Source organism: Elaeis guineensis, chromosome 5 (assembly GCF_000442705.2).
Source record: "Elaeis guineensis isolate ETL-2024a chromosome 5, EG11, whole genome shotgun sequence".
NCBI lineage: Eukaryota > Viridiplantae > Streptophyta > Magnoliopsida > Arecales > Arecaceae > Elaeis > Elaeis guineensis.
The window spans coordinates 123,449,581-123,513,863 of record NC_025997.2 but is presented as its reverse complement, the minus strand read 5'-3'; the positions used below and the strand labels follow the sequence as shown (position 1 = coordinate 123,513,863).

General features: G+C 34.7%; 4 protein-coding genes across 6 annotated transcripts in view; all 4 read right to left on the bottom strand.

Annotated features, from left to right (window-relative positions):
- Nucleotides 1-6,433: 6,433 nt before the first annotated feature.
- LOC105046009 (ubiquitin-conjugating enzyme E2-17 kDa) lies at nucleotides 6,434-18,886 on the bottom strand. Of its 3 annotated transcripts, none has more exons than XM_010924477.4 (5): nucleotides 18,583-18,886; nucleotides 12,906-12,984; nucleotides 10,892-11,019; nucleotides 7,833-7,937; nucleotides 6,434-6,821 (listed from the first exon to the last, which is right to left on the bottom strand). In XM_010924477.4, exons 2-5 carry the CDS (start codon nucleotides 12,973-12,975, stop codon nucleotides 6,678-6,680), a joined length of 447 nt encoding a protein of 148 aa, XP_010922779.1. In that variant the 5' UTR covers nucleotides 12,976-12,984; nucleotides 18,583-18,886; the 3' UTR covers nucleotides 6,434-6,677. The 3 variants fall into 3 exon arrangements, with proteins under 3 accessions (XP_010922779.1, XP_010922780.1, XP_010922778.1); XM_010924478.4 differs by having other exon boundaries at nucleotides 18,588-18,886; XM_010924476.4 differs by having other exon boundaries at nucleotides 18,700-18,885.
- Nucleotides 18,887-30,377: 11,491 nt separating this feature from the next.
- LOC105046010 (probable inactive receptor kinase At5g58300) lies at nucleotides 30,378-37,399 on the bottom strand. The gene is given in 5 exon segments (XM_073258398.1): nucleotides 30,378-31,316; nucleotides 34,109-35,321; nucleotides 35,323-35,450; nucleotides 36,631-36,749; nucleotides 36,841-37,399. Coding segments are annotated over 3 exon segments (1,857 nt in total). The 5' UTR covers nucleotides 35,341-35,450; nucleotides 36,631-36,749; nucleotides 36,841-37,399; the 3' UTR covers nucleotides 30,378-30,690.
- A 14,582-nt stretch (nucleotides 37,400-51,981) lies between these two features.
- LOC105046012 (uncharacterized) lies at nucleotides 51,982-57,066 on the bottom strand. The gene is made up of 5 exons (XM_010924486.4): nucleotides 56,749-57,066; nucleotides 56,129-56,231; nucleotides 54,481-54,604; nucleotides 52,772-53,701; nucleotides 51,982-52,580 (listed from the first exon to the last, which is right to left on the bottom strand). The coding sequence occupies exons 1-5, from the start codon at nucleotides 56,927-56,929 to the stop codon at nucleotides 52,173-52,175; spliced, it is 1,746 nt and encodes a 581-aa protein (XP_010922788.1). The 5' UTR covers nucleotides 56,930-57,066; the 3' UTR covers nucleotides 51,982-52,172.
- Nucleotides 57,067-61,337: 4,271 nt separating this feature from the next.
- Nucleotides 61,338-64,283, bottom strand: part of LOC105046013 (26S proteasome regulatory subunit 6B homolog) — a 9,274-nt gene continuing 6,328 nt past the window's right edge. The window contains exons 5-6 of the mRNA XM_010924487.3: nucleotides 63,597-63,680; nucleotides 61,338-61,731 (exon numbers count right to left, since the gene is read on the bottom strand). Of these exons, the coding sequence (XP_010922789.1) occupies nucleotides 61,597-61,731; nucleotides 63,597-63,680 (219 nt within the window). The 3' untranslated portion in view covers nucleotides 61,338-61,596. The remainder of the gene's footprint in view (nucleotides 61,732-63,596; nucleotides 63,681-64,283) is intronic.

The window sequence follows — 64,283 nt, the reverse complement described above, 5'->3', positions numbered from 1 at the left end:
AGCATGTGCTGTGGATTCGGATGATGAAGCTTCCTAAATTGTTGGGTATCTATTATTAATGATATATGGTTGTATCCTACTTATTAATTTATAGTGATAGAAGATGCTTTTGCTTTTCTTGGGCATAACATCATACACAAGCAAACAGAATGGCTGCACAAACGTAATCAAGAGATTGCAGAGGAACTACTGAGTGGACCTAGGAGATGTGTTTGTCCAAGGTAACTGGATCTTGCTGGAAAGGAAATCTATGTAGGTATATTTTATTTGGCAATGAGGTTGAGTATGGATTTCATTCAGATGACTTGAATGACTTGAATAGTGGATTGTACAACTAAGTGATTGCTAGGTAGAATTTTCCTAATTATTATGACGTTATGTTGGATCTTTTACAGTACTCGATGGAAGAAATGTATTGCCGATTTCTTTGATCGATGATTGATAACTATTTAGAACCTACAATTATGATGGAAGGAGTGACTATTAGAGATAGCCTTGAATAAAAAATGCTTAGCCAATTAGGATGGGTGAAATTGATCCCAAAAAGCTGGCCTATATATGGTTGGATGAGTAAGATGTCATGAGAGGAAAAAATCACTAATAAATACACCTTTTATGTCATTGAAGAGTACATCAGTTGAGCTAGCAGAATGATTTGGCATTAACTTACGTATTTAAGATGCACTAAATTTGACATGGTCAAGTAAATGCACGTGCCCACTAAAAATATATCAATGAAATCTATATCTAAATTTCTCATTTGTTATCATATTAAGCATGATGTCTAAGTAGATTTTGTGCGGGCTATGATGTGATTAACAAATAAATGAGATCTGATGGTACATTATAAATAATAATTTAAAAATGAATATTTTCAAACTGCTAAAACTACATTTTGATCAAAAAGTTGTAATTAATTATTGATTCATATATAAGGTTGATCAATTAATCAGATATATTGTAATGGTTAAGCAAGTGTATTTTGATGCCATTCGTGAGTTGAAACTGTTGATTCTATTTTTTGAAGCTCAAAGAGAGCAATCTCTTTACTTAAATTGTCTAAGAAATTTAAAAATGCAAAACCACATGAAATAAGCAAAATATTGGGCAGTCTAGTTTTAAAAACAAAGAGGCTTCTATATAGTCGGTTGTTACATATAAATAGATTTGTTGTAATAATCTGATATTTCTTTTATAATAGCTAATAAAGGCCATTTTACAACATATAAGGCTTAGATATGGAAGAATGGTTATTTTTCTTGAAATATTAAATAGAATAATCGTAGAGGGCTTCTATATTTATCTGTACCTTCGTCTAAATAAAATGCTCTGCATTTTCTAAATTTAAATTCTATATATCAATTTTTTTCTTAAGCAGATTTTGTTATCATAAAGAAATAGTGATCATTTTAATGCTAAAAATTTGATATATCATGTTTTGAGATAAGTGACAACCGCTATAACCATTACAACCATTAATAACATTTTTTGATGGAGATATTTTATAATAGATGAACAAAATGATGATGTCTGAGCCAAACTTATCAAATAATAGTTTCGGTGAAGCTCCACTAGAATAAAATGAGATCACTTTTGTCGCTTTAAATAAGAAAAAATCCATCCCATCCCAGATGGGTTGGAAGCTTGGCTAGGATGAGAAAATTGAAAATTAATTATAGACTTTAAATTTAAAAATAGAAAAAGAGAAAATCAATAAATTGCAGAGAGGAACAAATAATTCTCAACTACTATATATATATATATATATATATATATATATATATATATATATATATATATATATATATATATATATATATATATATATATATATATATATATATATATATTTGGAATATGATCCAAGAGAAGGCAACAAATCTAGACAATTTGATTATATGTATTTTGATAGTTCATCTTTATTTGGTAAGTTTGATTCTTGCTACGAACTAGAAAACTATTTTTATTTAGTAAACAATTTCTTACTTTTTTCCTATTATCTATTATAAAATTAAGTTATTATTCATTTTTTTTAATTTATATCAATGGCAAGTTTTATTATAGCATATAATATGGTTAGAAGTTGGTTAATTATTTGTTTGGCCATATCAATCTCAGAAGCATTGATGCCAAAAAACAATGAGCTGGTGATTCTGTGGTCCACAAGGAGCAAATTGTCTCTCTAATGTTGTGCCATATAAGGCATCTCAAATCAGAGGTAAGAAACTAGCACTTTGCATCTAATAAAATATCGGTTAGCTTTAGATTCCATTGCCTCTCACTTAGTTGGACTCTCTCACTCCGTTACATTTAATAAGATGGCATATTTCTCGCGAAAGAAGTCTTTACCTTCCTTCACACGAATCTAGAGTTGGATAATGTTAGGGTTATAAATGCAAAAAAATAAAATCTCAAATAAAAAATATAAAATATAAAAATTTAAAATAAATAAAATTAGAGGTAAAGATATCAACCACATGCACGTCCATATTGCACACATCATGGTTGGCCCCAACGAGGGCACGTGTGGTCATCAGTCCAAATCTCACAAAATCCATCAACCTTGTGAGCTGCCAAACTTCATTAAACACAAGTCTAGTGCCATTAAATCATCCAATACGGAAGCATTCAAAACCATAAGAACTTAAGAATTTGAATCTTTTCTAAGATTATAATAAAATAAAATATAAGAAAACTAAAGATATTCCAACACTAAATGGGTCTCAGTTCAAGATGTGTGGCACAGGGACCCACCTTGATCCAGCACCAGCCATTACTTGGAATGATGAAGTTTGAAATTATAGAGTTCTCTTGGTCGGTTAAATATTTGTCTATTAAGTATTATTAGTAGAACTTTGGATTTAGAAAATGACAAGCCATAGCATTAGCAGGGCAGGAGTCATAATCTGGCCCCAAGAATAATATTCATTATTCATCAGTCTTGGTCTATGGTCTGCAAGCAGCACACTTTCTTCTTTTAACCCCACAGGAGCTCTTAATTAATACCTTTTTCTTTTTTTTTGTTCTGGCGGATGAGTGGGTGTCTGCTTTTATGCCACTACAGAACATCCATGTGCTCCTTGTCCTTTTGGCTTGCTGGATGCTGTGCTTTGAGTGGGATTAAACAAATCTAATGAAGTAACAGTAGTCAACCGAACTTTGGATAACCTCTCTCTCTCTCTCTCATTAATGAGTGCAATTCATTTCCCTTTATTTGATGGATCTAATCGGCTCCATCCTTCTCAAAGTCTCGTAACAAACAAGTACAGGCTAATCTTGGGCATTGGATCTCACTAAAACATTATGATCGTGGGTGGTATTTGGAATCTTGGTACTATTCTAGTCAGATATCTGGCACGTGTATTGCCATGATACATAGCACGTGAGAGTGGATTATGAGTTCTGGGAGAGTTGATTGTTTTCTAAATATTGAAAAAATTCATCAATTATGCATTGATTTCTCTGTTTTTGAAAAGAAATAATACTTGCTTGATGCCTGCAGAACTTTTGAAACCATATTCAACGGTTCAAATAATCGTCAGTTTTAACATGAGCCATGCTATATAAAAATAACATGAGCATGAATGCGATAAGTAGATCCTTGGATGGAGGTGTCAGCCCAGTTTACTATGTGGATCTCAGGTATTTTCATGCATGAAAGAGTGGTATATGCGGTGTTACATGCCCTGGTGTTTTTATCCACATTTATGGATAGATCAAGCGTCAGTATTGTTACCCATCACATTATGATTATTCATTAAGGTTACGCACTACAATAATGACCTTGGTAATATTGTAGGGCTTTTCTCTTGTTACTCTCTTGAGCAACATGGGGGAAGAGAGAGAGGGAGAGAGAGAGAGCAACATATTTCACATTAGTTTATCTACTCCGGGCCATTTCCCAGGATATGACGTTGCACCCCCTTAGATTATGATGGGAAATATTGAATGGGATCAGGGGATGTCGTTGTCTGGAGCCACCAAACCTACGTACAGTGACGCATGCGCGCTATATGGCACTTAGGATAGCCGCATGGAGCCCAACCAAACAAGCAAACCGCGTCCCACGATACAGCTATTAAATAGACAACCAATGAGAAGTAGATCACAAAAAGTCATCGATCACGCAGCTGGTAGAACCGATACTTGATAGCTCTGAACTCTAAGATGAAAACAAGGACATATTGAGGGCTAAAATCTTAGGATTTTGTTGGACTCATCGGCATATGCGAGTCCAAAATCAGACCCAATTGTATGCTTGGTCTGGTGAGGGATCAGTATCCATGCAATCCACATGCATCCATCCCTAGGGGATCACCGCACCAACCGTAGGAGACAAAAAGATGTGGGGTTTGAATGCCTGGCCTTGGAATTCATGGTATAAATTGTATGTAGATAAGGAACCAAACTGCTATTCATCTAAAAGATGTAATATGCGAATTCTAGTGTCCCATCTAAAAAAACTAATTAGAAGATATTTTTTTTAAAATATAAGCATCTAAGATTTATCCGATATATAATTAATACGGTGTTAAACATACATCCTTGAAATTGGTCTGTTTTGAGACCAGTATCTACTCACACAATCCACCGATGTCTATGGTGTAACCTATTCATGAACAGGAGGAACGGCCATGACTCCCCAAATCCTAAAATGCTAGAATCCACCGGTCCAATTTTCTTAATCCCAACATCCGGCAAGATGGTGAAGCCGAGTCAAGTGTGGGACCAATTGGATCAAGATCTACTCAAATCACTTGCACCCCGAGGGATCACCACTTGTTTAAAGTGAAGTCCCCAAAACAATTCCATGGGTGGCCAGAGTCCTTTTTATATGTCGGTAAATCGCTTTTAAAGGTTCTTCGATTCTCTGGGTGTGGCAGAAAGTGGACAAGAGGAGGGTTCAGCTTGTAGTAGAAGCGAATGCTGTTGGTCCCTCTACCATGTGTCACAGCAATCATCTTGGCAGAGAGGAAGCAGAGAATGTTCGTTGCTTGTAAACCAAGCCTCTTAACACTGTGACCCTCATGATACATGCAACCCCTAGGAGCTTCTGATCATCTGATCATCAGTACAAAAAATCCTTATAGCTAGCACCGTTTTAATTTTAAGGTTTCCAAAGATTGCCCTTCCTTCTGATAAATTAGAGGGCAAGGTAATGCTCATAAGCAGAGCTTTTGTTCTTGGTTACTTCTGGTTGGGTGTGTCATAATAGCATACACTAAAGAAAATAAAGAAAAACTGAATAATAAGAATCCAGTTAATTGTCATTAGGATTTCTATTTCACCTCCAAGTTCTAAATTGATAAATTCACTCACCACCATGGTGCCTCCAATTAATTTGTTAATTGAAGACAGGTATAATTAGCACAATTCATTATATTTATTTGAAAAACTGCCTTAGAGGAGCTTAACTCACTCAATTGAATCCTACCTAAAAACTCACTCATTTAAAGGCTCTTATGTCATACACATTGTAGATATTTCATGTCATAAAATCATAATAACAGCTATCTAAATAGTTATGGGGCTATAAATGATAACCAAAAACCTTGTAATGTAAATTGATTGCTAGAAATAATTGAGTTTAAACTCTAAGCTTATTGGATCAATTTGAATAGATTCCAATCAACAACCAAATGTGTATGAGCGTACGTGTATAACAGGCTCGTTATTTTATATCTATTAACACTATGCACTTTATGACACATCAATTTATTATAAAAACCATTTTTCAATATTTATAAACAAGCAATCAAGTATAAGATATCATGACCTAGATCAAATAAATAGCCATTTTACTTATACTTATCATTTTAGTATGACCAAAGATAAGGATGGCAAAATTTGACCTGCACTTGCCAACCCGCACAAACCCGCTCACAACAAATTGGTCTAGGGAGGGATTTTCCTTTGATCCATTCCAGCTGAACATGGGTCAAATATATAATTGGATTTAGCCCCCTCGAACCTCACTGGGTAATCAACCAGCTCTCAAATTCTAATATGGCTAATAGTTGTTAAAAATTTTTCCATGCTTTGGTTCATTATAAAACTTTTAAAAAAACTAAAAAAAGGTTATAGGGTGAAGGAAATGGTGGTTCACAGAATATCAAAATGCAGAGCTAAACTTTAGCTAGTGTAATATAAAATCCAATTATAGATATCATATATCTTAAGTTTTCAGTCTATTTTAATTATAATAATATATTTGCAATTAATTCGATTCTGTTGCTTCTAACCTTAGCCGACAATGTCCTTTTATTTTTTTTTAATTATACATAATTGATGAGCGAATACTTGAAAAAATTGGTGACCAAGTACAGGCTAATGTCAAATGAATAGATCGGATGTATTTACATTTTCCAACCTAATTATAACCAAACAAGTTTAAACGGGTAAAATAGGGGCCTAAAGAACGAACAAAGGCGAATTATTGACAAGCTATTCTCATAATGATTACTAGCATGAAGACGAGCATATGAATATTATTCACAATGAAAATTATAGCAGGCCAAGTAGCAGGCATGAATATAATATATTTGATCAAATAAGAAACAGAACAAACACGATACTCCATCTTAACAAAATCACTTCCACAACATCACGAGAATCGGGACCTCCATCATTATAATTCATTTGTCTTGATAGCATAACACCGTCAGAGTAGGAGACCTTCATCCCATAGCATACTTCTGTGTCCAGCTGCGAGCCGTGGCCTCATACTTTGCTCTGTCAGTCTTGTACATATGAGCAATCTCCGGGACAAGAGGATCATCTGGATTTGGATCCGTCAATAAAGAGCAGATAGAAAGCAGGACCTGTTGCAAAATTCCATTGTTCACTATGAAGAATCACATAATTGCAATCAATCCATGTTCAGAGAAGTGTAATATCGATATGAAATGTGAAAATATAGATATCTGACTTGATTTGCAGAGCTCATTATTATGATATAGGTTTTGGATCAGAAAAATGGTGCTAGCTAGAGTGATGATAACAACTGTTAAAAAACTACGCTCGATTTCTCACCATAGATACTACTGTTTATCTGATACACACAAACACACACACACACACAGATATATATATATATATATATATATATATCATGTTAACCCTAATAAATTATCCCCCCTTTTTTTTGTATCAACTTACTTCATTGTTATTCTACATATATTCTAGAAAACAACAGTTCATGACAAGCATCCTTGTTTTGCATGGACAAGAAGAATCATCAAATAACCGTACATCTTTCAGGGGAAAAACCAAATAATTTTCCCTACAATGGTTCCCAAAAGCAGCTCCCACCTATACCGGTTACCCATTGAACTCTCATTACATATCATTGACACTCTTTTCTTTCATTTTTGGCATCCAATGATTCTGGATTTCCATATAGAAGTGAGTATAAAGAAAGTTCAGGAGAATAAAAACTCAAGCAAGACATGTACTGCATATTTGTATTCAGAAGCGGCCACTTGTATAAACTTGTGATAAAAACTGAATTTTCTGCTTTTTTTTCTTTTCATTGTATCTTCACGATGCATTCACATCAATAGCAAACTTGCAAAATAATACTGCAGCACCATAGGCTTTACTTCTGTTTGTGCTCTCAATGCTCATTAACAGAAACATACAAATTTATAAAAGAATGGAGAAATTATTCCATAACAAATAATTCTCTTATTTTCTGCAATTAGTATTAATTGCCAAAAAAACTCTATCTATTTCCTAACAATAATGGCATAAAAAATTGAACCACTGAAAGGGATACATCCTGTTTGTTCGACAAAGATCAAAACAAAGTAAATAACTTTTGAATGCCATACCTTCGAGATTGTCAGGGCAGGGCTCCACTGCTCCTTAAGGATATCCAGACAGATACTCCCATTACTATTGATGTTCGGATGGAACACCTTAGTCTTAAAAGCAACCTAAAACATGTAACTGTATCAGTGCATGAAGATATTGGTCCAGTATGACAAAAATTAAAATGGAAGAGAACTGGTGATTCTTGATAAATCACCAAAATGATCTCAACTGTTAAATGTCATGTATATAGCATATAAAAATATGGCAATGTCTATGCCACAACCACCACACCAACAAGCATTGTTCTAACTTCTGGTGATTATTTTAACACAAGATATTCTGTATAATTGAATCCCCATTTTTCATGGAATACCTAGGAAGAACTACATCTTTATGTCATCCATGGACGCATGCAAACACCCACTGACCTACAAATTTCATGCCAGCACTAACCTTTCTCACTAAAAACTTCATGACAGATACTAATATTAATTTGGTATCTAAGCAAATTCTAATTAACTAGAACCAAACTTGTCATCCAAATGCACTTTAATTATAAAATGTATTCCTATATATAGTCACCTCGATAACAAGAGAAAGAAACCAAAAGAAGAAAAAAAAAAAAAAAAAAAAGGAAGAAATGAACCTCAAAATAGACAGCTGCTTTTGCACACTCCTCTAAAAATAAGGTTCCTTCACTAGAAAAACACTCAGATAATTCAATATTCCCAAAGATCTCCCAAGTCTTTTAAGTTCTGATCAAACTGTTGGGTTCTTCTATTTTCTTCCTCTACAAATCTCTCACCAAACAGCATGGGGCTACCTCCAAGCCTTCTTGTCTTCCAAAATAACTAAACATAGAAATCATACAATATAGATAAATGAAAAAAAAGCTTAAGAGAGTTTTTAAGCAACCTCATTTCAAAGACAGTTCTGAAGCAATCTTTTTTTTTTTTAACAAAAAAAAATGCTACGGGAACTACTCTACATCAGTCCTCCCAGCACAATCTTCTTTCTACTTAGAAAATTAAACAACTGACCTCCACATAAAGGATTGGATCTCAGAGGGGCATTAGGATTATGCACCAACTTCAATTGCTTTGTGGGACCTAAAACACAAGCACTTTGTAGAACGATCTAAAATAGTAAGATCCTTCATCCTTTGACCTTGAAAGTAGAAAAACAGCAACCACTCCCCCAAAATCAATATCAACAATGAGAATGAATGTCAAGAGTCCTCTCGCTTTGGCTTAGTTTCTACAATATTTAGACAATGAACAGCCCAATTTGCTAGTATGAAGTTTAAACCAATAATACATCACTCTGGTCCTTCGATTGATTATAGTCACAAATGATTAAGGAAATAGATTCAGTAACTAGAGAATAAGGAAATAGACTGAAATGGACTCTTGCAGTACTTCACATGCATCTCTAGAACAATGTTCTATCACCTCTCCAACATTAGAAGCTCTCCTTTCTTGAAGCATGGCCTTGTTCTCTCATAATACCATAATTGAACTAATACGCACTCCATCCAAATGAAGACAGTTCCCACAAGCTCTTGTTGGATTAAGAAAAAAAGTACGATGACGCAAACTATGCAAAATAGATTCACCTTTTCAAGGAGATGAAAATCACAAATAACAGGGTGGTTCAAACTTAATTGCTAGTTGAGACATCATCCACCAGCAGAGATAGGAGAAACATCAAAAACAGGTTTTCGTTTCAGATGAAGGGTAATTTGGGGAAGTGACCATTCAAATCTTGATGAAATGTTCCAAAATTCAACAACAATTACTTTGATATAACATACATAAAGCTTTCAAATTCCACAAACTAATGCTTTGCATCAATGTATCCTAGTAAGTGGTTTATATCTACTTTATTAAAATATTAGAATTTTGAAATTTAGAAATATGCCAGCAACATTCCATCACTTTTTGCCACAATACCCTTGATAAAGGGAGAAAATGATGTATCTAACGATCTCTCACCAATCTCAACCAGTACCAATGAAATAACTGAATTCTAAGATATTTCCATTCTTAATAAAACATGAATCATTAATTGATTCCATTCACGTGGTGATCCTTCTCCAAAATTGCCTTCGATAGATATTGTCAAAGTCTGACCCTTGGATAGTTCAATTCTTGATAAAACTTAATAAATAAATAGTTTCCATTCTCATATGCATCTCTTCCATGACCAAACTTCCTATAAGTTAGAATTTTAATTAATCAGTACTTTCTCCATCCAATCTAATATTGGATTGATGCCCTATCCATCTAGCACTCACCATTATCAGCATCTCCAATGAACTCAATTTCCATGTATACAATCATTACGTTGAACATATTAGTTTTATATTCTTATGCATAAGCAGTATGCATGCTCAATATAGCTTCACTATATTTTTATCTCTGTCTTTTTGAATACATAATAAAGGAAACAAAAGCTTCACAGACCAACTACTGATAAATAGGTGAACCACAGTAATTACTTATAAAAAAATGAAACTGGTAATGTTATGGAAGCGAAAGTGGTGGAGTTCTTGAATGGAGGTTCAAGCTTGGCAGTGGTAATTCACCCATCCTGGTGATGCAAGTAATGGAAGCCAACCGTTGCTGAAAGCAAACGCAAGAAAGCAATAACATGCAATCATCCACAATTAGGAGCAATAGCAAAATGTGCATAATTAAAATTATGATCTCCTAAATATATGAACACAATACTGAACAAAATAAATTGTCTAACTTTATCATACGTCAATGAACCAAATGGCCTTTCAAGAAATCAATGATAATAAAGATATGAAGCAAACATCAAGCCACAATAAAGATAAAGTCATCCCAAAATGCATACCATATCCCTTTAGTACCTCAAAGTTAGTGATGCTAATCAATAAGGCGATTTAATACACCCCCATCCCCCACCAAAAAAAAGTGGAAAAGAAAATGAAAACATCCTCTAGTTAGTGGTGGAACTTAAACAAAAAAGCAGACCACCGTGACAACAGACTAGACAGGAACACCTGTAAATGAGATATCCAACAGCTATGCCAGAATATTATTCATACCTTTGGTGGCTTGAAAGGATAATCTGGAGGGAAATGAATATTTACTAAATATACACCTCCAGCGTATGGACTGTCAGGAGGGCCCATGATTGTTGCTTGCCAATGAAACATGTCCTCTGCTACAGGACCTGCAAAATACAAACATAAATTCCCAGCATTAGTGCAGTAGAGAAAACAATGATCATATCCAACCATACCATATTAAGGATCACATGTTGAGTCAGCAGAAGCTTTTTATTTCATCTGCTATAAGTACCTGCCAAACCATTTTAGGTCATTCCCCCCACTATTATAGTAAGTATACAAATCAAATTCCTCACCTTACCATAGCCTCGCATCTTTATTGTGTTGCAAAGTCACCATGCTAATCTAATTTGCTTTTCCACCAAATTTTCAGTGTAAATCTTGCACTGCAGCTTTAACTAATAATATGTTCATTTCTAATCAAGTACAACACAACTACCTCAGCAAATTGATCCCCACCTATGTGTTCCGACCTTTTTGTCACCCAACAATCTGAGCTATGCCATGGGTTCAGCCTTGATACCATCATTATATATCCTACAAGTCTTAAGAAGCATGCAACTACTTCACAATGCATTAAAATGCCCCTCTTCACTTCATCCATCCAACTCTAGTTCTATAGGTAAGAATTTGGATATATTCCTCCACAATTTTATATAACCAATCAAAGACGAGAAAATGACTACAACTACAAGTATCTTGGGAATCAATTTTGATCAGGACCAAATTATCATTTGTATTCAAAATGCAGTTGAGTTACTTGTAATCAAAATTCAAAAGCTCATCAGTAACCATCTGAGACCATGTGAGATTCAAATTAAGACACCAAGTGATATGGATGACCAGCCCGTTTATCAAAGAGTGCAATATACTTTATCAATGATTTTGAGGATAACCCTGCAAAGAAAATTGCATTTTGAAGATTTAATATGCCTAGTCCTTTATTATGATGTTTTCCATAAACATTCTATGACAACACACTTACTAATTTAAATCTCTGATCTTCTGTTGACATCATATTACACTTGATAATGGAAAGCTACTAATCAAAATTCCCAATAGTTTTAGCCCGGGCATTTCTTTGAGAAATAGGAAATCATTGTGCTAACCAATCAATATAAGGGAAATTAAAACCATTACAAAGGGAAAAAAAGATTTTAATAGAACACTCACACCATAAAACCAACCCAAGCAGACAAATAAATAATAATCAAATGAATAAATAAATCACTGCTTAAATTAATATTAAAGTCCTAACCCTTCGATAAATGTAAAGGCCTTGACTTCTGCAAGAGTAACTAGGACCAACTTCATTATTGTCACAGTGACACAAGTCCCACACTAACATAGTTAAAGTTTCACTATCACCTGGTTAACATGATTACATAACCATATTAGCTTTCATAGTTTCGCATGGGCAGGTGTTGCATGTTATAACTGAAGATACCAAATTTAAATTCATAGCTTCCAGTTCATAACAATGTTCTCTTTGAACGTGTGTCTTATTGATATGAAAAAATGACATGCTTTAATGATTATGTGAAGTCAAAAACTTCACATAGAGTGACTACCACCCAAGCAAGACCTGTATTAACATAAAAAAGTGGTCCTAAAATTAGGTGCTCAAACCATCCCCTGCAGCTTTCAGTAGACTGAAAATTTAATCCACATTCACAGATCTGGAAGTAAAATAAAAGATAGCTAGTGCAAAATGACAACATCAAGTTAAGAAAGCCCCATCTATCAATATTTTTCATTTTGTCTTTTCAAGAGTGAAGGTGATTGTCCTTCCCTCTGCTTTTTGACAATTGACACTTGTGTCTTCTTCAAGAAGAAGAGAAGCATAAGATCAAAGGAGGGGGCGGTTCCTATAACAAATAAGGAATCAAATATAACTTGACAAAAGAAGAAAAAATTATTTGGAGAGGGATTTAGAAATGGACTGGAAAGAAACTAAAAAGACCAAGTCTGGCACTACAGCCAATTGTACCTGCACTGCAGGAGGTAGGAGGATCCTTCTGCAAATCCTTCAGCTCCTTTAGGATACGCTTGGATGCCATGAGACGCTTCTGCAATATAAAAGTGAAATAAAAGTTTCAGACTCTTAAATGCCAAAGACCGACCAATGCTGACAAGCATGACAAAGCACATGAGGATAATGAATTTAGAAATCCAAATATCAGAATCCACAGAAAAGAACTTTAAAAAGGCAAAAAAAAAAAAAAAATTGAAGAACCTTTTGAACTCTAAACCACAGTATAGCATGCATCAAATGAAACCACGGCACTATCCTTGCACTGCATAAGTATAAGCAAGATCTTACAATTTGGAAACTGATCCACCGCCATCCAGTTCATAAGTAAATATGCTAATAACATGTAGAGTCTCATGATTTTTCTTTTTTCAGGGGAGACAATGAAAAAAGGAAAGATCGCTTGATGGAGAAAGAACCTAAAAAGAAAAGTTTTTGATTGCACTCAACCAGCACCACATAAGCCTATCTATAAACATATGATTCGATTCAACATTTTGTTCATTCAGGTTTGATTGCACCATAGCTCTATGATTCAAATTAGGTTTGTCATTGGATGAACTGCATTGGCAAGAGAAAATTCGTAGCTATGGCTAATCCACGAACAGCGATCCATCATACTGGAAAAATTGGATAGGTTCAATCTGTGGTAATTCAGGACCTCCTAAAAGGCACTAATAAATTTATCAAGTCATTCCAAAGAATCAAAATGGCTGAACGATGATTTCCAATCCCATTGTTACTTTGCTAACAAAAATTTAGTTCCAACATCCTCTTTCAACATCATTTATCAACATATGCCATGTAGTTTGCACTAACTATATAAACACCTTCAACTTCAATAATTTCATGTAAAATTTGACAAGTCGATCTTCTCCCATACAACATCAGCACTTAATATTGCTAAAATCACCAGTAGAATAATGGGTATCTATCTATAAGCATCACTGAGGTGTCATCAGAACAAAGTTTCAATAGACCATATTGAGAAATATCCCACTCTCCAACTAGTCTTCTTAGCGAGCAGACATTAAGCAGACGGTGACATATTAATAGAATCACCTTGCTTCAACACTAGAGAGAATAGTAACTTCTAATTTCTCCAAATAACAAACTGAAGCACCATTTCCAAGGGGAAAACCATAATTTATATATCTTCCATAAATGTCATTAATTTGTGAAACTATTAGGCCTATAGACTTATTAATGAAAGCATATAATAATCTGGTATGTGTCTCTAAGTGATATAGCGCACTAACACTTTTACCGCCGTTCGATAAATAACCTCAAAACAACATGCAATCACATAACAATAACACCTTAAATTCTAGCAAACAAACTCTTCAAGTGTGCATAACCTGCTAATTCACACATATCTGAAGGCTCAACTGAAATTCAATTTCCTCAAGAGTTAACCACTTACAGATTTCCATCTTAAACCTTTCAAGACATCTTAGTCAAAAGAAAATGATCTCTTCATTAATCTGAGAACTGGCGCATCATGAAATTCATGACAATCATCTCAGATTCATGTCTCATGGACCATATAAACTATTCAATCATAACATAATAATTTCATATTGGGTTCACCTTGCTAACACTGATTGAAATGCTCAGCCTCTATGAATGTTAGTACATTGATGAGAGCCCGTAAAACAAGTGAACAGATGACATCATCAGAACAATAACCTGCATGCCTTTTTTTTATATAAAATAAACATAATGTGATCTAATAATATATATCCATATAGGTTTAACTAAATGGCTACATAACCTTGAAAATACGTTAACAAATGCCTGAATTCAGGATATTTGCAAAATTCTATGAGAAAATGATGAAGAAAAATGTGCAAAGGGTGAAATACTAATTTCAGCACAAAGTTACCAAAACTATAGAGCTAAAGTGCTTACATAACATGCCAATCAGACTTGTCTCATCTAGCTCACAACCCTCATCTCAAGAAAAAGATCCAGGATTCAACTCAAGATTTTGTCACTTCCACAAAACTAGGGCCACAAATGAGCTGAGGTGAGTTCAGCTGGCTTCTCAGCGATAGGTCACGTAATGGGGTTGATCATGCTCCAGTGGAGTTTGACAAGTCATGATCAAGCTTTGTTCGTTTGTCAAAGCAAACTGACCCCGAATGAGCTCCTTCTCAAGCTGAGACTATCCTTTATTCACTTTTGCAAACTTTGGGGTTCAAATTCAACTCACTTATATTGTTTAAGCTTTAAATAATGTTCAGCATAGGCTTGTTTGCAAGCTGAACTAGGCTTGAAAGCCTGTTCCCAAGAGAAGACTGAGTTGTGCATGACCAGCTCGGTTCGTTGGCAGCCCCAAAGCAAACTTCCCACAAGAATGGGGGAAAACCTTATTTAACAGGATACCTTCACAGTCCTTCTCAGGAACTTTACTATGCATCATCTACAAATATATCTTGCAGTAATTTGTCAAGTCCACCCACTTCATAACTCCTTGCAAATTGAATTCTTCCATCAGATCTCAAGTTCTGCCATCACATTTTTTATATTCATTAGTAGAAAAAAGATTTGACAACTACTATGTAAAAGTTATGAAGTACTTGCTGATTCCAGTCCACCATCTATTTCACATGATCCATACAAAATAGTTGGACAATTTTTCTTCCAGCTAATTCAGGAGATCCCTATGTTGCTATTGATGTATGGAATTAAAGTAGCCCTATCACCATGATTAAGCAGACATATTTAACCAATTAAATTTTCGAGTGACTACAGTATAGACGCCATAACTGTGATTACTCATCAAATATGGTTTAAAAATAACAAAATAATAATGATTTACTTTTATAATAGATCTGTGCATTTTTGTCATGGGAACAGTAGCAGATGCCACCAATTGTCTCTTAGGTTGCATGTGATATTTCCAATATGCTAGGCAAAGCCTTCATCATTTAGTACTTTGGATTATAAGCTGCACATTTATAGCCATAACCGTCATGCCTTGCACCAACTATTAGGGAGTTAAGCATTTTTAACACATAAGAAGATAAACAATATATATGACTAGATTGAAATTTTACCCTTCTCATTATAATTTTTCTGACATCCCAAACTTGGCTGGCTGAAAGTAACTGTTGCCAACCTACTGAATGCACGTGCTATTTTACAAAACCCATAATGAAGATCGTATACCACTTCAGTTATTCTCTATCATGATAGTTACCCATAAAAGCACTCTTGTCATTTTTGTATGTGTCAATAGTACCTTTTTTTCCATGCAATGGACTTATTCTGAGAACTGCAACTAGATTTATCCTCTTTTAATGGGGCTGGGCATTGATATCTTTTAACTTCATCAGCTAAAGGTGCTTGACTATAATAGATCAAGCCACAACCATTTGCACACCCTGATTTTGCCTCTTAAGTTTCATTCCTGGTGACATCACTTATCATAATTAAGATCCAACACTTGTTTAAGTGATAATACAGGCCTTCTCTAATCAAGAACTCATTCTTGCATGCCAAACATCTGAACTCCTAAAACCCATGAGATATATAATTCTATGATAACTACGTAAGGAATCTCTGGATGCTCCATTTTAATCTTCTTGCTATTAATTTCGATTTTGACACAGGAATCACCTTGTCAAAGTCAAAAAAATCATTTTACAACATCCAAACAGTCATCTTAACTTTGATTACTTCCAAGGTAACTCCTTTCAAACTGCATGCCTCTTTCATTTTACTAGCATTTAGCATATTAAAAGTCATCTATTTATTGCTTGAAACACAAAGAAATGAGCACATTTCTCAATTCTTTTTAGTGCACCTTCCAGACTTAGGGAGCATTAACTAATCTAGTTTGATAACAGCCTCCGTGTAGTTCTTCACCATATATTCGATTTTACATCCAAGAAGTAAATAAACCTAAAAACTCTGATGGTACTATTCATCTATCCTAATTAAAAGGCATGATCTACAAATTTCTATGTTAACAGTTTGCCCATGAAAAATTGCAAATCAGTTCATCCTTCTGACATCCAACTTTTGGTCTTGGACATTCATGATTCACAAAGGAGGATAAAAGGAGGATAACGTGTAAAATAAGATTCTGACTTGATTGATTTCAATAGGGAAAATCAACCATCTATATGTTTACTTTCAGAGTAACAAGTGGATCAGATGGGTTCAAATCTGGCATGGCCTCAATCTGACCCTAACTAGCTTTGGGTTTAGAGATTTAGACAAGCTGCCATTCATGTGGCGGGTTGAACCAGATTTCTTTTCAATTTAGGTAAATGTCAGGGGTAAGTCTAAAGACTAAGAACCTGCATTCAGATTATTGAATGAATTTTTCTCAAGTCCAAGCAGTATTTTTTTGTGTTTGACGAGCCTAATCCAGGATATTCAGACCCTATCTCGCTACACTTCAAGTTTGTGTGTGGACCCATATCTAACTCTAACTCATAGGCTCAAATGGGTATGGTCAAGTCCAGGCTCAATCAGCCAAAATCTGAATCAGGTCTAGATGTCTCCCTTGCGTCCCTAGTTACTTTATCTTTATGTAACCTCAAACATGGACTCCAAATACCAACAACCCTATTTGTCAACCCTTTTATAGACAGCCTAGGCAACTATTATCAACCGTCCTTAGCAACATAAGGAGATGTTATCTTAACCTATATGTCTCAGTTTAGTTAGTTATCTAACCAACATACACTGTTGAGCTACTAGTTCACATTTTCTTTTCTGAAGCACACAAAAAGCCTCCTTCCAGAGGAGCAGCAAAAAGAAGCACACCAGAAGAATGGACCAAATATGACAGATGTCTTTTCTTTCATCAAATATTTGTTATGAAGACTCCATAAATTCAGTGCCTCTCAACCTATAATTGTGGAATCAGAATGCTGATGCACTCCTAGACCATGCAACATTTTGAGATGGAGTTTGTCACCATGTTAAGCTCTTATCATTCAATGAGCTCTTAATTCTCCCTTTGATCATCAAGCTGAAACCTACATTACCATGTCACCAATAATGCATTGTCAAAGTTCAGTTAAATTTTTAGTTTAGGATCTAAATAGGATAATAACTGTAGCAAATCATGGTCTAAAACACATCATATACCACACCAGCAAGATAACTCCTTCCATTAGCATTCCTTCACTATTGCACCTCCTTCAGGCAACTGTAATTTTCTTTTCACATTGCCACTGAACATTTCTTTCAGATCCAATCTTATGTAGCAAATCATGGAAAAGGATTGAGCAAAATGTAAATTAAAAAAAAAAAAGGAAATGTTTTTTCCTTCTGAAATTTGGTAATTCGTAAGCTAGGAATCCAAAAGGCGGCTAATAAAACGAACAAGTCAACGGACAATTCATGATGCTCGTGCACTCAAAACAAGCGAACCATCCGAGACGTGCGTTTTACGACTGTTCACAAATCCACCAATCCCAAAAAATGATATCCAACCCATCATATATGAATCTAATCCCCTGTTCCACATAATAAACCAGAAATTTAAAAACAAAAGGGCCGATCTAAAACCCTAAAAAAGAACTCGATCAAGCCTCAAGAAATGAAACCCCAAATTCCAAATCAAGAACTAAAAAGAAACAGAAACAGGCAAAGAATCGAGATCGGAACAAACCGAACCAGAACAGCAGAACCTCAGAGCCCGATCGAATCGAGAGAAATGACGAAATCAAACCCAAGGTACTCGGGAACCGATCGCAATCCACAGACACAAGAAGGGAAGGAGGCGAACCTAGACGAAAATCAGGGGGCGCGTTGAGGCCTGGGGGCCGAGGGTTTCGCGCTGCGAGCTCTTGGCCTCGGAGGACGGCGATGAGAATTTATCGCCAAGAATGGGGAAATATAGAAAGAGAGGAACGGCCCTAGAATCGGGTCAGATCGACCGCCGCGCCGCCACCGCTGCTACGGAGAGGGAAGGGTCCTCTATGTAGTCAGAGAAAAAAATATAGTGACGATAATGCCCCTACAATTGCGGACAATGGCAAGTGATCGTTGGGTTGTTGGGTGGTTTTTGGGTGGGTAGAGATGGAAGTTCGGGGAATGCCGACCTCGCCCTGTTCCATAGAATGCACGTGTCTTTTTTAATCAACTCGATAATTGCAAAATCCAACTTGAATCAACCTTTGTTCAATCTTGGATAAGAAGGCAGGGATTAGGACTTGGTCGCTCTTTCTATTAACATGAGGTCAACCATGACCAAGTTTAAGATTGAGTGTTGGATTAGATGTAATTATTAGTTGTATAACCGAGTTTGGTGGAGGTAGGTGTTTCTTGAGCAAGGCTTGAGATTAATTTCAAGCCTATGAATTGGGCACGAGCTTCGGTCAAGCATATTTAAATTAAACTAGATTAAATTTCAAATAGAGCTAAGTTCAAGCTACTTGGATCATTTTGACAATCCTAATTAATTTATAAATTTATGAGCAATCTATGAATTTGGTAGTGTATCTCCATATATCGGCTCGAGCCAAATTGAATCGGATAAAATAATCTTGTCTAGACCATTTACAGAGTTAAGAGGATATATTTGGAAAATATCTTTGGTTTTTGTGCAAAGAAAATATAATGGTACTTTTGTTTTTTTTTTAAAAAAAAAACCCTTTGTTGGTGAATTATATGTTGAAAAATGTCTATATATACACACACATACATACATATGTACATATTATACAGAGAGAGAGAGAGATATAGAGAGAGAGAGAGAATAAAAACAATGATACAGTGATCAATGATTGACTTAGAAACTACTAATGGCTTGTTTGTTGTTGCTTCTAACTTTTCAAAAATTCTTTTTATGAAAGGAAAACGTACACGTTAGGTTTGCTAACTCCTTTTTGAAGCATGTCCTTTTATGATCTTTTTTTTTTTTCTTGCAAAGCACTTTTCAGTTACATTATCATCAAAAATTTAATTTTTTTTGCAAAATAGAGTACCTACTGTAATATCCTACTTATTTTGTTGCTCTCTTTCAACTTTAGTTACCTCCGCTCTGCCCATAGAATATTGAAGTAAAGACTCAAGAAGGATGGAGAGGACAAAGAAAAAGGCCTGCCTAGTCTTCTTTCATCCAGCAAGGCAAACTCTAGCATCTACTCAGCATGAAAAACTCCGATGAAGTATCTAGTGTGGAAAATTTTAGTGAAGTGCTCGACTCGATGTGCGAAACTACAATGATGTGCTCGACGTTGTCTGATGGAAGGATGGGGCTAGTCATCCTTGATAGTGATGATAAGTGAGAGTATGAGTCTGATGCTAAGAAGATCTCTCACGAAGAAAAAAAAGGGAGAGTCTAGCTAGTTGTCCTTGGGAGTGCCAATGAGAGGGAGTATAAGTTCGGTGCAAAGAAGATCTTCAATGAAGGAAAGAGAAGAAGAGTCCAACTGATCGTTCTTAACAGTGGCGATGAAAAGGACTAAGTCCGACGATGAGGAGATCTCTGACAAAAGGAAGAGGGATGCTGACGAGGAAGAAGAAGTCAAGAGAAGGTGCTCAGCATTAGTGACGATGACTTCAACGGCCATTCGAGTATCATCCCTAACAACAACTTTACGAAACCTCAAGAAAAATATAAAAAAGCCTAGCTTGGTTCAATTAGCGTGACCCAAGTTCTTTCAAGAATTCTCCATATAGTATGATATATAGTACATTTGATTTTATACTCCATACTATATGATATACCTTATACATTTTACAAAAATATTTTAAATAAAAAATTTTAAAATAAAATATAATAAGATTATAAATGCTCATTATTATGTAATCTCCAAATCCACAACTATGTCCATTTTGTGCAAATATATAAATAATTTATATAATATCAAATTTGGATGCTTTTCTCAAAAGCATATTGTTATACATCAGAGAAATCATGGATAGTTGAGATCTATTTATTTTGTAAATAAAATAATTTCAATCTATCATTTAATAAAAAGATCTTTTTATCTATATACGTTAATAAATTAAATATATTCATTATTTTAGTTGTATATGTTAATTTTTTTTCATTAGAATAAGGAAAGAATTAACAAATCAAGAGAAGTGTATTTATGTTTATTATTTTTTACATATATACCCTTCCAAATATTCAAATTTATATGAATATCCTTATAAAACTACTATTTGTATATATATTCTTATAAATTCTTCTTTTTGCACATCTATCTATAAGGATAATTTGGTCACTTTAATTTTAAATCATTAATTTTTTAATGATATTAAATGATGTGGGTACGTATACAAAAAAATAAAAAAAAATTGATGTATATGTAAAATAAATATTTTATAAGAGTATACATGCAAATATTAATTTTGAAAGGATATTCACGTAAATTTGAATATTTAGGAGGATACACATGCAAAAAATCTCTTGAAAAAATTATTTTTTTAAAATAACACCAAACACATTTTAAGTGCCTATCATGCAAAATATCATTTAGTATCATGTTATTTTGCCTACATTGTGTGAGAAATTAATGTCCAAATCATCACTAAGGTGATGGCATCCATCTAAAATGCAATTGCATTATTCCAACTACCATCTTGAAAGCATTTGGATCTTAATTCAAAAGAACCAGTTTTAGGTGTGTGCATCATACATGCCGATATTAAAAAACATGGATACAATTGAAAGAAAGATAATATATATAGGAACTCCAATGATTGTGATAATTAGTGCAACACTAAATTGGGGAGTTCAATCCTTTTAATTTTTTCCTTTCTTTTTCATTGGACAAGCCAATTGCTATGAAGGGGATTTAACTACAAATTAAATGCACAAGTTTTATCTATTTAGATCAATTAGAAATATGCATTACTATTGAAAAATTTTCAATTTAGTTATTGTTCTTTAAATCATATTGATGTAAAATTGACCCTCCAAGGCACCTTTATTCTTCCCCTTAAGCATCATTTTTTTTTTCTCTTGGACTTTTCCTAAACCCAAACCAAGCTTAACCCAACTTAGAGCTAATCCAACTCAACATACTAGCCCTACCCACACCCAATCTAAACAGCACAAGAGACATTCGCTTATGTCTCCTCTATTATTTACTGACATGCCATGCACAAGACCAGCTTTGACATGATGATCATAGCATGGAATCAAAAAATTATTAGGTAGACTCAGTCTGCAATAAATATTGGAGACTAAGTCAATGAAAAAATGCCATAGCAATATTTTGAGATGGTTAAACAGGTGAATGGAGATGGCATTTTTTCATTGACTTAGTTTACAATATTAATTGTAGATCGAGTCTACCTAATAATTTCTCGAGGAATGAAGGGGTAATTTCTCGAGAAATTAAAAAGATAATTTCTCAATGTGAGGGTGGAGAAGGGGTCGATCAAGGTTCCAGCAGGAGGAGAACAATATGACAGTGGTGGTATTGAAAATAGGGATTGGGGGTAATGGTGGATGACGTGGTAGGGAATGTGTTGGAGAGGAGATACAAGAGAGCAAGATGCTAGAGTTGGACATGGTGGTGGAGACAGAGAAGAGGGCGGTGGTGGGGAACTGATGCTCCCCCTAGATGCTGGTCAAGGTGGCATGTGCCAACATCAAGCCATCCAAGGATAAAAACATGCCTGGATCCTGAAGTGGCATTCTTTCAACAATCTAAAATCTCATCTAAAAAAACTAGTCGAAATGTATTATTTAGGTTCTTTAGTCCTATATAAATATCAAGATCTTTCTAGTAAATAATCGATGTGAGACTAAATACATACCTATACGGATCCTCACATGCTCCCATAGTTTAAGCTAAGACATTCTCACTAGGCTAAGGGTCCAAATCCATACGTCTATTCATAAATACCACAATCAGTCCATATCAGCCCTAATGAATCTATACTATAGCATCCCCTAATTCATATAGGCTATGAGCTGAGTTGACTTTGATATCATTTGTAACCATCTAGGATCTTATCTAAAAAGACTAACTGAAATGTATTATTTGGATTTTTGGGTCCTGTATGAAAATTCAACATCTTTTCAGTGAATAACTGATATGAGACTAAATACATATCCGCACGTGTCCTCACAATTCTTTTGTTTGATTTGTTAGTTTATTTTGCTTCACCCTTCATCATATTCTCTAGAATCTGGTCCTATTTGATTACCAAAAAAATTTAAAAATAAAATTAAAAATAGAAAATTATCAATTAGTGTTTCCCAAGGATCCGTTTGGATGCAAAGAACACTATTTGAAAATGTTATTGTTTTGGAGAAAAACTAGTTTTTTATTTGTTTGTTTGTTATGTAAACAATTAACAATTTTATACAATTTATGAAAATTTTTGTCATGAAAAAATATTTTGTGGATTTTCTGTATGTTTTTATTTGTTCTAAATGGTTTAGATTTATAGGATGAGGATAATACATCCAACATAATGAACCCTAATGTGGTATGGTCACAACCTACCTACAATAGAGGGACACATGACAAAAGATTTTGAAAAGATTTAAATTCAAAAATTAAATTCTTTGCGGGATTCAAATAAAGAAGAATTTTATAAAAGATTTGAATGCAAATAAGAAAGGAGATTATGATAATCTTTTAATTTCTACCCCCAAATCATGATGGATCTGTGCTCCCTCCTCTATATAAATAGGACTAAGGGCTAAGGAGACCCTAGGGGGATAAGCTCTAAAAGGGAGAAACTCCCATAGCCCAAGATTTCATAGTAAGAGCTTTCAAATCCTCATCCATCATTCTACTCTTTTCTTATAGATCAGTAGGTTCATGAGGTATTGAGATCAAAGTGATACCAAAGACTGAGCTACCAAACCTAAGATCGAGACTAAGATTATATCTGAGGCCAAACTACTAAGCTCAAGATCGAGGTGAAGGCCAAGACCCAAAAGTTTAAGCTCTCAAAGGCCAAAGACTAATCTTAAGACCAATCCGAGAAGGCCGAAGTCAAAAGATCAAGATAAAGGCTGACCAAAATCAGATGTAATGTAGGCTGGCCATCTCCAAATCGACTAGATGCTGATCAGATCCGGCGGTCAGATGTCGATCAGAACCTGATTGATCCTCTCCAAATCGATCAAACATCGATCCAATCTAGGCCAACTATCTCCAGATCGGTCAGTTACCGATCAGATCCGATCATCTTCAGATCAATCAGATACCAACCGAATTTAACCATATCTAAATTGACCAAATGCCAATCAAATTTAACCATCTTCAGATTGACCAAACACCGATCAGATAGTACCATCTTGAGATCGGTCAGATGCCGATCAGATCTGACCATCTCCAAATCGGTCAGATGCCGATCAGATCCAACCATCTCTAAATTGATCAAATGCTAACTAGTTTTGACAATCTCTAATTTGGTCAGACGTGGATCAAATCCAACCATCTCTAAATCAATCAAATATCGTCCAGATTACCATCTCCAGAATGAGTAGATGCCATCTAAATCCGATCATCTTCAGCTCAGTCAGAGATTGATCAGATCCGACCATCTTCAGATTGGTTCAGATGCCAACCAAAATGGAATAACACCATTCTGATCATCTAATATTTTCTTTACTATTATTTCAAAGTGCAATCTGACTTAGGCATCAGAGCGTCTAGCGATAACATATCCAATGAGCTTTTTTATTATTTTTGTATACAGATCCATAACTTCAAGATAAATTGTATTCTACCACCATAGATCGAACAACGATCTCCACATGATCCCAACTGGACTAAATTTTGGCATCAACAAACCCCTTCTACAATATTTTGACCTTCTTTTCCTTATCTATGTACTGTGAATGAAGACGTCTCATGATTCCATGTGATATCTGATCTCTCTCGAGCTTCTACCATCCAAAATTGAATATCCCTCGAAAATTAAAGCAAAGAATCTTCATAAGGGTCATTTAAATGTCTAACACAATGCCTAGAGAGGATGAATTGGTGGGGAAATGGTGATAATAAGTCAGGAGAATCGAGACTAATCAATCCCATGATAATTTCAATACATTTGGGATATGAAAGAAAGAAGTTCAGTTGGTTCTGACAAGTCGGTTCAGCATTGTATTAAGAGTACCAAATTGTTAGTTTGGCAAACAAATGCATATGACCATTTTATATGTTTGTTAAAATAGAAATTTATGGCTAAAAGGCTTAATTTTCATCAGCTATGAGCCTATGAAAACATGTTTATATGCACTTTATGTGAGATCAATATCCCTATATCAAAGGGATTATACATGATTTGGTTAGTGATATGATACACATAAAGGAAATCTATATAAATGCATGCAATCTTGATATGCAGCATGTAATAAAAATTGAATAAGGTTATGGAATGTATCTTGATTGCATATTTGGCCATATCATAATTGGCCACATTTATCAAGTTTGGTTGCATGATTTATTGGAAGAATCAAAGAGTGATTTCCATCACATCACATTGCATAATTTTCATCACATTTTGTGATGAGCCTAGTTTAGTTGTAAACATTGTTGGCAGGTTGATATCTAATTTACTACAGTAAGCTCATGATCAAAGGGTTATCTTAACCTAGATAACAAACAAACAAATAACAACTCACCATTTATAAATCATTAAAAACCAATTCAATGATCTAAACATTAGTAATTAGTTTAAATTCAATATGCTTGAATATTTAAAAAATAATGAAGAATATATAGATGTTATACACCCAATAATGATAATTGCACCAAAATTAAATGGGAGAATATAATACCAAAGTGGTCATCCAATATTCCAACTCCACCAAGTTAAGACTTAAACAAAGAAAAATTGATAATGTCACTTAGTCTTTTTTTTTGACTTATTGATTTGACCTAGTCATAAAAGATTTGGTAAGTCTTGGCCAAGTTTTTATCATTTTTTAATATATAGATTTCTTTTGAGCATATACCCTCCTAAATATAAGAAATCATATGAATACCCTCACAACATTTCTAATTATATTAATATACTTATAAAACCAAATGGGTATTTTGGTCATTTTAATTTTAAACCATTTATTTCTAATGGCATTGGATGGTATGGGTACATATGCAAAATAAAATAAAATAAAAAGGGTATATATAAACAAAAGGGATACAAATAAATAACAACTTTTTCAAAGATACTCATATAATTTTGATTGTTTAGAAGGATATACGTGCAAAAGAAAAATTTTAATATAAAGAGAAAAGATAGTTGGGATGGGAGGGGCTACCAGAGGGAGCCAAGACAGTAGAGAAGGGAATTGAAGGAGAGAGAGGTTCCATTAGAAGTTAAAATTTTGATTTTTATTTAATTTTTATTGTAGTTAAATTATATAAAATTTATTTAATTTTTAAAATTTCCAAGTTCAAAATTAATTCCAATTAGATTACTATGTCAAAATTTCGAATATTTCTACAACAATGTTATTGAAATTTCTTTTAAAAAAACTTAAGATATGCTAGACTTATGTAAAACAAGAAATTTGTTGTTGCTTGATTAAAAATATTTTTATAAAATCTCTAATAAATTTTTATTATAGAAAAACATATTTTTAAGTTGCTGGACTTTGAGAGTAAGAAATAAAGATACCATATAGAAATAGATCTACTTGTATTAATTTGGATGCTGATAGGTGAGAGAAAATCTGATGTAGCATAAGAATAGATTAGAGATTAATTATTTTCATATTTTCAAAATCTAGAGTTTACTTGAATTTTTTCAATGTAGAATCCTTAGAAATCATGCATATGTACACATTCATTTACCTAATTATATCAAGCAACCAAAGTGACTCATTTTTAAACCGATTTCAATTTAAAATCAAGGGCAAAATTGTTCTCTAGTAAAAGGAAAAATCAACCTTTCTTAAGAGCCAGCTGAATCACTAACTTGCACCAATTGGTTGGGTTGGCAATATTTTGTCAGACCAATTGCAATTCCAGCTTTAACAAGAAATCAAAATTGGCCAAGCGTCCAATTCACTAATTCGTCCAAGTTGGCTTTTATAATTGTGCTTCGCAAATCTTCTGTATTTCTATAGAAATGCCCTAGTTTTGAAACTTCAGAATACCTCTATTATTTCTCATGAACACTATATACATTTTACCATCCCATAAATATGCTTATTTGTTATTTAAAATATACAAAATTATATACATGCTTACATATATGAGAGAGTTGAATTAGGCTACACTAGAATATAGCTAAGCTCGGATCCAATCACCTCTATTATCATAGGATCGACATGGATCTTGAGACATTCCAAATAGCAGCTAACAATAACGTCTGATTCCTTCCACACCAGCACAGATTTCTCAAAAGAGAGAAGCATTACTTGGTGATATAGAATGTGCTGTCTATACCAATGCCCATCCTTTAGGACATGCCTTGCCTACACACTCTCTCTCCATCCAGGATCAATGTTAATACTAAAATGATAAACACCGATATGCGACACAAGCGTTCCAAAAATAAATGAAAAAAAATATCTAATCATTATTAACTAAGTGAAGACTAATATGTAGTGAACAATATCAGAGAAGGATAAATAGAAATTCGAAAGAATAAACACTAAATATTCAAAAAAATATTAATTTATCAGGAGTAATATCAACTCTAAGAAACATGCTAATATATCCCCAATAAATACCAACCTCTAAACGATAAATACTTTGTTTCTACCCAAAAAAAAACGATAAACGCCTCGTCTAAAAAATAGATATAAAAATTATAAAAATAAACAGAAAAATCTAGCATAAGGTAGAGGAAGAGAGTGCAGCACCTCACGTCCTTTCTGATTATAAATAAATGAGTGTTGTACTTAAAAAATGAAAAAAAATTTAAGTATTGTCCCATCTCATCAATGCTTCATGTATTTTTTGTTTTGATGTGACTGCAGAAGGGCTGCTATTAACGGCTCAGGGTTTACGATCCACGTCGATCCAATGGTGACAAAGGCGATCAGGAGGATTTTTTTGTTCTTTCCGTCACTTCAATTGCTTGTGGATAGCAATATTTAAGGCCATAATGAATATTTAATTTTCTCATAAAATATTGCAAGCTTGATGGGCCAATTCAAAGCAGCCGTTGCCGCGTACCTCCGATGGATGGTCGGTCTAAAGTCGACTAGAAGTCACATTTATTGGAAGATAGATTAAAATATCGGAAGATGATATATCATCGTCAAAATATATATATATATAGTCAAGAGCAAAATTAAAAATGATGAAATTGAACCAAAAAAAAAAATTTTCATCATATATTAAAAAAAAAAATTAAAAATAAATTTTATCGAAGATAACTCCGGCGAGAATCCTTCAATACTCAAACCAATAAAATGATTTGAGAGGAAAAAAATTACAGAATCTCTGAATTGCAAGACAGTATGCATATATGAAAAGATTCCTTCTTATTTTTATTTATAGATAAAATAAAATAAATGATGAAAGAACAAGTGAACATATCGATCATATCCTATCGCATGGTGTCGCATAAGTATCTTTAAATGCTAACGACGAGCGTGCCTTATATTCGACATAGATAAGACGACGGACGTCACCGCACGCAGGATACGATAAATGATTTTGTAGACGCATTTAATAAATTCGTAGTATTCCAACGTCGCACGTAGCTAGCCGGTCAGAATATGATGTCTGAGTGATATGATCTTGATGTGACTTGTCAGGATGGCGTGGTGGCTATGTCTGGTGTTCAATTAGTCGGTAGAGATCTGTATTATCGGAGTCGGTATGATAAGATCGTCGGAGGATGGTATCCTACTATCGACTGACGTAATCGATCGTATATCGAATAAGAAGTCAATTATAAACTGAGTGTTGTTGAGTATAAACGGCTGTGGGTGGCACGTTAACTCTAGTTGGTCTGGTGTCGATCAGAAGTGAGCTATCTTTAGCCGGTCAGATGCCGTTGATAGAAATTGTCATTGAGCAAATCAAATAAGACTCGTTGATCTGAATTGGGAGAAGTGATGGTGACTTAATCAGTGTGGCTCTTTTAGTCGATATGAAGATGAGTAAGAAGATAATCGGTTAATCGATGAAGATGTATTCCATTAGTAGATTTTCAAACCATTCATTTCTCATGTTAGTATCATCATAACGATCACATGGCCATCATCCAACACAATCAAAAATTACCTTGTTTACCAAAAAAACCCCATCAAAAATTACCTCGAGTTAATTGTATACTTAATCTTCATTTCTTAAGGTGACCAGACAATGCAAAACCCATCGTAAAAGGCCTCAGATTCCTATGGAACGGTTCTGAAGCTGACACTTTAAACAGTTGCCGGAAGTACCATCAGTGCGAGAAACCGCGCAGCTATTGTCGTGTAATGTCAGGCACAAATAAAAATTCTCCCCCACAAATAGGAAAAAACATTTCAGTACTAATAATATCACAATCATTGGAAAGACCCATGAAATATTTTTAACTCATTATCCATGCTGAAAATTTTATAGCATTACTTAGAAAAGCTGGTCTACGTCTCATTAGCCTTTAGTCACACCAATCTATTCACGGAGAGTCTTGAGTTTTTTTTTTTTTTTTTTTTTTTAATACATGGAGGACTCAATTGATTCACGGAAATTTTTTTTCTATAATATTATTTTTATAAAATTAATTTTTTACAAATATATATTTAAAAAAATAATTTTTATATATTTAATTGATCATAAAAATAATTTATTTTAATATTATTTATATTTAATTAAGCATCCATTTTATTGTAGAAGTTGTTTAAACCCCTGTTATATCCTTAACAAATATAAAAATATATCTTTTTAATATAAATATAAAAAAATATTTTTTAACTCCCAAATTTTATATAAATATTAATATAATATTTATGTAAAATAAATATAATATAATATTAAATCATAATAATTTATTATATTAATATAATACTAATATATATTATTAATATATTAATATAATATAAATATGAATACTCCATCAAAAATAAATAAAAATTATTTTAATATAATATTATAATAGTATAAATATGAAATAATAATATATAATCAATATTATAATATTAATATATTATATTATACTTATATAAATATTATATTATATTAATATATTATAATTATAATTCTATATTAATATAATATAAAAAGATAATATTAAAAAAATATTTTCGTAAAAAAAGACATCCAATTTCCATCTCATTAAAATTTTACAAACCCACCAATTTTTCTTAAATCTTTTTTCAATCTTTCTCTTTTGAAAACTCGAATTAAATAAATTTTTTTTAACTTTTTAATTTCTCAAGAATCAGCCCCGCCGCACACAAAACACTCCCCCACCCCTCCGGCCCCCCAACCCCCAACCAACACACATTACTCCTGCGAACTAAACAGAGTCCAAAGAGGCTTGAGTCACAGGCAACTAACAACCATACAGCTTATTTTTTTGAGAAAGCAATGACATCTTCAATAAACAGGCTCCAAATATTTGAAATACAAAAATGAAACCAAGTTAACTTTCAACACGAAGGGATAAAATAGAATAAATAAAAATCACCAATCAAATTGTGGAAAAATGAATGCCAGTCACTACAACAATCATTAAACTTGACACATAGAATACATGCAAGGATCTGAATGCCCTTTGATGCAAACTTCCCTATGCATGCATGCTAGTGTGATGCACAACAAATAGAACTCACTAACTGAATCAGATTCCTTCCAGAAACTAATTTCTAAACAGCTAATCCTTTTTTTTTTTTCAGTCCCCCTCATGGTGTTTGAGCATTTGAGTCCTTGGACTTCTCTGATGACGGCCGGTTCTCCGAGTCAGAGTGCCGGACCTCCTCAATCATTCTAATCACATCCTCCATTATGGGACGTTGATCTGGAGCCCTTGCAACACATGCCATCGCAATCTGAAGCATCTGAACCATCTCTTCCTCGATGTTCTGATACCTCATCAGCTCCACATCAAAAACTTCTGCAGTCCACTCTTCTCGGACAACAGACTGGACCCATCTTGGTAGATCCACAACATCATCACGTCCTGGAGATTGAAGTGGAGCTTTTCCAGTAAGCATCTCAAGGAGTAGGACGCCAAAGCTGTAGACATCAGATTTCTGAGTGGATTTTCGAGTCTCGATGACTTCGGGTGCACGGTAGCCCACCACAACTCGGGAGGGAGTTGCATGGATGTTCATAAGAGGAGCAAGGCCGAAGTCAGATACACAAGCTTCAAGGTCCTGGGTAAGGAGGACATTAGAAGCTTTGATATTGCCATGGGTGAACTTTCCACCTCCTTCAGTGTGTATATGTGCAATGCCACGTGCAGCTCCTAGTGAGATCTTTACTCGGGAGTCCCAGTCCAATGGAGTTCTTCCAGCACCTTTGTTTCCTGTAATTTATGTTGGAAAAAAGATGACAATAAGGCAACTTGGATCATAAATTTTTTTATAAAACTTAACTTTAATCTTCAAGTTTCTTTGCAAACAACAAGGTAAACACATATCTTATTTTAAATTGAGCTATCAAGAACTGTTAGGCAAGATTTTAAAGATAATCTAATACTCAAACAATTTTTAACTGCACGGGTTGAGGTAATTTCAGAACAAATATGGTCTATTTGATCGAGAAAAGCATGCAACATAAATTTCTCACAATAGAATGTTTCTGACTTTCAGAAATGGCATTAAATTTCTATTACATTTGTCATTAAGGTACCAACAAGTCCCATTTATTTGATCATGAATGATATTATAGGTATGTGAAGGGAATTTGGTACATATATTTCTAAAATCTCGCTTACATTTTATTCACAAAGTTTGACTATTTCAGATCAAGTTCATGGAAGTTTTTTCAGTTGCAAAATAGAATTAGCTGTTGATTCATCTAGGACAAAATGCATCCAACTGACATAGCTAGCTAAACTATCAACTCTTTTGTACTTATAAGGATTGGTTCCTCACTGCTTGTTATCCATCTTTAAGGATCTCACAGTCGTAATTCATGGAAACTAATGTTAAAGTAATAATGGAACAATCTTAGTTCATATTGAATCATGCTATGGCTAGCCTAATATAAAATGATGCTTTGGATCCATAGGGAAATCGTTAAAATTGCACTGTAGACCAATATGCCTATGGGACACCTACTTGTAATTTTTGCATACATTACCATCACCTCATGAAGCACAAATAATCGAACCAGATAAGACATGGTTCTTAGACAGAACTGAACAACGGAGCCGGAACAACTCCAATGAATTTGTCTATTTCTGCCCTCCTAAGTAGGAAGCTGAAGAGCAAGAGCAGTTCCAAATTGCAAGTCTTTTAGGGCCTTCATCCTGTTAGCTATGTTGTGTTGATTACATCAGACAAATTACCCTAAAAAGCAATACAAGGTTCCATGGAGATATGCCAAGCTATTCAACCATTTTATAAATTTTAAAGTATAATTTGAAAAATCCTATGGGACGGTATTATTCTCAAAATATATGTCAGGTGCAAAACAAAACTATAACGTCATCGTCAGAAACTGTAAAATAAAATTCCAATCTTAATCTGGGACTCAGAATATGTTAGGCCTGGTCAATTCCTTTAAAAGTGCCAATAATTTGCTGCATAAAATGTTCTCAAAGTGCATGAATACAGCAAGCTTATCTCCAAGCCACAAGAGTACACAAATGCAACCACTGTCACTGGGATAAACAAGCCAGTTCTCATCCATCTTGCTAAGAGTATGCAAAGCCCAATGCACAAGAGTTAGACATGACATCAAGCAACACAAACCAGCCATGACTTTGCAGCAGGTATGTCTGCTAGCACCAGGGCAACCACAACAAAATTTAAATAGCTCTCTCTAAGAAGGTCTGGCCAAGGATCCATCTTTAACAAATTATGCCAACCAGACTTCATAGAACCCTTTAAAACTGAAAATCACAAATTGTTGGAGAGCTGAATCATAAGGAGTCTGCAAGGAAGTTGTAGAACATCAAGAAAGGAGAGGTTTCATATGTTTTTATAAGCACTCCAATGGGCTTCAAGTCCAATGTACCTTCACTCTTAACCTAAAAAGGTGTTTCCTCTAATTTTATCCACAAAAACCTTTACAGTTTCCTAGCATGCATCATTTTACTACCTTTAAGTGACAACTTCAGTGCCTTTATCTAGCACTAGACTTTCTCTGCTTTTCCTACAAAGAAATTTTATCACATAAAACTATGGAAAAAATGGTGCTATACTTCAAAAGGAGTTAGTGCACTAGTCCAACCATGGCTCAAAACAGAAATGCTATCAAGGGATTTAATCACCAAGGTTGTTGTGAGCACAATAATAGTGTAGTTAGGTGTATTGAGGTCTATGACTCAAACCAAGGCCCTACAATCGTAACATCGATGATATTCATCAGCCTGATAAAGCCATCAAAGACATTCAATGGGTTTGCAATATGTAATTTGGTCTTGATGGCTTTTGTCTTTTCCAGCGTTGCACCATGCACACTTGTAACTACCAAAGTTCTCTAGTCCTCAAGTTCTCTCACATATATGGAAAAAAGTAGGGTTTTATAAATCAATGAAGTTTTTAGGTGGTTACATGGCAAACCACAATAACATAAATTTAGATTTCTGGTGGACTGGACTTTAGAAACCAAGCTTTTCAAATGTATCTGTGAAGATAGAGCTTTATCATATGAATAACTCAATATCATCAGGACTTACAGTACTAGTTAATCTACATCAGTTGTCAGCAAATCATGTCTCAGCAAAATTAAGATAGACCGATTAGTCATTTGTGGGACTGCGGCAAAAATAAATTGCTTCCTTTGGCATTACTAGAGAACCAGTGTAGCATATTGAATCAAATTACTAATCATTTGCAGATGGCTGTTCAGTCTGAAAAAACAAATTGCTATTATGATGTTCATGTTTGGCATTATGAGATCATTAGTGTTGACAATAACGCTAAATAGATTCTTAAACATATCTGAGATCTAAAGGTATTATATAATCTGACCTTCTATATTCACCATCTTGGTTTCTCTAATATTTGTGCAAGCAATCAGGCTTTCTATATTACAGATATTAATCAATAGGCTTCAATATTTATTGCATTTTCCCTAGTAAAACAGTTCACTACTACTAGACAAAAATATAAATGACTATAGAGATGGGAATTTAAATAGGCATACCATGCAAGAGGGTAGAGAAGCTGCCAGAAGGAACATAGTCATAAACAAGAAGCTTCTCATCCTTGGAATAGTAATAAGCACGAAGTGGCACAACATTTGGGTGCTGCCCGACCCTTCCAATTATTTCCATCTGCTGCTCAAACTCTCTCTTCCCAACAACCACCTCTTTCAACCTTTTCACCACCACCGTTGTACCATCTTCAAGAACAGCTTTATATGTAGTCCCATAACTCCCCTTCCCAAGAACTTCAGCAGAAGCTCTTAGTAGATCTTCAAGGTCAAAATTATATGAACAGCCCTCAAAGAAAACCAGTTTGTTCTTCTCAGCTTCTTGAACCCCGCTGCTGTACTCCTCTTTAGGTTTTTCACTCCTCCCACCAGCAGGACCCTTTCCTTTTGACACTAGACTGCCTTCCTTATCTCTCCTCTTCAAAAGGCATACCAGAAGTACAGTAACCAGTAGAAACAGCAGGATTCCTCCCCCAGCAGCAATTGCAACTATAACTCCTGTACCTAATTTTTTCCAAAAGCTTTTTCTGGGCTTTGATGGGAATGCTGGTGGTGGTGACATTGGTGATGGTGAAGGAGCAACTCCTTGGCATGGTGGTAGAGGGGAACCACATAGAAAAGGATTTCCTAGAAATGACTCAACTGAGAATTTTCGGAGAGAAGCTGGTATCTCACCACTAAGATTATTGTAGCTCAGATTCAAATGTCTTAGCTTGGGAAGTTGAAGGTTGGGGATGGGTCCAAAGAGAGAGTTATTCTCAACATACAATGCAGTAAGTTGAGTAAGATTTTGAATCGTTGGTGGAATTTCTCCCGAGAAAGAATTATAGGAGAGGTCAAGGAAGGTGAGGTTGGAAGACAGTGCAGTAGGTACAATTCCAGATAAATTGTTGTGCTGAAGGAAAAGAGAGTGCAGAGAAGGAAGTGATGCAACATCTGGAGGGAGATGTACAGTAAGGCGGTTGGATCGGAGGCTCAAGACTTCAAGGGCATCAAGCTTTCCAAGTGTGTTAGCGGGAATCGGGCCAATGAGCCCAACTGCCGGTAGACGAAGGGTATGTACATGCATATGATCTGGTGTACATGCCACCCCAACCCAAGAAGAGCAGATTGGGGTATTAGAACTCCAATTTAATTTGTGTCCATGAGGAATTGCAACCGCAAAGGCAAGAAGGGCTTCCTTATCAGAATTCAAGTCAGCAATGGTCAGAGAGGGAAGGCATAGAAGGAGAAAAAGCAAAGGAATTGATGCAAGGAGAAAGAGGTGATACATGGCTAATTTTCTAGAAGAGTACAAAGAACTCAATTATTTAAATCACTGGTTCTTCCACTCCTGTATCAGCAGAAAAAAAAAAGGAAAAAGATTAGAAAAGACGAAGCAGATAATATGGACATTAGAATCATAGAAAAACAACTTCATATCGTGGTTCTCAGCAACACTGACATTAGTTTTCAGTCATGGATTTCTCCATCAATATTCTCAAAAGAAAGAAGACTGGGATGTAAAGAGTGAGATGAAATACACAAAAGAAAAGAAAAAAAAAAAAAAGAAAGGAGGAGGATGCCTTACTTAAATGTTATCCTATTGAAAGGAAACCTAGCATTTATATTAAAAAAAAAAAAAAAAAAGAACAAATCAATGTCTAGAGTAGCAACCATCTTTCATTTTTGAAAAAAAATAAAAGAAGAAGAAGAGCATATTCTTCTCAAAACTTTAGATGCCTGAAAAAAAAAAAACAAATGTGATGCATCAAGATCTGGAAAGGATCCAATTGCCAGGCGAGAATATCAGGAAAAGATCAAGCACTGTAATAATTGCTACATAGGGGACCATCTTAACTACCGGTTAGCTAATCTCTCTTTCATTGAAGTGAACATGGAGGTTCTTCTTGTCTGTTTCTTTTCACACCTAAGCTTCAGAATTCTTGCTACCCTAGCAAAAGGGCAGTGGGGTCATTGTCAGAGCAAAAGAACAGGAATCTCTGATAAGTAAAACTCCCGTCTTTCTCAATGAGTGAAGAGAAAAGCAAACCCATTATTTGTATAAACAAAGTCAGAATGCTTGAGACAGTGGTTTCAAAGAAATTTCTCAGCATATAAAAGGAAGACAATCACAGGCCAAATGCAAAAGTCCAAAAATACTTTGCACAAAGAATGTATTAAAAAAAATTCTGCCCACTGTACCTCAATCCATCCACTACCAGACTGAAATAGAGCAGCAAATAATGCATTGCTTACCTAAAAACAATCAATGCCCCGAAGGGTCATCAAAAAGCAAAAGCAGAGGCAGTATCGACTTTCTTTTTCAGAAAAAAGGACCAAAGCTTGGAGCTTTGGAGCAGGGGAAGGACTTCAGTAAAGAAATGGATGAGGTAACATGGGCCAACCTGGCGTATGTTAGACTCCCCCACTTTAAAGAAAATGACACATAGAAACTACCACAAGTACCCAGAGATAAACTATATAGATCTTAAAAAATTTCAAAAATCCGATGTCCTAAATCTTAATCTCACCAGATTCAAAGAGCAGAAGCCGATTCCATCAGCTCCTCCCTTCACCAATTTTTCAAGGCTTAATCGGTCGGGCAGTGGCATGGCAATCTTCAAAAATCCGGAAAAGGATTCGCACTTTTCTACATAAAAGCCAAGGAAGATCAGAAAGAAGGCATTCGAGGCTAGTAAACACTAAATTGAATCATACCTCGGTCTATCCACAACACTCACTTGAAATAGCTCTCAGAAACAACTCCAAACTGGAATGCGACCAAACACTTCAAGGCCGGAACCCTGGAAGCCACTGTTACAAGCCTTAGCTTAGAGAAGCTTCACAAACAATCGGGATTAGCCAGAACCCAAGAACTAATTCTCCAACGGGAAGCGGCTTATATCTCTTGGGGCTTAAACATGCGACCTTTCGCGAGAAAAAAAAAAAAAAATCAAGAAAAAGACCGAAAGTCTCCGAAGAATCAGAAAGAAGCGCCGAACAGGAGGGCTATTTGACACCATTGCTCCACGAACCTGGGCTCAAAAGCTCCAAAGCCTCCATGATATCCGCGAACCAGAGCTCCATGTCCCGAAACAAAAGAAACCCGTGTAAAACTCGCGGAAGTAAGGCTTTACCGGAATCAAGGAAATTAGGCGAAACAGGATGAGATTTCTCCAAGGAACTCGAAGTATCCCTCGAAGGAGCAACCTCCAAGCTCTCGCCCCCACGCCCGGCTCCCAAGATCGATTCTTTAAGACACCGTGTCCGCCATTAAAGTAAGAGACCGATGGAGCGAGGGGGGGAGTGAAGCCTATTGAAGGAATTGGGTATTGAACGCCCTTGCAAAATGCTATATTTACGAGCCCAGCCTCGGGCAGGTGTAAGCGTAACAGTTGGTGTGGGGTCACGAGCATCACGCGTGATGGAGGAGGTTCAAACGCATTGGAGTTCTCTCGGTGAGATCAGAGCCGTCGGATTTTTGTGTTCTGGCGGGCCCCACCGGCCTTAGACACGGTCTTGGGAGTACCGCCGCCGAAGGTGGCGCGCTAGCCCCGAGCGCTTTGACTTACATCATGCTAATGCTAAAAGGCCCCACTAGAGTCCCAAAATAGGCTACGCGGCTGGAGGGAACGGGTGCTAAACATGCTATTCGCGCCCTCGAGCTGAAAACTTCTGGGTAATATAGTTGGGCCTCAGACATTTTCCATATTACACAGAGCCGAATTTGGACCCGAAACAAGGTTACATCAACCATCTACCAGCACTGGGCCCCACCTTGCGACTGGGGTGGCGGGTTTTTTTATTTACAATTTTTTTTTTTTGTGAATTCTGTCGGAAATGAAGCGGCGATGGGCTCTGGAATAAGTTTTATTCCGATTAAAAAGAAAGATGAGTCCTGTTTATTCCGGGAAGGCTGGAACAACTATATTAAAGAGAATTGAACGACTTTGTTCCCACAACGAACCAACTTTTTATTTCTTTCCTTCTTCCTATAGCCACAAGATTATCCCCAGTCTTGTAGTTATTCCAGCAAGAATTTATTTTAAAAAAAAAAAAAAAAAACACAAAGCAGAGAAGAAAGTAACTATATTTATCCCACCTTTTCTTATTCAGGTGGTAGCAAGGAACTTGTCAAGTCCTTTGTAGTCATTCATGCAGCATGCCAATACATACAGCCTCATGCACGGCTATGGTAACATGATTGATAGAATACAGCAGGAAAAACGATCCGTTAGTATACCTTTTTTATGGACTAGACAAGAAACAGTTGAACTAGCTTCATCATTTCCTTGAGAAAACATAAAAAGAAGATTAGCTTCATCATTATGTAGAAAGGAACAGCAACTTGCTACTACTCCAATAATCCAATATTGTTGGTACTCTGTTCGTCAGGAGTATAAAAAGGGCAATTTAGATACTGATGTCACCTATTTGGACATAATTGTTTGGAGCAAGTTGATTCTAATTTTTTTATTCGACTTAGCAAACTAATATATTGCACTGTCTCCAACCTACCTTGTTTAATTAAGATTAAGGCGTCGGAGACTTGGAGGAGAATCTTGTTGACAAAGATAACAAGGGAGGACAATCTCAACGCTTGCACTGGTGGCCTCTGAATGTCTTAATTCACAACAGCATGACGAAGTTGAAAAATAAAGGATGGACTTGACAAAGAGATGTAACTGAGAGATAAAATAATGAAAGGACAAAAAGGAGGGGCCAAAAAAAAAAAAAAAAAGGAAAAAGGTCAAGTGGTGGAAGAAAGGAGTATCACTGGCTATAAGGACACATGTGGTGATGTTGTACAAAAAAGAGAAGAATCTGAGTCCCTGCATAAAGACATGAATAGGAGAATAAGAAATCTTAGTAGGAAGGGATCATAATGTCAAAGAATTAATCTTTCCATGGTCATGCTGATGGTGGCTTAATCTAAGAGATCATATTTTAGAGATTATATGCATGTTCTATAATTGGAAAAGTATGCTTAGATATGAGTTATTACATGAAAGGCATGGAAGCCGGTTAACAATAGCTCCTAGCATTTAGAAAATTAGCTAGCCAAAAAAATTACATGGAAGTTGGGTCGTTTTGAGGCACTTTCTCTGCATTTGACTCTAAACAAGTTGCTCAAAAACCAGCAGCTCTTCCGTGAAGCCCTCGAAATGCATTAATCAACTAGATCTCTGGCAAACATCTTATAAATAATGTTACCCTCCAATAAAAATTTTGTTGACTTAGAAAGATTGTTAGAGTTTTGAGAGGAAAACTAAAATTTTTTCTTCCCTTCAAAGATCTCTAAAAATTGTATCTTGAGTTCAGTCCTACATTGAAAAGGGACCAATTATCGATATATCTATAAACCATCTTTTCTTATCCACCTTTGCTTAGAAGGGTCTAAGGAGAAAGTGGATTTTATATTTCATTATTTTTTATCATATTTTATTTGATTGTATTTTAATTTTTAACATATTTTTTTTGTTGATTAGTCACCTTTCTTTTAGATCCGTAAGTCAAACAGTCTTCTGCAGACGTCTACTCGCAGTCCATAAAAAATCATGAGTCCTAGCCTGTGGGGTATCTGAAAGAATTAACGATTTTTTTTATTCTTTCTCTGAAAGTCCGATATCATAAGCTTTCAGGTTTCTTCTCTATTTCTACTTCTTAAAATCTACGGGCCAATCCAATCAGAGCCTAGGTAAGTCAATTTAATTAAAACTCTCATCTTTATCATATGGTTTAGATAAAGTTTATTAAAATTGATTTGAAAATAGTTCGTAGTTTGATAAAACTCTCATATCAGAAGAATTCCTCATATGAGATCATCAAGCCACTTAGCAAAACTACTATTTACTTAGATATTAAGTTATTGTAATCCTACTCACCTACTCTTATGCAAACTATAGATGGCCATCAACCATGCAAATGCAATGGACCAAACAACCATCCAACTCTTGCCGGGCAATAAACACATTATACAACTAGTCGAAGACCTGCGCAGAACCGAATGTATAAAAATATTTTTTCTTCTAAATCTGAACAGATTGAAAAAAAATTATATTTAAATAATAAAATAATATTCATTCAAATTCTTAGGATCACTTCATATTCTCAAATACCTATATAAATAGACTTTAATTGTAAGAATATAATAATATCATACATTAATAATATAATTTAATTTGAAGAAATGTTCTTTCCAGATAGCATAACAAAATTTATTTGAGAAGCTGAGTTAGCAACACTCCAATACTTCATCACAGAGTATTGTTATATATATATATATATATATATATATATATATATATATGATATGATATGATGCATAGTGCCATTAAATAAGAAATGACAAAGATATCATATTGTAACCCTTTAATCTTTTTAAAGGATAGAGACTGTTAGTTGTTTTTCACATTATACGCTAGAGTAGATGCTAATAGAATAACCTGAAGAACGTAGCACCAGCTGCACCTCCCTTTCTTTGGTCCAATTGCTCCAGGGTGGTAAGTGGAAACCTTCTCCTATCTGCCAAGGAAAAGGAGACACCCTCCAAAAGTGCCCCAACAACAGCTCAGCTTGTCCCATTAAAGGTGGTGGTTCCCTCAACAAATGCTGGATATTATGAACCCCGCTGCCTCAGACTTTGGGAAATGGCAAGAAAGAGCCCACCATGAGAGCATCATAAAACCAGAGCTTCAAGTCTTCAACCCCTTTATTAATTTCTTTTCACTGAATCAAAGAAAAGCCCACACAGTAAAATTACACAATTTTCTTCTTCTGGTAGAGAGAATTTACTTTGTTTTCAAAGTTAGAGCATCTTTTCCTCAAAACAAAATGAGAGCATCTATGTATTTCAATTCACTCAGTTTGCAGTTCCAACTACAGCATTTATTTCCGAAGTGGACCGCAATTTTTTTGAAGAAACACTCACAAGAGCCTTGTTGCATGTTAAATAAGTGGGGTAGCCTGTGTTTCTGCTTACTTTGCATAGAAGTAACTCAGAGTACCAAACAATGGCAAGTTGTTACTATATAATTTTTCAATCAAATGGATGCTAATGCTAAGCAAGTTATCATGTGCTTGCCTTGTTTTATCTCTAACCACTCAACCATTTGAGAGTCTCCAATTAATCATGCTACATCATGGCCTTTGGGTATTTTTTGATTTTTGGTAGGGGCCTTTGGGCTTCTTTCTCTATGCACGGAGCCGAGGAACATTATTTAATGAATAGATGGACACATCTTAGCTGCAGTAGGTATGCTTGCAATAAATTATTCATGTTGATGCTAAGATCTTTTTTTCAAAGGCTTGATCCTGGTGGACTTGACTTTTATTAAGTATGTTAATCATCTTATGGATTTTAAAAATCATGCATATTATGCTAAATTTTTAATGCCTTTATAACATTCTTGCATCCACTCCATAGGAAGTTAACATGCGATGTTAATCCATTTCTCCCAAAGAGAAATGACGAAGAAAGAAGGGAATAGAAACTTTACGAACGTTTGAATTGAAGCAATGAAGCTTCTGCCTTCCACCAAAAAGCAGCAGCTCCTGCCTTGCTTGCAGCCTTAAATGTCTCTGGCTACCCACCATGACTTCTTTTTCTTTTCTTTTCTTTTCCTTTTTTTTTTTTTGATCTTTTTCCCCAGTTACAACGGTAAGAATCTGCACCTAAAAGAGCAATAAGTAGCAACATTCACTTTTGGACCATGGATTATACATGGGCAAGTGCAAGGCTGATCGAGTGCCAGTAAAGAAGCTTGCATGCAAGTGCTGTCACTTGTAACAATTATAGCTTTCATTTAAGTTTGTGGTTCCACGCCTTACCTTCCAATAGCAATTACCCTATAATCAGAATCTTAGTTAAGGTCCAATCAAACTTTATCTTCATTCTTACGTTGCTCATCATTAGTTGCAGAAGACCCCCATCTCATTTCCCACATTCATGGAGCAAGCAACAAGTAAGTGCAGTATCTGCGTCACGCTCCTAGCACACTATAAAATAATATCATGCACATCAAAATTTGTAAGTTTTATCATGCTAATTGCAATAAGATAGCATCAATGCCGGTCTCTCCTTTCTATATAATAAAAGCAAAACATCTTTTTTGAAATTGAAATAGAAATGAGTCACTCCTATTTCAATCATTTGATTAAGAAGGATCTGATTTTCATATTAATTTTAAAAAAATTTAAAATATCTCGATTTCTACTTTCTTTCGGTGTTCAAATTTGATACTGGTTTTAATCAGAAACCAAATATATCATAGAAAAATATGATTATTTTAATTTTTATTTTAATATATTTTGATTATATTTTTAATTTTGATTATGAATCAAATGTATCCTTAATATACTGAAGAACATGGAGGACATACGACAAAGCTCCATTAAATCAACCTTTATAACTTGGACTGGAGAAAATTTATAACTTGAACGGTTGTTGCACGGGGTGGGAAACCATTGAGGCACAGAGTTGAGCTGCGTTCGTTGACCTCACAGTACAGTCTTCTCTACTGGCCAATCAAAAAGTCTGGGTCGGTGGCAATAAATGCAAAAGAATATTTTTTGTAAGGTTAATAAGAGTTAGCAATTTGAAGTCACTGGAGATGATGCAGTGGTGCATCACGGCACACGCTTCAACGGTCTTTGGATTCGAATTTATGGTTGGGACGTTGGAGGGTGAAATGCTTGCACGGCCCGGTTCTTCTTTTAGAATTGATGACGGTATATAATAATATTGACCTGATCAAAAGCACAGTGAGAAAAGATGATAAAAGGGAGGAAGCATTTTACGAGGAGCTTAAAAGCTGGTTTTTTGCTGGTGATTCAAAGAAACAGCTCATCTTATGGTTTTAAAAGTGATTATGACTTAAGGTTCGCAGGATCAAAGCTTATGTACGTTTTTCAAGAATAGGTTGCAAAGTAGAAAGACACCGAAGGCGCACTTATTTGGTAGGTCCCTTGGTCAACGCTTTAAAGAAAGAAAGAACCTTTGAGAACTGTAAACCAAGGACTCGTTTGATTCGTGATTTTTTTTTAAAAAAATTATTTTTTAAAAAATTATATTTTGATAATAAAATTTTAATATATTTATATTGATCATAAAAAAATAATTTATTATAAAATAATTTATATTTGGATGATTATTTTTTTAAAAAAAAATTATGTAAAATATCTATTATATTCTTAATAAATATAAAATCATACATTTTTATTCATAAATTTTATATAAATATAAATATTATATTTATATTAATATAAATATAATATTAATATATTATAATATAATATTAGATCATAATAATTTATTATTTAATATAATACTAATATATTAATATTATATTAACATAATATGAATTTTTTAATATAATAAATTTATTAATATAGATATAAATAGGATATTATATTGATATAAATATTAATAAAAATATTATATTAATATAAATATTAAAATATAATAAATATTAATATTATATTTATATGAATATTAAGATAATATTAATATAAGATTATATTATTATTCAGTATTTCATCTTAACCATCTATTAATATTTTACTAAATTTTAATTATAGATCATAAAAGGATATTTTAGAAAAAAATACTACCACTTTTTATGTCACGGGAAGTGCCAAAACCCATCTTCTCTATGGATTTTCACTTCTCATAAAATATGGGAAGTGACTTCTCATAGAAAGTATTTTTTTCACTCTATCTCCTCTTAAAACTCCAACCAAATAAGAGGCACTTTCTTCACTTCTCAGAAAATACCTCTTCCCCCCTCCACTTTTCGTCAACCAAACGAGTTCTAAGTTTTCTGATTTAATTTGGGTTAATCTGGCTTTCATGATAGTTATCAAAATTTTGATTCCACATTTTTTTATCTTCTCTAATCTCCATAACAAGGAGCCAAATGAATTTTGTAGGAGATATTCCTTATTGCATAGGCATGTTTTGGAAATGGGCAAGGGGTAGGATAAAGCATTTATCCTGCTTTATTCTTGATCCAAATATCAAATATTTTTTTCTCCTATTCTCTCTCTTAGTTTAAGTGATAGTTAAATACATTTTGGTTGGAATTTTTTTTTAAAAAAAAGGCAAACAATATCTAAGCAGGCAACTCTACAAAAGAATCAATCCACTATATTTGGCAATAAATTCATGAGTTGTATCGATTCATGCTAGCTGCATGGCCTTCTTTTTTTTTTTTAATCTATGAGTCTGTTTGGTTGGGATATGTTATATTACAGAATAATTTCATGATTTTTGAAAATTATTTATCTAAAAATAATAATTATGAAAAAAAAATAATTTTTACTATATTTGGTTGATGAAAAACTTACTCCAAAAAATGATACTAAAAAGATTATTACGTTTACTTGAAAATAATCTTATATAAGAATTTGATAAAATTTATAAATATATCCATCAATATAAAATATTTTTTAATATCACGATAGTATTGCCATCTCCAATTAAGTTTTGTATAGTGATTATAATCATATAACCATTTGCATAATACCATATGCATCTTAATTTTTTTACAAAGACTCTTTATTGAATAAATTTAGAAAGACATCACAATAAATTTGTTAGCTACATGTGTACTCTATTTTTTGAGATTGATCTTTCTCAGTATTTTTTATTGCAATCAATGTCTCATTCTATACCTCTTTTTATTAAATGTATTAGGGATCTTTTCATCAAGTATGAATTATCATTACTTAGGAATTTATCAAATACCAGCTCTTCATGATATTTTTTTATCTTTTTTCTCGAAAAACAAACGGGATTCATCAATTTTTTGATCATCTCTCTCTTTTATTTTTCATACCAAATATGATAATCTGACAAGAGATTATTTTTTTTATACCAAATTAACTCCAACCACATCGACCCTATAAGTTTCAACTATTGTGGAAAGAGTTTATAAGTGTGACTTGACAGGGGATGCATCTCCTGTGGGAAAGAAGAATTTACCTTTCTTCGCATGAATCCATCAATAGATCGCACAATCATTGCTTTAAGATTTGTGCAAGCTGATGAATGAGTTTGGAGTACTTTGAGAGCGATGTAGAGCACAAATGAATGGAATCGCCAAAAAAAGATCAATCATCCTTTCGTGCAAAGATGCAGTCCAAACCTAATATGACCATGTTCTCCATTGGCAGTTTTTTCTTTTAAAATTTACTTTCTATGTTATAGGTATAAATGCTTTGGATGCTCTGGTTATTTATTAGAAAAATAGAGTGAGCCAAATGTCTTCTACTCAGCTGCTGAGTTTGACCTAGTTGTATGTATCATGTGGACCATACAATGCATGTGCAGTACACTGCTACACTTGATACCTAACCTAATGTTTGTTGTGCAAGACATCAACCATAATCAAACCCCAAAGACCACTCCAATAAATCCGAGCAGACTGGGAACTCAAACACACTCCAAAAACAAAGGAATGAGTTATCCGTTGAAGAGATGTCGGGTGCAACACCACGCGGTTCTTTCTGACCATTCTTCAAACAATTGCAGTACCTTCCAAAACACCCTCTCCCATGATGAGCTCCTATTGAGGAACATCCTTGAGTTCCTTTCCTCCCAGCAGCTCCAAACCAATGCTGCCACCATCATAAGAAATGGCCGATGAAGATTTGATTTGAAATGTTGCTTACGCCATGAAGAACAGGTTTGAGCCAAATTTGTGGGCACAAGAGGAACCTTTAGCCTGTCACAAATCCACGACCATGCCTGGGATGTAAAGGAACAGTTAACAAATAATTGATCAATAGATTCAACGGCGCCAGCACACGGTACACAGCCACCAACATGCTTGCCTAATTTCTTTTGGAGGAGCTCCTGGTATTCAGCTTGTTTTAACTTTTAGAAGTGCCAACCACACAAGATATATAATTTTGGATAGAATCTGCTCTTCCAAATCAACTTAGCCATGGACCACTTCACACCTTTGGAAATAAGAAAATTGTACAAGGAGGATGAAGCGAAATTTCCGAAAGATTCAAGTAAGGTGGTAATTTATGGTTCGACCCGTCAATCCGACCCATGAAAGACTCATTTTAAGTATATTTAAGTTTAATATAAACAGGTGGACCAGTCTGTACTTGTTTATAAAATGGCTTGGGCTCAAGTTTAAATCTTTGATCTGTTTAATTCATTTTGATCGATTTAATAATTAGATTGGATTATAATCCAATCTACTGTTTAACCTGTTTAAAATCTATATTATCTATTTAAATCTATTTAACCTACTTCTAATCTACTTAACCCAACCCTTTTAACCTATTCAATCTTTTTAATTCATTTAATTTGACTTGACTTGTTTAATAAATGGATTATCTAGATCAGATCAGATTACCTATTTAACAAATAAGTTGGGTTCAAATTTGAGTTTTTGATCCATCCAATAAACAGATCGGCTTTTGATCGACAAATTTTTTACCCAACCCCATCCGACATAACCCGTATTTAACTAGACCCGTTCGATTGCCATCCCTAGATTCAAGCCGTCAAATAATTTTATCCTAGTTTGAATTCCCCAATATTAGCTAGAATAGAGAGAAGGTTAGATTTTTCCTGCACCACAAAGGAAGATTATGAGGTTGTTCGAATGCGCCAATGTCTCAATCTAAAGTTGAAAAAAAGAGGCCACGGTTCCATTTTTTACTATAGCAGCAACTAAAGAGATTAGGAAATAGAATTTTGAGAGGAGCAAAGTCAAACCAATTATCAAGCCAAAAGAAGACATTCAAGCTATTTCCAGCATCATACTAAACTCTGTCCCATACTGGCGGCGTAAATTTAATAACATCCCGCCAAAGTTTAGAACAGAACCTATTAGGCTTCCAATTTTTCAAATAATTTGACTCTTTTCAAATAAGCACCGAATACAATTCTTCTCCAGTAACCTGGATCTTTCTTTAGGAATCACCATCTCCATTTTGCCAAAAGGGACTGGTTGGAAAAATGTTGATCTTTGATCCCGAGCCCACCTTCTTCCTTAAGGACCTTGGACTAAGAAAATTTGCATGACGTCTTAACTCTTAAGACTGTATCAGGATTACAGATGACCATTCAGTATCTCCTTGAAAAGAAGAAGATTACATTTATTAAAAAAATAATGGAAACATATGATTCTTTAACCAGTTTATAAGACAATCTCTTCCAAAGTAAGTGCTACGTTTTGTTTCCTACCTTTGAATACCCCTTCGACCAAATGTTTAGCTTTTACTGAAGCCTGCATGCAAGACCAACAAAGCGAATACTGATCAATTGTTATGTATGATATATACCAACAAATTCTGAATACCTTCAGGCAAACCTGGAAGGCAACCACGTCAATTCCGTTAGAAGATGCAAGTTCTTGATTATAATGTCGACTACAGGAGTCCCATGGTACAAGATATTACGAGTTGATGCATATACAAAGTCAGAGTAAATCAGTCATAAGCCATCAAGCTTTTGCAAATATTTGGAATTGGCTTCATAAATACTTCTTTGTCATCATTCCATTTGAAATTGGCTTCATAAATACTTCTTTGTCATCATTCCATCCAAAACTCGACCTTTTGTCACTGGAGGCTTCTTCAAAATACTCCTGATACACAAACTAATCCATATAGTCTCAAATCATTCCCAATTTCATGACCTTAGCAAAGCCTCCCTGATTTAGCATCCAGGGCCGGTCCTAGGGCAGGTCGAATTGGGCGACCATCCCAGGCCCCCAAAATTTTTTTTTTGATAAACCAAACGTTGTTCTCCCAAGTCCCGACCCCCAAACGGCTCTCACGCCCCAACAACAGCTTTTCAGCTCTCATCACCTCGCACCAATATTTCTCCCTTGATTTCTCATCGCCTTTCATCACCTCACCACGCCTCCCTTGATTTCTCCATGTTCTGCTGTTCACCGATGGTTCTTCCTTGTTTTGGGCACCAAAAATCCGATCAAAATCCATCAAAAAATCAAGTAAATCTTTTCAATCCTCCTCCTTCAATCTGTCATGGATTTTAAGCTTGATTTTTTGCCAATTTATTGTCAGAAAAATTTTTGAAATCTTAATTGAGCAAGTTCCTCTATTTTTTCATTTTTTTAATCTTTCCGGCACCATTGGGCCACCACCGGTCACCGGAGCCTGTGGTTGTCGTCATCTGGTCGTCAGGAACCACCTCTTCAGTTGTGGGCAGTATAGGTCAGGGAGGAGGATCTCCCTTACGGCCTTGCCTCAAGAACAAGGGGATGAGTCCTCTATTCCATTAAAAAAAAAAAGAGAGAGAGGATCCTCTGTTTTATCGTGGAAGAAGAAAGAAAAAGAAAAAAAAAAGAAAAGCTGATCCACAGTCCACACAATAAAAAAAAAAAGAAAAAAGATAGTCCACACTGTTCCGTTAAAAAAAAAGGAGAGGATGAGTCCTTTGTTTTAATGTGGAAGAAGGAGAAGAAAAAAGAAAAGAAAAGAAAAGATGGTCCATAGTCCACACAATAAAAAAAAATGGTCTACACAATATAATCACATGGATTTGTTGATTATACTCTGATTGGTTTAGGCATATAAAATTTGGCCTGTCTATGTGAGAGTCTCAATCAATGGGTCAGCATCCTTGCATATGATAGAATACATTTAATTTTGTACACCTAGGACTTGCTTTTTTAAATAAATATAATTATAGTCTTTATATCTATCTTATTTTTCTGGATAGCTTGTGGTTTCACTTCACTTTTCTATTTTTTTTTTACTATATCTTATTCTTAAAGTAATTGATTAATTGTCATATTTTATTTTTCAGGTTTAAATTTTTATTACAATTACAGTAGCTTTTGCTCAAATTTTGTTCCATCAAAAAAGCCTTCAAGTAAGTTCTATTGTTCTATCAAAAGGCTTTAAATCAGATTCTATTATTTTAAATTTCAGATTTATTGATTACTAATTTTAGCTAATATTTATTATTTTATCTATAAAAATGATACCTAGAAAATATTCTTTGAGTCATGAAAAATTTAAGAAAAAAAAAATAAGAACAATTGACTCAATCATTAAAAGGAGATCTTGATAAATTTATTATAAATAAAAAAAAATAATGTAGTTAAGAATTTAAATAATGTTGCTAGTAAATTTATCAATAAAAATACAAATATTACTTATGAATTGGATAATGATAATAATATTATTAATAATGATAATAATACTAATGATAATATCAATAGTATGGATGATTTCATTAGTGGTGATAAAAATTTAATGAATGAAAAATTAAGTGAATCAAATACTTTTGACATTTATGATCCTCGGATATGAGATGGTCTTGATATAAATTCTAGAGATTTACTAATTGAAAACGGTTCCAAAAGAGATATTAATATAAAGTTCCCTCTTGATCAATATAATAGATATTTTTTTTTAACACATTACGATCGAACTTTACTAAATGGAGAGCAACATGATCGAAAATGGTTAGTGTATTCAAAAGAGTTAGACAAATTATTTTATTTTTGTTGAAAGCTATTTAAATCAAATGATAATAATAGTAGAAGTCAATTAGCAAGTGATGGTCTTAAAAATTGGAAACACCTTAGTGAAAGACTTAAAGCTTATGAAATTAGTAATGATTACATTTATAATATAATAACTTGGATTGATTTGCAGAATAGATTTAAAAAAAATCAAAAAATTGATAAACATATTCAAGAGCAAATTAATAAAGAGAAGAAATATTAGAAAAAAGTACTATTAAGAATAGTAGCTGCTGTTAAATTTCTTACTCAAAGTTCTTTAGCTTTTCATGAAACAAATGAAAAGATTTATCAAAATAGTAATGATAATTTTTTACGATTAATTGAAATGATTGCTGTTTTTGATCCAATTATGCAAGAATATTTTAGACGTATTCAAAATAATAAAATTCAATATCATTATCTTAGTCATAAAATTCAAGATGAGTTAGTAATTGCATTAGCATCAAATATAAAAAATTTAATAATTAAAATAAATAAAAAATAAAATATTATTCCATTATACTTGATTATACTTCAAATGTAAGTCATCAAGAATAAATATCTTTGATCATATGATGTGTGAATATTTCAAAAAGACCAATAACAGTAGAAGAATACTTTTTAAAATTTTTAAAAGTAGATAATATATCAGGTTTAGACTTTTTTAATGAATTATAATCTATTATAGAAACTCTTGATTTAAACATTGATGATATAAGAGGATAAGAATACGACAATGGATCTAATATGAAAAGAAAAAATCAAAAAGCATAAAAAAGATTATTAGAAATAAATCTTAGAGTATTTTATACACCATGTGCTTGTCATAGTCTTAACTTAACACTTTGTGATATAGCTTTATCTTGTAGTAAAGCTAAACTTTTTTTGGTGTGATACAACGTATATATAATGCATTTGGTGGTTCTATAAAAAGATGAAAAAATTTACTTGATAATGTATCTAATTTAATATTAAAACTATTGTCACAAATACATTGAAAAAATTGCATTGAGAGCGTCAAAGCAATAAGATTTCAAACTCCATAAATAAGAGAAGCTTTATATCAATTAGCTAAAATTTGTGAGGATCCAAAAATAAAGAGTGAAACTGAATCTTTAGTAACACATGAGCTTGAAAATTTTAAATTTTTATTAAAAATGATTATTTGGTATGATATACTATTTACTGTTAATTTAGTTAGCAAAAATTTACAATCTAAGGATATGCGTATAGGTGTTGCCATTGATCAATTAAAAAGATTAATTTTATTTTTTTGAAAGATATAAAGAAACTGGCTTTACTTTTGCCTTGATTTCAGCTAAGAAAATTATAAATGAGATGGGAATTGATCCAATATTTTATATAAAATATCAAGTAAAAAGAAAAAGATAATTTGATGAAAATGTTAACGTAGATATTGAACAATCACCAAAAAAATCATTTAGAGTTAATTATTTTTTATTTTTAGTAGACTAAGCTATCTTTTCATTGAAACATAAATTTGAATAATTTTAATTATATGAAAATAATTTTAAATTTTTATTTGATTTCAAAATATTAATTTTATTGGATGAAGAAAATTTAAAAAAATCTTGTCTTAATCTTCAAAATATTTTAACAAATGATAATCATTATGATCTTGATGAGATTGTTTTATTTTCAGAATTAAAAGTTCTAAAAGCAATTATGTCAAAAGAAAAAAATACTGCTATGAATATACTTAATTATATTAATGAAATAAATTGTTATCCAAGTGCATTAATTTTATATAGAATATTATTGATCATACAGAATATTATTAATCATACCTGTCACTGTTGCATCTACTGAAAAAAATTTTTCAAAATTAAAATTTAAAAACATATTTACGATCATATTACAAGAAAAATTAAATAGTTTAGTTATACTATCTATTGAGAAAGAATTATTGTCAAATATTGATTATAAAAAAATTATAAAAAATTTTACATTACAAAATATATGTAGATTAATTTTTTAACGATAATTAATATTTAAAATATTTTAATTTTTAATAAAAAAATTTATTTTTTAATTTAGCTTTAGGTCTAAAAAAATATCAGGACGGGCCCTGTTAACATCATATAGATACAATGCCCAAACACAACAGGAATACATTCATTCGGTCATTCAAACACTGATAGAATGCCATGGCAGACAATGTGCTAATCTCCATACGTCCAGAAGATAAACAAGTTCAATTTTCTGTCTCAAACCAGTCAACAATTAAAGTTTACAAAGACTAATTCCAGCATCTTATCAATTACACGTTAAGAACTGAATTTGAATCCTAAAATCTGTAGATTCAAGAACTTGAGGGTTTAGCTGTAGGGGCCAGAGTCATGTATTCCATGGACATATAGCTGGTAGAATGGGTTTTATCAATTCAAAGACTTATCAAACTTCCAGTATTTCTTGGTTCAGCGGGAGAAAAAACAACACACCATCCAATCCAGAGAGCATCTTCTAGAAACATGAAGATCATAACCAAGAATAATAAAAAAAAAACAAATGTTACAAATATTAGACAGACAACAACAGGGGAATCGTCATAGAGGATCAAAAGGTTCTGGGGGAGGCTCAAATCGATGATCGAAGGGGCTTTGGTCAGACTTATCCTCAACACCGTGCAACCAATTTGTGTTCTTTGAGTCCTCTTTCAGCAACATGGCATCATACTGGTAGCTACCATAGAGATCTAACTCACCCACACTCTCCCTTGTCATAATGCTTTCCCTGTCTGGAGACTTAGATGTACTGTCTCCATTATATGACACAGATCTGTTGCAGTCTCCAGAAAATGTTTCATGACAATTGCCATTCTCCACAAAGTCTTCATCACTTGTCAGAGGAACTATGGGTTCTGACATACGAGCTCTGCCTTTTGGAGCAGCAGAGCGAATGCTATGAGGAAAGAGGGAAGCACTCCGAATGCCCCCCAGGCTTTGCCGAATGTCCTATTTCAACAAAGAAAAGAATATTTCAGAATTGTAATACAGTATGCAGCCAAAGTCTTTATATTTAACAAGTCACAATATCCCGTCTCTGGGAAGTCCAAATGCTTGATGATGGTATAAGCCACCTGTATGCATGAATTAGTGGATGTTGACATCACCAAATGTTAGCAGGAAGAAGGAACGCAACATACCATGTGCCTGAGAGCCATATCAAGTGACTTCTTTGAGATTGTCCTTCCAAAGCCAGTACTCTCTGTGCTTGCAGCTGGCTTTATAGGCTTACGAGTTCCAGCCTCTGATACCACAGATTTTCGGATTGAAGGTGGTGTGGTCTGGTGTCCGTTGTTCTGTGATAAAACCTTTGGTGGATTCTCTGGGAACCTACTCCGAGAGACAACGGGCAAAGACAGCCTCCGATTTGAACTCACAGAAGCCACCATCTCAGAGTTTGAACTTGAATTTGACCGAACTGTCAGTGCTGCTCCCGGACGCATCCTGCCAGCAGAAGCTGATCGTTCAGGCAATTTTGTCCTAAGGTTAGGTGGTGTATCAAGTGGAAAATCTGGGAGATCAGCTGGGCGCACTGGAGCTCGGGACCGTGGACTGGGGGAGCTGGGGCGTGACGAAGGTGCTGAATTTCGGCCATTAATGGCTGACAGCCGCCCGACAGAGGGGGAGCGCCCTGTGGTCAGGGCTGTTGTTGGTGCAACAGACTGGCGACTGGGGGTTGATGGTCTTGAATTCAAGCGGGCTACTGAAGAATTTGAATTTGAGATAGAATTAGTGGGAACTCGGGGTCGGGAGGTTGGTGTTGATGGCCTAGAACTGTGTGAAGGTCCAGATTTAAGTCCTGGAGAGCTGGGGGTTGCTCGAGTTTTGACTGGAGTGGGTGAACGAGTCGGAATGGGACGTGAGGTTGGAATCGATGGCCTTGCAGTAGAGAGTGTAGCTGCTCGGCTCCCTGCGGTTGATGGCCTTGAGGTGACTGAGGCTGAGCTAGTGTTAAGGACTGATGTTCTGTTAGTATTAGAGAAACTGGTGGAAGAGATGGAAGGCCGGGTCACTGAACCACTTCTGGCTGGCCTTGTTGAATGGCCATTCTCAGACTGAGAAGCAGGAAGCTGCAACAAGAATGAGAAATTGAGATGTTTTATTTATTTACAAATGAAGACATGGGTGTAAGCAATGACATAAATGAAACAAAAACAGCTTAAGAAGGTTACAAAAATAACACATGTATTAACAGACAAATATTGACTTAATCCCCAATCTATATAAATTAGTGAAATTAGCATTACCTACAACCAAGACAGAATTGATCGATCTAACAAAAAAGTAAGTAGGTGAGTGGTGAGACTAAGATTCACCAGTTCTCTGGCATAGAAAGAGTGCTGCATGAGATACAATGATATTTAAGCTCTATATGAGATGAAACTAAATGACATCACAGAGGACAGACCATCAAAATCTCATTGCAACTGAGGATTCTGTAGATAGAAGTATATTTTGGGTTCTCCCAATATGCTAAATTTAACATTTGCTGAAGAACCAAACAGAGCACACTGTCAGGCCCTTGAACATTAGAAAAGACCAAGAAGATCACATATCAAGAAGGTGAAAAGGCTACTATTGCATAATGAGATCTGGTGTTTGTGCTTCTTCTGGGGGTATTAGCAATTAATGTTTGCAATAAAACTGATTAAATGAAACCTTTTGCAAGTTAGATTTAGATTCCTTTTCCTGTTGTGCATGTATATGAGGAAGAATTCAGAAAGAACCCCCTGGAATGGATAAGTCATGTGGAACAACCTAATTGTTGCATTAGAATAACAAAGAAAACTGATAAAATGTAATACTATATTCTTCGAACAGCTACTGGAGATGATGAAATGATTCATACCCTTGTAGCTCTTGTAGTTGAAACTGATCTAACAGTGGAACCACGCTTAGGTGCTACTGAGGAAAGTGGCTTCTTAATAGCCTCAGAGGAAGGGCAATGTGGAGATCCAGGAGGAGTTAGAAGCCTGTCCATGCAGAAGTCAAATCAACAGCTAATTAGCCTTCAACATTTTACTAGACATGTGGCGAAGCAGAAATTCTGCTTGTAATTGCAAACTAAGAGAATCAGAAGATAACAACATTTAACACGTCATTGGCTTCTGATACCCTACCCAAGATGATCCAAATGGGAATTTGATCTCCGCACCTACTAAAAAGGAACGAGAATTCAAAGATAAAAGGCACAGAGTATAGGGTTTATTACATGCTCAAATAATTCTAGACTTACTTGAAACCAAATAATCAACAAGCAGTTTGGGTATCTTTTGCTAGTAAGGTGTGAGAATTTTTCTTTTTATCTGTTTATAGAATATAAGACTCAAAGACTCAACCATGCCTTTTATTATGAGAACATTCCATAAAGTACAAAGACATAATTGTAAGTATGGAAAGGAAACATATATTGACAGTTGCTACATTTAGGGAGAGATGAATTTCTTGCCTATCCTGATCTAAATTATCACCTGCATGTATTTTCTATGTTACTAAGAATTATAATGAAGCTTTGAAGGACAACTACAGGCAAAGTAGGAATCCTCAAGTGTACTCAACTTAGTGGAGTGTCTTACAAAAGCAAATGTAGTTTTCAAATGAAAATCCTATTCTCCTTGAAAAAAGGCATTTTTCCCTTCTTAGTATGAGATAAAGTTTTGAGTTTGCTTTGATCTGTGTTTCCTCTGACTTTTGAACAAGTGAGGCTTGTTTAAAACAAAAATTATCCTAACAAGCACATAGCAACTAAAGAAATCTTGTACACATAGCATGATGGTCTGCCGCCAACTGCAAGTTGACATAGATCCTACTTCATAGAGCTCTAGACATTTGGAGATGGTATTGCTATCTAAAAATAGTTCAATTCATACAAGAACTTTAGAGTTGCCCATAACCAGTTAACAACTCTCTACAAGTGAATATCAAACCCAGAAATCTTCACAGAACGTTCTTAGGAGGATACAATCAAGCAAAATTTGAAATCTAGTTATCCCCTACCAATAGTTGGACACAAATAGACAACCAGTCTGTATTTCCCAAGACAAAAAGAATACGAATGTATCAGTTATGGAAGATGTATAGCATGACCTAGTGATCAGATATAAGTGGAAGCTTGATGAATTCAGAAGGAGCATCAAGTTACATGAGAGATGATCGGTGATCCTTTATGAATCAACTATAAGTTGAAAAATTGAAGGCAATGTAACTATGTCAGACTTCAAGATTCTGTATCTAAGGTTCTTGCATCAAAACATTTTTGGATAAGTTTGCACTAAATAGAGTATCATAAGCAATCATAAGGATATATATATATATATATATATATTGTAGCTCAAGAATTCCAATAATTCTCAAACATTAAATCCTTCCCAAAAATAATCACGCTTAATGAGACTTAAAGACTGATCAAGCACAGGCAAGCTTTTCTACTTTCAGCACACGGGAATATTCCCAACCATTTTATTAAAAAAAATAAAGGATTTATTCATGGTATTTACCAATCGTAATCATGCTTGCCGTTGTCAGCATTTAGTAAATCATCCATTCCGCTCCTCCCAATCTTGGCCGATCCAATTGACAGTCTCTCCAATTTAACTTGTTCTGCAAAGACCACTAAATAAAGTCAAGAAAAAAAAGCCCCCAACTAATCGAATTCTCACAAGTGATGAGTAAGTCAGTCATGCTGGATCCCAGAAAAATCATATCCAAACTCGTGATGCAAATATTACGTCAAAATTCTTCCAAACGGAAATAGATGTTTAAATTAACAACTAAAAACCAGATGATTAAAAGAAGTAAATGGCATTGTTGCAAGAAGATGACAAAAATTACAACAAATAGCAGAAACTTAGATCACGAGATTTTCACGATATCCACAAAATTATAATTAAAACTTAAAAACATTCCTCAAATAAAAGGGTTATCATAGATCGAATTATTGATAAAAGAATATAAATTTTTGCAGCTTGCGCGCACTCTCAAATGCATTTGTCATTATTCAGGAGGCCATTTCTGTAAACATACCATCCACAAGACAATCCAAATCCAGAAAAGGCCAAAAAAAAGAAAAATAACAATAAAAATCAGAAAAAAATGGAGGAAAATGAGTGATCCGCACCGTCCTGGCCAACAGATCCATTGGCCGATCCGATCAGAGCGCCGCCGCTACTCGTCAAGAACAGATCCAGTTGCAAGCTCTCATCCTCCTCTTTTCCGCCCAAGCTCCTCCACCGGTCATGCCCCCGTCCCGCCGGAATATTCCTCCATCCCGACAGCGATCCCCTCGCTACCCGATTCATCGGTTCCCCCACTCCCTCTCCGATCCGATCCGATCCGAGAGAGAATTTCTCCTCCCAAGAAAGCGATTAAATCAGAAATTTTGGAGAGAGAAAAGAGTATAAAAGAAGTAGACAAAGGGAAGCAACGGTTCGGCGGCTATGCGGTAATTAGCTACATTTCGGAGGTCAAAATGAAGTTATTCGGTGCCGGACCACGCATATATTTATATAGGAATCCTGAGAACCTGCGGGAGTATGAGATGGACGGTGATGGAAGCGTGTCGCATAGTAATTCTTTAGATCGTGGCGTATTGAGGTTCCTAGGATTGGATGGCGTGGATCATGGTTAGTTTTTAATGGGTAACTTGATGATGACAAAACTTTCCTCATCTGGGAGGGGATGGACAGCATTTACGGTGGGTCTACCTGGGATTGTTGCCCTACAAGATGATGTGGGTTTTGTTGTCCCAGCTTCTGTCATTATAGCATATATTTGTTCTGATTTATTGGACAAGATTTGTACGAGGAAGGTTGAATGATTTGATCTCATTTCCAAGTTCTGGTAACTCCAGGGACAGAATTACAGCCTAAAAGGAACATTGATCGAACGGCTGGGATTCTTTGATTTCTTTTGCTTTTGGTTGGTGGACCTCTCTACTGTTAAGTGTTTTTTTTTTTTTTTTTTTTCCTTTTTTTTAAGGGATAGGTGGGATGTTGGCGAGTTAATTTTGTGGGGTGGTTGCCAAATTTGACCGGCAGGCTGGTGTGATATTATTGGGATATAAAAGTTGGTCAATTCCTTTTAGCATTTGACTTTCAGGACATATTACAAGGATAGCTGACTTTTTTTTTAATATCTAACAAAAGCATCCATTATGTATTGCGTAGTTTTTTTTATATGTACACGCATCGTTAGCCTCAATCTCCTATCACTTTTACACATATCAAGATGCTGATCAAAATGGTAGAATGATTGGTAATTTATAAGCCCAAGAAACCAAGATCTTGATTTATCTTAACTAGGAATAAAGATAAAAATAGTTTGAGTAGGAGTGATATGATCTAATGTATAAACACCAAGATGATACCATAAAATCATTATATTTAAATATTGATTTTGATATTTATTCAAATAAAAATACTAAATATGGTTTAAGGAAAGTTGGAAAATTTGTAGCCATTGTCGTTAGTTCCGATTTAAAAAATATCTTCAGATATATCAATCAATCAAATTTTAAATATAACATATTGGTGATATCTAACACTGATGCATATAATATCTCGGCCATAATAGAAACATTACGCACAGTTTTATATGGCAATCATAAGATATTTACATTATAAAAATTAAGCATTTTAAGCTTTTAACTTTTCTAGGTATATAAGGTTTATAGGTGATTTTGGTTTGGAAAGTGACTCGTCTCCCTCAAAATCTTTCTGAAACTTGGGTAACTCATAAGAGTAAAATTAGTGTTTCGGCTCCTAATACACCACCTACCATTGTGTTTGACATCGAAAAACTGGGTTTACACCCTTTACAGGGAGATTGTTGGATAAATGTGACATTATCCTTTTGGTTTACATGGTAAAATCATAACCTTTTTCAATACACAAGAAAAGAAGAAAAGAAAAACCCTAACATGTTGACACTAACTTAAATCTACAAAAACCTGGAGGATTTACTAAGAAGTTATGTGGCACACTGGCACCTTTTCACATCCTTGACCCCATGAGTTTTTTGAATTGGAAGAGCAGAAAATAGAGACACAGTGATTTAGTTATCAAATAGCAGTTTGGGTGAATTTAATGATCCATACTTGTATTACTTCTCAAACAACAGCCCGTACTTAATTTGAATAATTTGCTCTAACAAACGTGTAAGTTTGGAGATGGTAGGTTGGTTGTGCATGTCACGTAGACATCATATAGGGCCCATCTAATTGAGCCATTGCAACTGTAAGTACTCAAAAAGAAGGAAAATAAACTAGTTGGCTAATTAACAGAGTAACAATTCAAGGATTCAAGATGTCGAGACACCTAAAAATATTAATGTTCCCGATTTTTTTTTTTTAAATGTCAAATAGTCGTTATAGAGACATGAGTGGGATGTCCCATCTCCAATTTGCGAGAGTAATGTACAATAAAATGACAATAGTGACATTCTTGAAAAAGGGAACAATAAAATGACTATAGTGGCATTCTTGAAAAGGGGAAGAAAGGAAACAAAACTCTCTACTTCTCGATAGAAATTCTAACATAATACTAAGTATTTGTGATATTATTCAGCAAGTTTTTTGTCAAAATATTTGGTCAAGATGCCGAGATATAGCTTTTAGAGTTCCCATTAAATAGTGGACCTGTGTCTTACTCATGAGATATATTTGCAATTAAAAGCATGTTGTTTTTTATCACTTCAAACTTATCACCAGCTGTAGTCTTAAAGCTTAGCTTGGCTAGAAAATAAGAAAGATAAGAACAGCAAGGTTGTGCCTACGAGAATAGTCATCTTTGAGAATGTTTGAAATAACTTTTTAGATTGGAAAACTTTTTCATCATAAAAACTAAAAAGCAGGCAAGATCTTCTCATTTGTAATAAATATGAGAACCAGTATACTTGTTTTCCATTTATACTTGCATTTCTTGTTTCAGCCTTATGCCTAATTTATTCTCCAACAAAACACTGCCTAATTTTTTTACAAAACTAGGCCTTCTGTTCTTACCACCAAAAAAAAAAAAAAAAAAAAACTAGGCCTTATGTGAACAACTAGATTCAGTTGGAGATGTGCATCTAGCATTTCCCTTTTGGTCTAGCATGGGTTCATTTCAAATATTTAGGCCATGGACCCGGTTAGCTAACTCAATCCAGTGAGTGCGGTAACTGAACCAAATGAGTCCATGTTAGATGGAAATGGGAAACATCTCAGTTACCTGGTTGTCGGCAGCTAGGCCTATTACAACACCCAGAAAGGTCTCTAAAACCTAATGGCATGGCCCATGCCGTCTCCTTCCCGACAGGACCAGAGTGATGGGAGGAGGATAGAATAAGAGCTGAGAGTCTTTTTTGTTGAGAAATCCTAATACCAGATGTTTGGAAAGGAACATAGCTCCCACTGAACTATTTGCAATAATTGAATTGAATACTTTTTAACTCAACTTTTCAATAAGACGCAGGACAATCGCTTTGTTATCATCTAGCATGAAAGGAAACCTTTTCCTGATTTCTCAAAAAGAGCATCAGAGACACTGCAGCCCAATTTTAATCAGGAAGGGGATGGGGAACAATCATAGGGAACACTGTCGTGGGCCAGAAGAAAAAGAATGCTTGCAGGATTTGCACCAAACGATCTATTATATAAATACAGATTGGTATGAATTTTAATTAATGAAGTATACGTTTAATGAATCCTTTCTTCCAAGCCTCAACCACTGCCATATTATCTTGTCTCCTAAATCTCATATTAGTAATGCACGTAGCTTCTTGGTCGTCGGTACACTTGATTTAGCATTGGGCTTCCAATTGGTAGAATGCATCTTCAGAGCTGAATTGTAGAGTGATACATCTAAGCATAGTTTATTTACTTCCTGAATTTTAGATTCTTTGAAATTTTAACCTGAGATCAGGAAGGTATATCTGAGAGAATGAGTTAAGATCATGATGTTCTTTTCTGCTGACAAGTTAAGATCATTTTGTTGAGATGAGAATATTCTATTGAATGATATGATCTTTTCTAATTAGCTAAGATAGATTGTTCATGAATCCAAGGGTTTGCGAGCATGAAAATCTGCAATCTTGTTGTGAGCCAGCAAATTGCAGTCATCCCAGCTGGATGAAGACGTAAAACCACGCAACTCATAGCCTTCCAGACGATAATCCTTGGTCTGGTTTAATATTAGAATGGGAAGTGCGAAGGCTCAACAACCCTCCATTCACTCAAACCAAAAAAAAAAAAAAAAAAAAAAGGAAGGAAGAAAGAAATAAAGCACACTCCTCTACCCCCCACTCTGAGATAGTGGCCATTGCCCAGAGAATGGCCCCATGCAATGAGGAAGCAATTGGCACCGACATCCTGTGAGAATAGATGAGTAATCCGAGGTAAAGGATGGTAGAGATGCCCTCACCATCAGGTGTTTCTCATGCATCTGAGATCATGAAGGTGAAATCATGCACAAAGAGGCATATAGAACTTTGCATTGATACATCTAGGAAAATGAACCAACCTAGCATACTCTGATAAAGACTCGTGTAAGGCATGTAGTTAGAAGGTTGAAAAAGTACTCCCACTTAATGCGTGTCCTTCAACCAAGCCAACAATGAACATGAAAAATAATCATTTCAGTGCTCTGAGAGCAATAGAACACCTACTTCCCGCCCCCCACCCCCCAAGAAAAGGCAACCTGCAGCAACTAATCAACCATTTGAGCCTTGCAGTTCTTGGAAATTCCAATTGCCGTTTCATTTGACATTGAGGCTATACAGCCCATATGAAGAATTTTTAGCTTTCTTACCAGTTACATCCCCACAATTTATAGTCCACAGCCAGGACAAATAATATGTGGGAAAACTTGAGTCACAGAAGTAGAAATCTGTTTAACTCATAACTCTTCAAATACAGTCCATTCCCCAGTGTTAAATCAGAATTAGCACAATCAAAGCTCGGGAAGCCAGCATCCTTGGACAGTTTAGCAACTCATCTGTAGAAATCAAAATCTGTGTCTGGCTTCTTTACATTGGCCCGGTAGCCTTTCTCAAAGTCCTTGGGAAGAATGACATATCGGTTCTTGCGAACAGCATGCATACCTGCCTCCTGGCAGATGGCAGCAATCTGCAAAACAATTCATGAAAGATGGTCACTTTAGTCAAGCTACACCATATGGAAAGGTTCTATTAATGAATGCAATACAAGAAGGGTAGGAATGCAAAAATATAGTCCAAGGTAAGTTCCTAGGTCAACCTACACCAAGTTCCTAGGGTCAAACTACACCATGTTATTGTACTGCCAACCCCCACCTTAAAAATAAAAGAAAGAAAGAAAATAAAAGGAAAAAAAGAAAGAAAGAAAGAAACACCTCAGGATGTTAGAAAAGCTTTTGCAGGTGGAAACTGAATTTAAGTGCACCGGTTATTTGGGCAACAATGATTGTACACTCAAAAGATGTTAGTATAAGTTGTATTAGCATTAACAGTACAGATGCAACTTGAAAGGATGAGGCTATTGCCACGTCCCACCTGAAGATCATGCAGACCACTAGAATAGCAGTTCAAGAACATACATATTTAGTACAGAGATCAAAAGAAGAGCAATTTTCCAAAGCCACATTTGCTGAAAGACTTTTTCTTTGAGGAAAAAAAAAGGTGATTTTGTTATGCATGATGGCCAAAGGTGGAGTACAGCCGGTCACATGCAAGGTTACAAACATACACAAAAAAAATGTACAGAAGAATGTGATAAGCTCATGCACAGCACATTCATTTGTAGAGAAGGCACAAATTCTTAGAAAGCAAGTGCCGAATGGAAATAACATCAAACTAAAATTTCATGATTCCTCCTATAAGCATGTCATGACTACCACCTAAAGACCAGATAGAAAAGGGAATCAATGTCCAGCTAAATGGTGAACTTAGATCAGGTAGTAAGTAATAATGCCTCAACCAATCCTTCCCCACCACCGCCCCCCCCCCCCCCCACCCCCGCCCACCCACCCCAACTGCCCCACACACACATATAAGAAAAAAAAAAAGGCAAAATAGCAGTACTGTCATATTAAGGTTCTCTTTATTTCTTTAATCACATAGGCTATACATTTTCAGCATGGTAATTATCTTTTTTTTGTTGAGTGAAAAAAGATGGGATAGATGAAATAATCCTTGATAGGCCAAGGCCTCCAAAAAAGATTTACAAAGACTAATGCAAATAACTAAATAAAAGATCATTCTTCATAGTGAATGGCATTTTTCCATATAAAATAAATATAACATTCCACAACTACATGTATTTAACTACACGGTCACTTTACCATAAAAAAATAAGAAAGGAATGCCCAAATTTAACATATTTGTGAATTTTACTGAAACATGGTGAAAAAATTGAATGCATAAGGCACTGAAACGTGCCAGAATTGCTAAACATAATGAAACTTTGTAATTAACACATATTTGTGGTACAAATTATTGCCCTTTATGAGTTTACATATACGCAAAAGGAGCTTGAGCCTAAAATTGTTGAAACTACATACATAAAGAACTTGTGTATCACAAAAGACTCTAAAATGCCGTGTGTAACCTTTCCTGATTGCTTTTATTTTTCTTCTATTTTTTCAGATGTTTCAATTTTTCCCCTGATCTTTATGACCAAAACTCGAAAACTTGGAAAGGAACTGCCAAAACTAAAACTCCACAAGCCCAACTCAAACTAAAGTTCAACTCTGATAAAAAGGGCCAAAATTCCATTCCATTCAATTACCATGTCTAAAACTTATCAGTTATTTGAATACGCACAGCTCATGTGCTCGAAGGAAAAATAGAAACCTAATAATTAGATCACTGAGACTTCTAGAAAATCAATCAGATGTCAATTCATAAGTGGCCAACAGGCCAATCTCAGCTTCCTCTGAATCAGGAAATTTAACACAAAACGGTAAAATAAATGGAAAAGGAATTCCAGAGTGAAAAATTTTAAAAATAACCAACCTCAGCAGCACTAATTTTATCTGGTCGAGAGACATAGTCTTCCAAGTCAACCTCATCGCTCAGATTCATTTTAGCAGTGCAGACCTGAACAAAGATGAAGAACAAAGCACAAGACATTCAATAAAAGAAGTGTAGAAAAATAGCAGAGAAAATAATATCACTATGTCTACTTAACCATTAGTATAGAATTAACCAAATCATTTAAAGGATAATAAGTAATATTAGCAATATACAGTGAAATTTTACTCATATGGGAAATCTTCTTAACTTTGCCTCTTTCTACAATTTATTAATCTTCCCAATGATTTTTTCTGTAAACAAATTTTCTAATTTTTTTCTTTCCGTAAGATCTAATGTTTTATTGCACAATATTTTTGAGCAATGGTTGCTTACTCAAGAAACAGGTGCAGAAAGTGGTGCACACTGTACAGAACAAATACAAAGAGACATAGGATAAAAATTGTAGCCCTTGTATGCCTAGATATGGTCACTCTCTCCCTCTCTATCTATCTATCTGTCTCTCCCATCTGTGTGTGCATGTGTGCACATGTCTGTGTCTGTGTGCACTTGGAGAAAAAGAGAGAGAAGACAATGAAAGAAAGATACAAGTTGAGCTTGAAAAGAGAGGAGCAAGAGCCTACGAGGTAAGGAGGTTCACCAAGATGTGGCAATGAAAGGTTAAAAATC

Excerpts from the sequence above, each read along its gene's own strand:
- LOC105046009 (XM_010924477.4), bottom strand. The coding sequence starts at position 12,975 with ATGGCATCCAAGCGTATCCTAAAGGAGCTGAAGGATTTGCAGAAGGAT. Across the intron at positions 11,020-12,905 it reads TCCTACCTCCTGCAGTGCAG|GTCCTGTAGCAGAGGACATG; the intron begins GTACAATTGGCT and ends TGTATTTTGCAG. Across the intron at positions 7,938-10,891 it reads ATCCTTTCAAGCCACCAAAG|GTTGCTTTTAAGACTAAGGT; the intron begins GTATGAATAATA and ends TACATGTTTTAG.
- LOC105046012 (XM_010924486.4), bottom strand. The coding sequence starts at position 56,929 with ATGAATCGGGTAGCGAGGGGATCGCTGTCGGGATGGAGGAATATTCCG. Across the intron at positions 53,702-54,480 it reads CAACTACAAGAGCTACAAGG|CTTCCTGCTTCTCAGTCTGA; the intron begins GTATGAATCATT and ends TTCTTGTTGCAG. Across the intron at positions 52,581-52,771 it reads ATATGGCTCTCAGGCACATG|GACATTCGGCAAAGCCTGGG; the intron begins GTATGTTGCGTT and ends TTGTTGAAATAG.